The following is a 69,287-nucleotide window of genomic DNA, read 5'->3' as shown; positions in this document are numbered from 1 at the left end:
AGTGATTCTTGAACCAGTGAGCTCGTCTTGAAGTTCTGAACAACTCTCCAGAAGGGATCGAAGCGAGTAGTGGAAGTTTTTACGTCGGAACTCAAGCTCACCGGATTCTGGAATTTTTCCGGCTACCGAAACTTTCGATCAAGATATCTCGAGCTGTAGAGCTTCGTTTTGAGTGATTCTTGAACCAGTGCGTTCGTCTTTAAGTTCTGAACAAGTCTCCTGAAGGAATCGAAGCGAAAGGAGGACATTTTTACGTTGATCGGAGCTTCGCCGGTTTCTGCAAATTCTCACCGGTTTCTGGAAAAATTCCGGCCACCTCGCCTGTTTTAGGTAATTTCAACCACTTCCGGTCATTTTCAGCTTACATGGTAGTTATGAAAGTTGTTAAGCATGATGAGAGGAAGAAGAGCAGCCCGGCCCCGACACCATTGGTGGTGGTCGGCGGCGGCTCTGCCACTAACTCCGGCGGCCATTTCCGGCCACCTACGGGGATCAAAAATATGGTTTCTGTACATTTTCAGATTCTATATTTCAATACGATCATTTTGATATATTATACGCAATTTTTGGATATCATATGATTAAGTTATGAATTTTTACGTTTCGATCGTTTGATTCATGATATGTGAAGTTAGGACCGTCAGATGGACTTGTAGTTTTGATATGATGATCTTATGACTGTCCCATTGGCTTTGTGTGGTCATGGGCGAAGATCCGACCGTTGGATCTTCGTATAAATGCAAAACAGTGATTAGGGAGGCGATTCGTGAGAATCCGTCCGTCGGATTTTCGTATAAATTTGTGAAGATGTTAGTAAGGACGATTCAGGAAGATCCGACCGTTGGATCTTCGTGATAATTTTGGAGGATGATCCTAAGGGCGATCCGTGAGGATCTGACCGTTGGATCATCATTAAATTAGAATCCGACCGTTGGATTTCTGTATATGTGTGGTTTATGAATGATTGCTAAGTTAAGATCGTGTTTGACTAGGTGGTTGATGGATTGATTGGTGAACGATTTCGGATCGTTGTTTATGAGCTGTTAAGAAGACGCAGCGGGAATTTAGAGGTGAGTAAAACTCACGTAGTTCATATTACGAACCAAGTACTCTTAATTACTTTATTTTTGTCGTAATTGTGTGAAAATATTTATGGAATAAATATTTGTTTTAAATCATATGGACTTGATCAACTACGGTCCATAGGTAAGTAAAACGATTTTAATTATACAAAATGAATTTCACGTTTTTCTTGTGTGAACTATAGTTGGTATTAGTGGTCATTCCTGAGTGGGTGATTACGTATATATATATTTACGTGATTATACGTGGAATGGTGTGACATTGAAGAGTGTGGAATTGTGATGATTTAATTATTATGGATTGAGATATGTTCTACCATATTTATATGTGATGATGATGATTGATGAGTTCATGTTGATATTCATGGTTGACATTGTGGGATGTATAGAGGTGGAGAATGTAGTGCTCTGAGGACATGGGAAAAGTCCGAAGAACGCCGGTTAAATAATAACCGAGATGTAGTGCTCTGAGGACAGGGGAAAAGTCCGAAGAACGCCGGTTAAATAATAACCGAGATGTAGTGCTCTGAGGACAGGGGAAAAGTCCGAAGAACGCCGGTTAAATAATAACCGAGATGTATACCGTTTACTTGAACCTTGGCCGAGGTGACAGGTAACGATGTAGTTAGAGCTCTAACGTGTTGTTGGGATGAACCAAAGTGGTGATTTAGGGGGTTGAGTGATTGTAGGACCAAAGTGGTGATATTGTGGTTAGAGGATTGTGGAAATGTATTCGTTGTGGATTTCCGTGTGCTGTTTGATGTTTCCTTGCAGATGTTGAGATTGTTGGTTGTTTACTTGAGTTAAAGGAATAGTAATTTAATAAATCAACAGTTCATTGTTGTTTACTCATACGAGCTTTGCAAAAAGCTTACCGGGTTTTGTGTTGTTGCAATTCCCGGTACACTATTCAAACGGTGTAGCGGGTAATCCTACAGGTCAGGAAGATCAAGGCGGAGATCGTGCGGGTTAGAGTTTTTGTTTCAGTTTACAACTTTGTAAATTGTGAGATGTATTATTGAGAGGTGTGAAGTGTGGTTGTTGTGAGAAAAAAATTCAGGACGTTTATTCTATTAAGTTGTATAATTCATGTTTCGGATTTGAATTGATTATTCAAAATTCGGGGCGTGACAGTTTGGTATCAGAGCGTAAGGTACATATTTGGTGATAATCAGTACTCTCCGAGTGATGGCCCGTCTGCAGCGGATCCCCATCATATACTCTTCAGTACTGGTATAATCATTGGGTATGTCTTAGTATGGGGTCTAGACAGCGTGCATGTCTGTAGGACGGTAGAGTTGTCTTCTAAGTTCGTATTAGAATAAGTTTAGTTTCCGCAGGTTGTAATCTTCGAGGAATAGAGACCTCTAGATTTAACTCTGATGAGTCGGTGAGATTTGTTTTATGGAAGTGAGGTCCTTTTGGATGTTGAAGTGTTGGTTGAAGGCATGATGTTGACCTATGCACGTACCTAGTGTGGATACGAGTATGAATTGTTATAAATTTTGTCTTCTTAAGTTGGACGTACAGATGTTTGGATGGGATGTACGTATCAAGGATTAAATATCTTGTTTTGTAATGAGATGTCCTTGTGGAGTTTGTTAGTAGGGTTGAGGTTAGGGAAGAAATTATTGTGGTTACTTCTTCCTTGTGCTTGTAAGTTGTTAAGCAGGGTTTAAGATGCGAGACAAGAATTTTATTTTGTGCTCGATGGTTAGAGATGAGAGACCATTGTTTTGGGTTGTCGTTGAGTACTATAATTCCTTCAGAATCAGGATTGTTGGTAGAATTGGAATTAGTAGTAGTTTTGATGATTCGGAATTTGAATTGAGTTCGCGAGATGTGTCTTATATACGTGGTTGATGTTGCTTGCATCATTTTGGAACGATACGTTACGATTCACAAGGAAAACTGGATTTGAAATTTATTCATTTGAACACCATGGGTTGATGACCTGACCGTGACTTGTGAATATAGTTTTGTTCAAGTGAATGAAATTGAATTTTGTGGCCTTTGTGTGGTGAACTAGTTTTCTTAAGTTTTGGATCATAGTATGGAGATGGACTGCAGTGAAATTGAAGTTGTTGTATGTTTTAAGTTTAAGTAGGCGGGACACTTAAAGTTTTGCAATGGAGTTGATTTTGGTGTAATTAATTGGGAGAGTTAGAATCAGTTCTTGTGAATGATGTTGGATGAGAGTGTGTGCCTTTGGTGATTGATTTTAGGTGATATAGTTAAACGCAATTTCGGATATTGATTTTAGTGACTTTGTTAGGTATCCATAGTGGTTCAAGTGAATTACTATGTGATATGGAGTTTGATTCGATTTCTGAATCGCTAAATGTTAGGGATTGAATTGTGGTGAGTTTTTGTTGAAGCAACTGATAGATGGAATTATCGAGATTCTATAAGAGTTGTAAGAGTAACTCTAAAGACGTGGGTTTTTCCTAGCTAACTCAGGATGTGTTTAGCTTTATAAATCCCTAATTCTAGCGACGAAATTGTTTGTGTTTGGTTTGACTCAGAGGATGCTAGCTAGACCTCTGTGCAACTTAATGGATTGTTTGTGATAAATCATTATGATTGATGTGTGCAGCAGAGTTGTCAATGGTTTTGAAAATAGTATTGGGTGACCAAGGTTGATCCTTGGTGTTGTTGTTGGTTTAACAAAAAGAAGAAACGACATGCATGCAATCTTATTGATTTTATATTACAAAAAGGAAAACGAGGACAATGCTATGCTAAGACTAGTCAGCAGCTCCGGATGGATTGAGGCTGAGCTCAAGAGAAACGTTAGAGCCACTGTTGTAACCGCCTGAGCCACCAGAATAGTAACCAAATGAGCTACCTTCCTCGGAAGTAGTCTTCGGGTTACCAAAGACATCCTCGCCGTGCACGGGGAACAGAGGAAGAGTTTCAACCTCCTGGTGATCTCCTCCTCGTTGTTGCAGGGATGTTTGTCCTCCTGTTGTGTCAAAAGAGTTGTACTAGTATTAGTGTTGAAGTGTGAGGAAGAATATGAAACAAAATTTAAATCAAGAAATCCTTCATTACCAGTAGAATCGGTGGAACCAAAGTTGAGATTAATGGATCCACCAGCACCAGTAGAACCAGTGGACCCAAAATTGAGATCAATGGATCCACCAGCAGGCCCAAAATTGATGTCGATGGATCCACCAGCACCAGTAGAACCAGTGGACCCAAAATTGAGATCAATGGATCCACCAGTACCAGGAGAACTAGTTCCCATGGGCACTTGAGCAGCCTGATTGCACCTCTTCATCTGCTTCTCTCGAGCCCTGACATTCTGGAACCAAAAATAAATGTTCTTGCCCTCAACATGTCCATACTGGTTCAGCTGGAGACAGATCTCGTGAATGTGCTCTGTAGTTGGGCACTTAACTCCCTTGTCGTAGTAAAGATCCTTGAGGATCCTTATTTGATCTGGAGTAGGAACCCACCTGGCACGGCTTCGCCAGAAATCTGTGTTGGCACTACTCCCGGCTGCTTGGTTGTTTCCTCCATCCTCGATTTGTTGCTGGGTTTGTAGCTCCATCAGTTGCAGAGTTCGTGGTTCCATGGTGATGGGTTGAGGGGATGTGAAGATCGAAGAGTAAAGTTGTCGAGTGTTTGAAGGAGTTGTTGTTAAAGGGATTAAGGATGATGATGGTGTGTTGGAGATCTGAAAGTTCAGAGGAAAGATGGGATTGAATCAACTAGATGGGAGAGAAGATCAGAAGAGAAGGATTGAATCGAAGAAGAAATATTTTGAGTTTTGAAAGAAGAGGAAAGCTGAAGAGTTGGGAGAGAGGGGCTGGAACTCAGGAGAGATTTTCGTTCCTTTGGAGTGAACAGTTGCGCCCTCAGAATGCACCTATTTATAGAGTGAGGTGAGCAGATCTCCACCGTTGGATGGACGATTCCTGTGATTCATTCTACGCGTTGGATTAAAGTCGCCCTGAAACCCGGAAAAGTTGTTGGCGCGTGGAGAGCGTGTAAGGGGACCGAGGGAATCTCGAGGCGCTGTGGCAGACAGCTGTAGCCGAAAGCAGATTTGACTGCCGTAAATCACGGAAGGGATAAGCCGTGACACAAGTGGGCCGTACTTGGGCCTGTCTCGGATCAAGGCATCACTGTAGCTGTGGGTGGAGACCTGATTGGCCGAGTTTCAGAAACAGTTTTGGACATGATGGGCCGAGTTTCTGAAACAGTTTTGGATGAGTACGTTGGGCCGGATTTCTGTAACAGTTTTGGATACGTTGGGCTGGGTTTCTGCAACAGTCTTGGATGTTTTGGGCCGAATTGTTGAAACAGTTGGTTTAAATAAAAGGATTGGTATGGATAATAACGTGAGCAGCCGTGCTCGAGTGGTTGAGTGTAAAGTTCGTGTACAAGAGGTCTGAGGTTCGAACCTCGCCTCTCGTTTATTTTCATTATGTTCGTTTATGACATAATAAGTATAAAATTTGTACACATTATATTAAGCACAGCTTGTGCTCCAGTGGTTGGGGACAAAGGTTTCGTGCAGCAAGTTAAGGTTTCGAACCTTGCCTCCCCCGTTATTTTATTTATGTCGCTTATGACATAATAAATATAACACGTGAGCATATATTAATGAGAGCAGCTCTTGCTTCAGTGGTTGGGAGCAAAACCTTCGTGTTCGAGGTCGGGAGTTCGAACCTTACCTCCTACGAATATTTTTGGATCTCGTATATGCTTGATATACGGACGCATATACGGTATGTACGGTAGGCATACGTATATACGGTTTGTACGGTATGCATACGTATATACGGTTTGTACGGTATGCATATGTATATACAGTCTATACGGTATGCATACATATATACGGTATACCTACGGTATGTACAATTTCATACCGTAGTTGAGCTGAAAGTTGGTGGGCCGAATGGTAGGCCCAAATGTTAAACCCAAATTAGTTCGGGCCGGTTCGAAATGTGGATGGTTCGGTTTCTTCGGCCCAATTGACCAGCCCTAATGCTTAGCCCAAGGATTGAGCAAGCCCAAGTCATCATCACTGGGTGACATATTTTATTGGCGTGCTTTTGGGGATGATTTGTTTTGAGTGATGCATCTCTATTGTTGTGTAGAATAGTGCATGCTTAAGTTTTACTATAGAGATTTACCGTGATGCTAATGGAGTAGCGAAATGCTTTGTGGGAGTCTTTACTGTGCTTGTATGCCAGTACAGGGTGATGATCTATGAGATAACCTCTGTGAAGATCTAAGTGATGATTTATGTGATGATCCACGTGATGATTTTGTGTAATTGATGTGGAGTGATGTTGAGCAGTTGTTTTGTGAATTTACATCGTGATGAAAGGATTTAGTGGCTATAAGAATGTATTTTTATACAAAGGGCTGTGGCTTTGTAGATTACTACAGTTTTGGGAAAGATGGAGATTCGATGGTTAGGTTAACCGTAATCGAGAGCAATTAACTTGCACTTAAATTTCGGGACGAAATTTCTTTAAGGAGGGTAGATTGTAATAACCTCGTTAGAGGAATTGTACGAAACTCGTCGGAGGAATAATACGAACCTCGATAGAGTTATAATACCATCTCGTGAAAGAATTAAAGACAAACATTTCACCCTTCCTTTAGCTTTCTCACCCCTCCCTTTAGCTGTAACGGTCCTCCTCTTGTCGGAGAGCCATCATTCTGTTTCTTTTTTTCGTTTCTCTATCGACCTCTCTCTCTCACTCTCTCTCGTCCGAAAGATACCGAAACAAAGCAAAAATTTCTCCAAGCTCTCTTTTCCTCCACAGGCCATCATTCAACGCCGGACAACCTCCAGTGGCATCATCTCAGCCTTGCGAAGCTACCTGCAGCGGTTTTGGGTCACGGCACAGTCGGAAACGGCGGCGAAGAGACCGGGTACGTCCAGCCCCGATTTCTTTCCAAGTGTGATAACTCGAGCTACAGATCACGAAACCTCCTCAAACTTCGTCCACAGCTTCGCTTCAACCATCTGAAGCTCTCAGAAGCAACCTCACACGGCGGCGTGGCCCGTAGCAGTGGCTGCAAGTCAAACCCAACCAAGAACGAAACCGGAGCTATCGATCCCAATATCTTGAGCTACAGGACGTCGTTTTGAGTGATTCTTGAACCAGTGAGCTCGTCTTGAAGTTCTGAACAACTCTCCAGAAGGGATCGAAGCGAGTAGTGGAAGTTTTTACGTCGGAACTCAAGCTCACCGGATTCTGGAATTTTTCCGGCTACCGAAACTTTCGATCAAGATATCTCGAGCTGTAGAGCTTCGTTTTGAGTGATTCTTGAACCAGTGCGTTCGTCTTTAAGTTCTGAACAAGTCTCCTGAAGGAATCGAAGCGAAAGGAGGACATTTTTACGTTGATCGGAGCTTCGCCGGTTTCTGCAAATTCTCACCGGTTTCTGGAAAAATTCCGGCCACCTCGCCTGTTTTAGGTAATTTCAACCACTTCCGGTCATTTTCAGCTTACATGGTAGTTATGAAAGTTGTTAAGCATGATGAGAGGAAGAAGAGCAGCCCGGCCCCGACACCATTGGTGGTGGTCGGCGGCGGCTCTGCCACTAACTCCGGCGGCCATTTCCGGCCACCTACGGGGATCAAAAATATGGTTTCTGTACATTTTCAGATTCTATATTTCAATACGATCATTTTGATATATTATACGCAATTTTTGGATATCATATGATTAAGTTATGAATTTTTACGTTTCGATCGTTTGATTCATGATATGTGAAGTTAGGACCGTCAGATGGACTTGTAGTTTTGATATGATGATCTTATGACTGTCCCATTGGCTTTGTGTGGTCATGGGCGAAGATCCGACCGTTGGATCTTCGTATAAATGCAAAACAGTGATTAGGGAGGCGATTCGTGAGAATCCGTCCGTCGGATTTTCGTATAAATTTGTGAAGATGTTAGTAAGGACGATTCAGGAAGATCCGACCGTTGGATCTTCGTGATAATTTTGGAGGATGATCCTAAGGGCGATCCGTGAGGATCTGACCGTTGGATCATCATTAAATTAGAATCCGACCGTTGGATTTCTGTATATGTGTGGTTTATGAATGATTGCTAAGTTAAGATCGTGTTTGACTAGGTGGTTGATGGATTGATTGGTGAACGATTTCGGATCGTTGTTTATGAGCTGTTAAGAAGACGCAGCGGGAATTTAGAGGTGAGTAAAACTCACGTAGTTCATATTACGAACCAAGTACTCTTAATTACTTTATTTTTGTCGTAATTGTGTGAAAATATTTATGGAATAAATATTTGTTTTAAATCATATGGACTTGATCAACTACGGTCCATAGGTAAGTAAAACGATTTTAATTATACAAAATGAATTTCACGTTTTTCTTGTGTGAACTATAGTTGGTATTAGTGGTCATTCCTGAGTGGGTGATTACGTATATATATATTTACGTGATTATACGTGGAATGGTGTGACATTGAAGAGTGTGGAATTGTGATGATTTAATTATTATGGATTGAGATATGTTCTACCATATTTATATGTGATGATGATGATTGATGAGTTCATGTTGATATTCATGGTTGACATTGTGGGATGTATAGAGGTGGAGAATGTAGTGCTCTGAGGACATGGGAAAAGTCCGAAGAACGCCGGTTAAATAATAACCGAGATGTAGTGCTCTGAGGACAGGGGAAAAGTCCGAAGAACGCCGGTTAAATAATAACCGAGATGTAGTGCTCTGAGGACAGGGGAAAAGTCCGAAGAACGCCGGTTAAATAATAACCGAGATGTATACCGTTTACTTGAACCTTGGCCGAGGTGACAGGTAACGATGTAGTTAGAGCTCTAACGTGTTGTTGGGATGAACCAAAGTGGTGATTTAGGGGGTTGAGTGATTGTAGGACCAAAGTGGTGATATTGTGGTTAGAGGATTGTGGAAATGTATTCGTTGTGGATTTCCGTGTGCTGTTTGATGTTTCCTTGCAGATGTTGAGATTGTTGGTTGTTTACTTGAGTTAAAGGAATAGTAATTTAATAAATCAACAGTTCATTGTTGTTTACTCATACGAGCTTTGCAAAAAGCTTACCGGGTTTTGTGTTGTTGCAATTCCCGGTACACTATTCAAACGGTGTAGCGGGTAATCCTACAGGTCAGGAAGATCAAGGCGGAGATCGTGCGGGTTAGAGTTTTTGTTTCAGTTTACAACTTTGTAAATTGTGAGATGTATTATTGAGAGGTGTGAAGTGTGGTTGTTGTGAGAAAAAAATTCAGGACGTTTATTCTATTAAGTTGTATAATTCATGTTTCGGATTTGAATTGATTATTCAAAATTCGGGGCGTGACAACAAACGTGGCCCAAATTTTGGCAATGAATATATGAGCTCGTCTTCTTTATCCATCCAACAATAGAACAAAAGGATGGGCTACTACCATCAGTGCAAAGAGATAAATGGCATTAAAGGCAGTAATGGCATAAAAGCACAGCCCCCTAACTTTGAGACCACATTTACTTTTGCAATTCAAAAACTAACAACGAATAAGTCAGTTAGATTTATAAGGCTAACAAGAAGGGTAAATACAGAAAAGTCTCAATAGAGACACCTGGTAAGGCTTCATCAGGGTTCCAGTTTCAACAAGTCCACATTGTACAACTGTATGCCTAGACGATTTATGCTGGTTATGCAATCTAACATCATTATAAGGTCTGACAAACTTCTCTTCAGCATCAACTCACACTATGATATCCCAACTGGCTTCCTTGAAATGCATAAACGCTATGACGAGCAGCTGAGTAAAAAAAGAGAAAAAGAGGGGTGTCATAATGTGATCTAAAACAAAAAAGAGAATATGAGAGCTAGTGAAACCGCAAATGACGTATGCGCGGAAAGCGTCCGATAATTAGTCCCTTCTGAGTGAACATCTGCATTATAAAGAAACTGTCTCAGCAATTTCAACTCTAATACTTCAAAATTCCAAGCTTTATGAGGTCAATTTCTAATTACTTGAGCTCTGTTCTTGCCTTTGCCACTTGGGGACTTGCTGGATAAATCATGATGGTCTTTGCCTCCTCTATACCATTCTAAACTGGGTTGGATAACCGTCTCCGAGAGAGTGAGGAAAGAGTAAATAATCCAATAAGCAAGCCACTGCTCATCATCTAGTTTTGATGTGCTCTCTATGGTCATCACTGATGCATATCTATAATCAAATTCCCACAATAAACAAAATTCTGAGTTCATTAACCAACTGTGTTTCCATTAAATCAATTAAAGATGGAAGCTTTATAGGACAAAATAAGAAAATAAACAAACTTGTCTCAAGACTGATAGAGTGGGATTGCTTACAAGCGGTAAAGCAGCTGCAACACAGGCCTGCAAGAATTGAAAACAAATTGGGGAATTAGCAGATAAACCCAGAAAAGAAAATCAAGAAATTACACAACAAAGACAATCAAAATCTGGGTTTTGATTAAGAACTTGATAAATACAATTTCCCTCTGAAAACGAAACTCACTAAAAACTTGATAAATACATACATGTTTACACATACAGAACAAATAACAATTAGCCACTTCCAATACATAGTGAACATTCATTCAAATGCATATAATTTCTCATGGAATCCCTGATTAAGCATTTACCAAAGGAAAGCACAAAATTGCAAAATTCTAAAAAAGAAGAACAAAACATTACAAAGGGCAAGGGAAAGAGGAAGTACTCTGTTCTGGTCAATGATGTCGACGATGACGACGAGCTTGCCGTAGTCCTCGCCGTACCTCTTGAAAGGCTATGTAAACAAAAACAAAGATCAGAGAAGAACCAAGGAGTGTTACAGAGAGAGAAGGTAAATCTTGGCGTTCGGAGAAGACGAAAGGAAAGCTCACCATCTTTGGTTCGGCGGGGCGTGTCTGTGAGAGATCGAAGGCGGAACGTATGAGAGAACGAACGAAAGTGAAAGCTGGGATTTAGGGTTTTCTTACGGACTTAGCCACAGTGCTAGTAGGAAAGAGCCCAAGATACACAAGCCCTAGAAATTACCCATTCTTGGGGAGGGAATTTGTAGTACTTAGAATGACCAAAGAATTCTAGTTACTTTGTTTCTGGTTTGCAAGTGGGGAAGAGATTAGAGGGATTTGGTCCAAGAGTCGAAGAGGACTAAGAAAAAGTATAAAGAATGAAGTGAGAAGAATTAAAAAAAGGGTGGGAAATTTAAGATTTTGCCAAAAAAAAAAGAGCGGGCAGTGTAAAAATTAAATAAATATTGAAAACATGTCATTTAAGGCATACATCAAATGTGTGCCGTAAAATCCTAAATACACATCACTTTTACGGCGTGCAATAAAAGTGTGCCGTAAATGTGTTGTAATATTTACGGCATGCATTAAATGTGCGCCGTAAAAAACTAAATACACATCACTTTTACGGCGTGCAATAAAAGTGTGCCGTAAATGTGTTGTAACGGCACGCGTCAAATGTGCGCCGTAAAAACATATCTTTTACGGCGCACATTGATGCACGCCGTAAATTGCGCGCGGTAAAAAACAACTTTTCTTGTAGTGTCAATCTCTGTTCTAATAATCATACGCTGATGTCGATCATTGTCACTCTGCACATCAATTGGAAACTGCTGAAGGGAGGCTTTCAGTACAGCAATTTTCCTAGGTACATGCCCGATTACCACTCTATTCCACTTAGACAACTCCGCCGCACATTTATTAAATGTAGCCATAAGATTACTGGCCACCGTGGCTTGATCCTCCCATACTTCCTTCACAATTTCACCACATCTTTCTTCCTTAACCCAAAATCTCTCAAATAGGAAACGTCGCCTACCCCCAGATTTCTTTGGAAGACCAGCTCCTAAAATATCAAGGACTAACGGCAAATGATCACTGGCTCCAACCTCTAAGTGAAATTCGTGAACTCTTGGAAAAACAGCAAAAGCTTCATTATTCATGAAACTCCTATCCAGCCTTTCATTAACCGTACCATTACTCCAGGTGAACATGGGGCCCGTGAACTCCAGTTCCTGTAAGAAGCAATCATTAATAGCCTGATTGAAGCTGTCCATTTGAGAGATCGGTCTTAGTCTGCCTCCAGTTTTCTCTTCCAACTTACGTATCTCATTAAAGTCTCCGAACACGAACCATGCAACATGAGGATATAACTGGGACAAACGTCGTAATGCTTCCCAAGAATGGTGTCTCTCCCCGGTTTCCGGGCTCCCGTAGAACCCAGTAAGTCTCACCTGTTTGCCATCAATTAACACCATCACATCAATGAAACCTAATGTTGCATCAATCACCTTCACACTCATAGTATCCCTCCAAAAGAAAACCAAACCACCGCCTTGTTGCCCTGTTCGTTCCACTACTCTACAATTAGCATACCCCAGCTTACTACATAATCTTTCCATCACCTTCTTCTTCTTCTTTGTCTCCATAAGGAACACAAAGTCAGGATCTTGAGCCCTTAATAACTTCTTAAGAGCATTGAATGTGTTCGGGTTCCCAAGCCCGCGCACATTCCAACTGATAAGACTCATTGTTCATGGTGGGTCCGCATCTCGGATCCCACCACTTTAGTCCCCGACACAGGACTTGCGCTCGCTGCACCAACCATCTTCTTCTTCACATGTTTAGTTGGATAACCAAATATAATCTTCTTACTTGGGGAGCACGAAATAATAAAACCCTTTCTATTCCGACCTTTAACCGGTTGAGCACTCCCCTTCTGCATACCTCCCTTAGGTACATCTCCTGCATCCAGATTCTGCTTCCCCTTTCCACGTCCTTTCTTCATGGTGAATGCACTCTGAGTTCCCACTACTTGACTTTTACCGCTCCCTTTTTGTTTCTTTCCAGTACATGCCGAATTAACGGAGCGTTCCACACTAAACTCACAACTTGTAACTGGTACATTAAATAACTGCAATGAATCAGTCTCGTTGACTTGTGCCTTTCCCTGCTCCTCATCTCCATCACAAGCCAAAACAGTTTCTGATTCAGACATTAACACCTCAGTCGTAGGTTGCTCCCAATTTAGTCGACGTCGTTTCGGTAGAGGACATTGCACCAACATCCCCACTTTGTCACCCTCCCCCTCCAAATCTCGATCCTCCATTTCAGGGCACTCATCACGCTCCCGCACTACTCCAGTCAAACTAGGCTCAGGGGCTCTCATGGACCACGGTTTTTGACTTGGAGTGAAACCAAAGGATCTTCCTTGTAACTGGCCCTACAAATCAATGGAATATACATCCTTCGATAAAGTCCTCCACCGTCCATATTTTTCCTCCAGTATTTTACCTTCTAACCGTGCCTGGCAATTGTTACCCACATGATCCAATAGTCTGCAAAATAGACAGAAGTGAGGTAGATGTTCATATTCAAACATCACCTTACTAAGTTGTGTGTCCCGCGGATCCAGCTGCAGTCTTAATCCTTTCTGTAGTGGACTTGAGAGCCGGAGTTCCACCCTCAGCCGTAGGAAACTCCCACTTCCATCCCCAAACACATTCGGATCAATCTTTAAAAATCTGCCAATGCTACTCCCAATCTTCCGTCCCATCTTATCCGTCAGCATTGCCGGGGGCAACCCCTTAACCCTAATCCAGAACTCCTGATTGTCTAGGGGAACAACCCCCGGATCCATCATCCCATCAGTAGGAACCAACACCAGTAAGGAGGTATCATAAGACCAAGGGCTTCCTTGCAGCACCCTAGATCTGTCTTCTTCAGACTTGAAGGAGAAGACAAACCTCTCTGAACTATCCCATTCCAAGATCTAAAATTCCTCCTTGGTCAGCCAGATCTTCCGTATGATGCGTCTGAAAGATTCGACGTTGACCTTCTTTGCAGTCATCACCTTCCCCACGAGCCAAAACCGCTCAGCCATTAGCGATTTCGGGTCGTCCACAGTTATTACTTCCAGATCGTCATCATCCTGAATAGCTAGGCGACGACTAAAGTCGTCCACTACCTCCTCCATTTGTACCAACACTCCCTCGAACACCAGCCACACCCTCTGCACAAGGCGAAGAAGACCCCACATGCACGTCGGAGAAGCCCACGTTGTGCAGAAACCGGCGGCACTATGCAACCCAGACTAAGGCAAACCCTAAAACTCTCCAACCCTAACTCCGAAAGAGTAGGGGACTATCAATAGTTCAATATAGGGTTCTTGACCCAAAGCACCAAAATAAACTAAATTTATCCCACTTACCCTACCAACAGATTTTTATTCCCACTAACCCATTTATAGTACAATGACAAATATACCCTCACCCTAATTAAACAATCTCAAACTATGCCACTCTCTCATCTCTCTCCCCTCTCTCTGTGCAAAATCACCGGCCACTCACTCACTCTCTCTCTCTCTCTCTCTCTCTCAGAAACAGTTCCTCATGTCATCGGAATAGCTCGCTAAGGCAGTGGGATTGACGGTCGTCGTAGATCGTGACCTTGTTGGGCGGGCAGAACTAGTTGGGTCCGCCGTTGAGGACGACGAAGTAGTGGCAGTGGAATAGCATCTGGACGAATCTGACGCCGTGTCGTGGATCGGAGGGGTCGCAGTGGCAGCGGCGGAAGGGGTCGCATGTGTAGACGCGGAAGCCGGAGTCGGTGGCGGCGGAGAAGCAGGTGTGGTCCTGGTTGAAAGCCAGATGGAGGAGAGTGGTGGGGGATTGGGTCGGGTTTGGGGTTTCTGGTCCGTGCTTTGCTTAGGATCAGAGCTCACGAAAAATGTTGTTCTGCCTCTTTTTTTTTTTTTTTTTTTTAAGGTAAAATGGGGCAGAAGGCCCAGAAAGAGAGAAAAAAGAAAAAAAAAAGTTTTATCCGGAGGGTAATACAGGGCTATTGGGGGCAATAGACGTTTTTAAATTGATATAATCTCTTCATTTTTTTCTTTAATCAAAGTTTTAACTGTCTAATTTTAGGAATATTAGTTCCCATTCCGGCTACCAAAAGTTCTATTGAGGGGCAATAGGCGCCTATTGGGGGGCAATAGACGTTTTGAATTGATGTAATCTCCTCCTTTTTTCTTTAATCAAAGTTTTATTTGTCTAAATTTAAGGAGATTAATTTCCATTCTGGCGACTGACAGTCCTATTGGAGGGCAATAGACGTCTATTGGGGGGGCAATAGACCTCTATTGCCCTTCTATTGCGGGGCAATAGATGTCTATTGGGGGCAATAAACCTTTCCGGTGAGATTTTCAAAAAATTCCGGTGGCCGGCAGCCGGTGACCGGATTCCGGCGACCGGTGACCGGGCTCCGATGAAGTCTCTATGGTTTCTCTCTCTTCCATTCTCTCTCTCTCTCTCTCTAAGTAATAAATGGGTGAGGGTAAAATGATATTAAAAAAAAAAAATCTTAATGGGCTATTAAGGAAGACCTCCTTAGAGTGTTTTGGGTAAGAGGGAATTAAAAAAACTTAATGGGGTACGTGGGAAAAAAATCTCTAAAAATGGGGTAAATGGACAAAAACCCTTCAATATATATATAATTATATAAATGCATCAAGGCCTTTGCAGTATTAAGAGAAGATTAGGACCAAATTAATTAAACTCACAAGATGAAGACTTGAAGAGATAAAATCCCCACTACTCCAGTGCTCCCTTCCAATTTTCAAAGAACCGTCGGTGTTTTCTCAATAACTAAAGGTGCAGGTTATGAATGCATCAGAAACTTTACAACAACAACACTTATGGAAATATAATTGAAGCAACAAATTATACATAGGTCTAGTTTTAGCCAAACATAATATGATAAAGAAAAAGTGAAAATCAATTTTGAAATCGGATTGAATTCATTCAAGCTAACCTCAGAGATCTCCACATCACAAATTTACAATTGACTTCCTCGATCTCAGAAATCACAAAAGTCGGAGTGGAATCCACGAAGTGCTTAGAGGTTTCAGCAACTAAGGGACTGAGGGAGTCGCGGCAGCGGGACTACTGTCTACTGGAATGATTCTCAGACGATCAGACCTACTCTCTAATGACGAGTAGTCTCCTCGATGGACTGATGGACTTGTATAATTTTTTTTTTAGCTGATAGCTATACTTAGCAATTTTTTGGGCTAAATCTCCCTTGGGCTATAGCCCTTGCTATGGCTATGTCCCTGCTGCCTTCTAGTCTTCAACCGTACTATAGCAGCTGCCCTGAAGAGCCTACGGCTGTATGATGACGCGTTGGAAACTCTATCCTTGGAAGACAAAAGATATAAAGCTTAATTCCCACTATGGGATCGATTCTAGTGCTACTCTTCAGCACCAAATAAAGATCAAAATGCTGGTTTCGGAAGTCAAATTTTTGTTTTGTTTTCTATTCTGTAATCATATCACAAAGTACATCATCATATATAAGGTGTGCTTGAATAACATCATTTTTTGGACAGTATGCGAGTTATGATTCAGCATGCCTAGTGTTTTTTACTTTTTTTATTTCTCCATGAAGCATCATCAGTCCGAATCTGTGGTTGTACTGTGTGAAACTGTCTATACACACAGATTTCCGTGTGTATTTCAATGTATTTACACAGAATGCATCCGCGTGAAAGGACCTGCTTTTCTAGAAGCGCCACCCCTTTTATCACTCACTCCACTGGAAAGAGTGCCAAACTTTTTCGGAGAGGGAGAGGGAGAGGAACAACACGCATATACAATCTCTCTGTAAGAATTTGATTTATCTGCCACATTAATGGGTGCCGGAATATTCTCTCTTTGCTTTCGGCCATCCAATCACAACGACTCCCCGGCAGAGCTAGGTGAGGCTCTACTTTACTTTACTTTACTTACTGCTGCACGTGTTTACTGTTGAAAATTCCAACTATTTTTTACCCATCCTAAGATGCATGCAGAGAATGGGAGCGACGTGATGTACTACTCGCTGCCTAAGTTCACCATGAGCGACCTAGAAGCTGCCACGGAGGACTTCTTGCCGGAGAACATTGTTTCGGCAAATGGAGAGAAATCTCCCAATGTGGTGTACAGAGGCAAGCTCAAAGACGGCCGTTGGGTGGCTGTCAAGCGTTTCACGTACTCAGCTTGGCCTGATTCGTACCAATTTCTTGTATGGACAAGTTTGCTTAATTTCCTCTTTTTGTTTCGTGTGTGTGTGATCTTTTTAAGAAAACAATCGAGTTGAAAAATGAAAATAATGGGTGTGGTGATATACAGGAGGAGTCTACAGCTGTCGGGAGGCTAAACAACGAGCTTCGGGCGAATTTGATTGGGTGTTGCTGTCATGGAAATGAGAGATTGCTTGTGGCAGAGTTCATGCCTAATCAAACTCTCTCTAAGCATCTGTATAGTAAGTTCACCTCCACATATAGTCCGTGAGACTCACTTGAAGAGGCTGGCTCTGAGGTTTCGAAAGCCCAGATGAAATTTAAAAATTGTGCCCTATAAAGTGATAGGTTCACATTCTCAAAAAAAAAAAAAAATAAATAAATAAATAAAATATAACTTGTATTGAACTTGTCTAGGGGAGTCCCACCCCATCCCCATGAAAGGGGCTATGAGGTTGCGAGTGGCTCTGCATCTGGCACAAGCTTTGGTGTATTGCAGCAGCAAAGGACGGCCATTGTACTATGATCTTAATTCTTCTAGAGTCCTGTTTGATCAGGTAATTGGGGCCTTTTTCTCTTTACGATGTAGACTTGTAGAGTTGTAGCCTTGTAGGTAAGTCTTTTGTTCGCCGTATGTTCCTCACAGTACTCAGTCTGCACTTGACAGAAAGGAAACCCCAGACTGTCCTGCTTTGGCCACGCCTTACGAAGAATAGCAGAGATGGCAAGAGCTATAGCTCCACCCCGGCTTACCCTCCAGAATACACACGGACAGGCAATGGCGGACCGAGGGGGGGTCAAGTGGGGGCATATGCGCCCACTCAAATTTTGTGCACAATGTACTTCATTGATAATCTAATTAAGCTAGGAGACAAATGTTAACATATAAGCCCCCCCTTAGCGTCTTAGCCTAATATTTTAATAACATATATACAATTGATAATTCATATAGATGAAATTAGTGTCAAACGTGTAGCAGCCTAACAGGCTTTTTATGGGACAGGGTGCAATTAAATGAAAAAGAAACTGAAACATTTAATAAAAGAATGAGACTAAAGGCATATGACCTCAGAGTAACCAAAATAATATTAGTTATATGACCAACACGTGATTAAACCAGGCTCCAATTGTTTTTTTTTTTTTTTGTTAAGAATTTTTTGCTAAGTACTCATTTGAATTGTTACGATAAACAACAAATTGTTTTCAAGTTTATTGTTTAATTTTTTTTTTTTTTTTCACGGCCCCAGACAAATAAAGTTCTGGGTCCGCCACTGCGGACAGGTATATTACAATCTTTTTTGCTTCAGCAAATACAGAGCAAAAGTCAATTATATGAGTCATAGATTGTCTTATTACTCTTATCTATGATGTCTTCCCATCTATATTCTAAACCGTCATCTAGCTCCAGAGTGAAAAACTGTGTTTGGTTGTTTAGCAAAAGTTGTCTTTTACACAGAATCACTGGATGGAAAAAGTATTTGACTACCTCCTAGTTGGGAACTTGGGATGCCTACATGTTTTACCTTGCTCATGTTCTCTTTTGCAGATAGCTTTGACTACCTCCTAGTGGCCTACATGCCTTATATGAGTTTTGAAAACGAGAGTGCTACCGTATTTATTGTATATTTCATCTTGCTGAGACTAAAATGAATTCCAAGGGACCTCGATCAGTTGAGGCATTCGGATTGGATGACTAGCTTAATGGATATATCTTTCGATTTGGCAGGAAGAGTGATGCCAGAAAGTTTGATTTACAACTTTGGGACCTTACTGCTTGATCTGCTTAGAGGCAGACATACCCCAGCAAACCATGTAACTTTCCTTTCCTTTAAGCTAAGTTGCTCACTCTCACCATTTCCTGATCAAATAATTGCTTTAAATATTCAAGATTTGGGTTGTAATTACAATTTCTTTTAAACCGATCTATCATATTAAGAAGTTTCTAACTAAATTTTGGACTTTCTTTTCTGGAAGGCTGTTGAACTAATACGCGATCAAAATTTCCTGATGCTGATGGACTCAAGCTTGGTGGGTCATTTCTCAAATGATGATGGAACTGAGCTGCTGCGGTTAGCTTCACAATGCTTGTAGTTTGATCCTTGTAAGAGACCAAATCCCAAGTCTCTTGTGACTGCCCTCATTCCTCTTCAGAGAGAAACAGAGGTATCCCAACTTTGTGTATCCTATACTGATCATGCTCGTGTATGCCTTGGAATTTGATTTATCTGCCTCTATTTTGCAAAGACGATTTGCATTACTGCTGCATTAAGGTACCAGGAAGGTTCCCGTATATCATCTCATGTAGTGTTTTTGCAGGTTCCATCACACGTTTTGATGGATATTCCACATGGGAATGTGCCTCCGAAACAGTTGTCACCTCTAGGTGAAGCTTGCTCGAAATTGGATCTTACTGCAATTCATGAAATATTGGAGATGACTGGATACAAAGCTGACGTTAAGAAGGAAGTTAGTTGCCCTCAATCCTAACACTTACATATATTCTCTACTTGATGACATCTGCCAAGTGAGAAAATATAGATTAGCTTTTCGCCTTTTCTATATTGCAACTATTACCCTTTTTTCTTTAGTTCTTCAATTTTAAGTCTGATCTATGTTTATAATCACTCTTTCTATAGTAAATGTTGATATTCTCTACTTTGTGACACCTGCCAAGTGAGAAAGGATTAGCTTTTCTATATATATTGCAACTATATATTACCCTTTTTTTTTTGTTTTTTTTTTTTTTTCTTCAACTTTAAGTCTCATCGATCCATGTTTATTATCACACTTTCTATGGTGAATGTTGATTATTGCACTGCCCTTGCAGCCTTCTTTCGATTTGTAGACAGATGCAATGAAGAAGGCACTAAATTCTAGGCAGCAGGGAGATGCTGCTTTTAGAGATAAAGACTTCGGGAAAGCAATAGGTCCCTATACTGAAGTAAGGGATTTAACGATAGAAATTATTTTCATCATAGCTTCTGTAATCAAGTTAATGTAGTTGAAAGCATTGCTGACATAATATTTTGGCATGGCATTCCTAATTTCCTACAAATAAAAAGTTATGACTTCGATCTCATGACTCAAATGTTTAACAATGATAATCACCGGCCTGATATTATGCATAGGGCATCAATAGAGAGGAGGATAGAATATGATCGACTATTGATTATTATGTTCTTTCTGAAGCATATCTTTTACTGTATACTTGATGCAATGCTCACTGTATAGGACTCAAATTCAATCACTGAATCCTGTAAAGGAGCTGTGAAATCTTTTCTGTTTTGATTTCATCATTTCTTGCGTTTAATTGCAGTTCATTGATAGTTGGAGCTTGGAATCGCAAACCGTGTTTGTTAGACGTTGCTTTTGTTACTTGATCACTGACAGGGCAAAAGAAGCACTTATAGATTGTATGAAAGCCCTCGAACTACACCATGTATGGCCCACTGCCTTCTATCTTCAATCGGTTGCCCTAAAGATCCTAGGGATGGATAATGATGCGCAGGAAATGCTGAAAGAAGGCGCATTGTTGGAAGCCATTCAAAACAAAAAAGCTGATAGTGTGTAGGTGTTTCAACAATCCCCTTCTTTCGTCTAAACCACTATATATAGTTTTGCCAATTCCCTCTTTATTTGGTCTTGGATTATATATAGGAGTCTGGAGTTGAACAAAAGTCGAATTACTTGTTTGTTTCCTCTGGTATATTCAGATAATGGTACTATATGATTTAAGTTTCTAAGTTTCTCAACTTTTGGACTATAGAAGTTTTATGATTTGCGGTACTATAAATTTTGTGGAGGGAACCGAAATTAAATAATAGTTGGCTTAGAGCAAGTCCAGCGGAAGGAACTTGACTGGTCATAGTCAAGAAAAATCTGATGTGGTGACCGGCCATGGGAGAAAAGCAAATGCAGCGGTGGATTCTTGCCCAGGCAAACCTTGGCTTTTCTTGCCTGAGGTCAAAGAAAAAGGCAACAGCCTGACTAAAACCTTGACCCAGCATGCCCGGCTGCCACCTCAGGAAAGCATGCAAGTTGGCTGACGTCAGCGACATAAAAGCAGAGAGAGACGAGGAGGGCTTTGCGCGTGGAGGAGACGCACGAATGAGAGAGCAGCAGCCGCATTTGCTGACCGGCTGTGTTGGAAATTTTGTCGCCTAGCGGCTGTGTTGGAAGCTGCAGAGAGGACGCGTGGCAGAAGCTGTGGGGTGAACAGTAAAGATGAAAGCAACGGTCAATTAATCCCAGCCCTTGGTTTCAATTAAGAAGAGAATCCCAATTAAACAGTGAAAATGATGAATAGTCTTGACCGGGCAAGAAAAAAAACGGGTGCAAACCCATGTCCAGTGGCAGTGAATAGTAACTTGACTGGTCGAATTCTTGACTTCTCGACTTTGCCTTTTCTTGACTACTGGTGCACTTGCTCTTATGATCCATCAATATGCCCGTTAATGTTTAGTTATCACCAAGATGTTCATATTGTTACTGTTAAGGTTATATAGAGTGGCCAAATATGTCTTCCTGCTTTTGAATAGCATTATTAATGAGAGGCTTTGGACTTTAAAAGAGATAAAAATAAAAAAAACAAGAAACTACACATGGAAATTCCCTTCTTTTTGATATTGTCGATATATATTAATACTCATGCCAAAAAGGACCATTACATATCCTCCCTCTACCATCTCTGGGTAGATAAAGAGTTTGTGGAAAACCACAGCGATACATAGATTAGGTCCGATCATTTGACGGTACTCATGCTCACTTATTTAAGCAAGCCTACAGACTATGAAATAACATAGTAAATAAGCAAGCCTAAAAATAAAACTTATACTTGCCCTAAAAACAAAAGCAATAGAGTTCCCTAAAACAAAGGGAATTATTGTAACTAGACTTACTAAAACATAAAAAGGACTAAGGCAAAAACTCCAACCCAAATCACTCAGCCCAAGAGGGCAGCCCCAAGACAAGAGGCCCAAACTCAGGCCCAGCATGTAGTATTCAAATTCCCGTCCGGCAGCAGCCCCTGATCAGCGAGGCGGACCAAACGCCAACCATGAGTGCCGCCGAACAAGAAGAAAGTTGCAACCTTTAGACGCCGAGCGATCCGAGTTTCGCGGAGCAAAACAGAAGTCTATAGGACTCACTAGTTTTGTATTGGAAATTCCCTTCTTTGACATAACGTTGTGGAAGTAATATGATTCAAAGTATCATTGCGCGTAGTCTGGTAAGGGAAAATGTTGGTACGTAAACTTCTCTCTCTAAGTTGGGAGCATCTCTCTCTAGAATAGGGATTTCCTCTTCCACTTGCCCATAGTGGTTCCCAGGACTTGGTTCCTTCTTTTGGTTAATCACCAACCCCCACCGCCCATTCTCGGCACTCTTCCAAGTTGTTACTCCACCACCACCAGAACCTGTCATCTCCACTGACCCAATTACCAAACATCACCACTCTTCCAAGTTTTCACTCCACCACCAGTACCTGTCATCTCCACCGTCCACAATTATCCAACATCAACACTCTTCCAAGTTTCTACTCCACCACCAGCACCTGTCATTTCCACCACCGTCGTTACCCATCACCACCGCTCTAAACAACTTAAGTCACCAGCCATATTCATACTGCTGCCTGCATTACATTCATCCACCTACCATCGGTTTATCACTGATCTAGCATCACCCACTCTAAACCACTCAATGACTCTACTTTAACACCTGCAAACAATCATCTCCACCATCGGTTTTTCACTGATCTAGCACCACCCACTCTATCACTCTACTTTAACCCCAGCGGACACCTCCTCTCTCTGATCAACAATCACTTGCGGACACCCCCAGCCACCTGCCCTCTCCATTGGGATGGCCTCTCTGTCACCTCCCACCTTACCATCTCATCCCGATTCTTCTTCTCCAGATTGCATCCTATTCCCTACATCTTCCCAACACTATAAATACCAGTACATCATGCTCCTCTTCTTCTCAGGCAAATTCTCCTCTCATCACAGTCAATTTACCTCCTCCTCCCATCTGTTCCATCAATCTCCCCATAAACACCCTCTCTCACTCAACACCATGAACCCCAACAATACCGAAAACCCCAACCCAGATGACCATGTTCTAAATTTAGATCTCAACCAACAAGCTCCTGATGATGAGCAACCTCTCACTCTCCTGGGATTTGTCATTGCCGACAAATTCCTCAATGTTGCTGCGGTGATCCGTATCCTGGTCCGTGCTTGGGCAGATTTTGGAGAAGTTCATATCGAATCCATTCGTGATAATCGGACTTTTGCTATCACTCCGATGGACAGAGAAGGTAGTCAGCGAATCCTCGATAAGGGCCCGTGGTCGGTGATGGGATATGCGATCTGTGTCCATCTTTGGCCTCTGGAAGCTCGGCTGGAAGATGTTCAGGTCCATCTCCTCTCAATCTGGATCCAAGCTCATGGCTTGCCTCTGGGCCAAATGACCAGATCCAATGCTCATCTTATTGGAGCTACTGCTGGATCTGTAATTGAGGTTGAAGACCCAAATGCAATTAATGGTTGGAGAGGGTTCCTCAGGCTCAGAATCAGCATCAATACTCGTAATCCCCTCACTCCCGGAGTCTGGATCCGGAGTGGTAATCGCCCTCCTGTGTGGGTGGAATTCAGGTATGAACGCATCTCCCTTTTCTGCTACAACTGTGGAAGAATGGGCCACAGTGAGCGTTTCTGCTCCCATTCCCGACATCCACGGGCTGAAAGGCTGGGGGCTTGGATGCTTTCTCCAACCCCTCGACGGCCAAACCGTATTCCCTCTGATGGAGAACGCGGCTGGGACCGCTTTCAGAGACAGTGTTTTCAGAGCCGCCAAAACAGATATCAATACCCAGGCCCACCCTCAGTCATGACCCCTCTCATTCAAGTTGCTGAATCAACATCACCCCAGTCACATCAGTCCAACCGGGGAACAATCATCATATCGGGGCTCCCTGCCTTTGATCCGGAGTGCCCCATCCATGGCCATCCTCTCCGTCGGGGGTCGGGCTCTGACATGTCTGACCGGGATAAAGGTAAAGGAAAAGCAATTATGGAGGATGACCCAATTATTAACACTAGTCCTGAGGGTGTTAGGCATAATGGTGCTTTACTGGACCTCTGTACCTTCCCAACCTTGGGCCCTGATGGCGAGATAACTATGGGCCTAACAAAATTTGTTTTTGATCACTCCCTCAAGGACTTCATCTCTGTTAGTTCTGTTGATCATACTACTTTGGGTTTGGCTGATCACTCTTCTGTTCCCCTTTCTCACCACCCTTCCCAACCCCAGCTTCCTCAGGCCTATCAAACGAATATATCCAGGCCTGCTCCCATCCACTTCTCTACAAAATCAGACATCCCTTACAACCAGTCCGTCCACACAAATAATCTCCCAAACACCCCCACGGAACTAGTCTCTTTCCGGTCCCCTTCAACTCACACAACCCCAACGCTTCCCAATTCGTCCCCCACTTCAAGTCAGGAAGGTGTTGTCACTGGTATTGCCTCTTTCCTGGATCAGCTTCGTCTCAAACGTCAGACTGATGATTCCTTTCTTCTCTCTGACCGGCTCACTAAAAAGACAAAATCAAGCTCTATCCCCACTACACCAGTTGGAATCTTACAAGGAATCCCTATTTCCCCTTACTCCCCTAATGATGATATCCCTGATCCAGAATTGGATATGCCCCTGAATCTGCTTGCTGCTAGGGGCCGGGGCCGATCTGGTCGCAATAGGAGCCGAGGAGGTCGGGGAAGAGGGAGAAAGCGAGGTACTTTGGTTGACTCTGTTATGTCACCTCACCAATCTGAATCCATACTCAGGGAGACTCTCTCCACTCCTAAAGGGCTTTTTGCCGTACAAATCATCCTGGCTGAGACTTACCAGGCAACTATCCCACCTTTGGACCTGAGTCTCAGTTCTTTTCAGGCCCTGATCCCCCCGCCATCAGCTCCACCGTTGACTTCCTTGCAGCACTTTGTCAACCCCTATCAGGTCAGAAATCCTCTGCAAATCCTCCCTGACCAAACAAACCCTGTTGGTCCCCCGATTTTTGTGTCTGAAGATCAGGATCCCTCTGCTCCTTCTACCTCGGGGACTACAATCTTTGATTCTGATCATGCTTTTGATCATGGCACCGGTGGCTGGCCAGATGCAGCCACGGGGTCACCATGAGGCTTCTATCTTGGAATTGTCAGGGCTTGGGGGCAGCCTTGACTGGGAAAAATCTCCGGCGGTTGAAAAAACGCCATACCCCCTCGATGCTTTTTCTTATGGAAACTCGGCAACAAGAGCCTGTACTTAATTTCTGGAAGAAACAGCTGCTTTTTGACCATGTTTTTGTGGTAAATCCTTCAGCAAGCAATGGCGGTGGCCTGGCTCTCTTTTGGGACAACTCTATCCATGTTACATGCATTTCCGGTTCAGTTAATTTTATTAATACCTCTGTAACTTTTGTATCGGAGGCTTTCTCTTGTAATCTTTCTTGGATGTATGGGAATCCCCATGTTAATCAGAAAAATGTATTCTGGCGTTCTCTTTACACAGCCTTCTCTCCACATATTGGCCCTTGGTTGTGCTTGGGTGACTTCAATGAGATCCTTTGGCTCCACGAAAAGTGGGGGGGTCTCCCTCAACCTCAGTGGAGAATCATGCTCTTCCAAAACTTCTTGAATCATTCACAATTGACTGATCTACATTTCCAGGGACCTGAATTTACCTGGTACTGTTTTCAGCATGGAAAGGTGGTCATCAAGGAAAGGTTGGACCGTGCTTTGGGCAATAATTATTGGATTGTTAATCAACCCCGATCTCAAATCTTCCATCTTCCTTTACTGGGTTCTGACCACCGACCAATTTTGGTTGACACCGCTCCTGCTCAGAAGATTAATCCTCCTCTCTTTCGTTTTGAGCATCTATGGACTCTCCACCCGGATAGCTATCAGATTGTCCAAGAAAATTGGAAACCCTGTCTTCCTCCGTCAGCTAGTGTGACTTGGGCTAGAAATTTGCAGAGCTGCAAATCCTCCCTTGGTTCTTGGGCCAAAAAAACCTTCCCAAACTTTGGCAAACAGGTCAGCTCAAATATCAATCGAATCCAATCCCTTTTGGATTCTGATCAGGATGAAATTCAGGGGGAAATTCAGGAGGATATCTTTACTGCTACTAATCAGATTGCTTCTCTCTGGACTCTTGAAGAAGTTTATTGGAAGCAAAGATCCCGAATCTCTTGGCTGGCCCATGGGGATCTTAACACTCATTTTTTCCATCAGAGCACTTTACTCCGCAGATGCCGGAACAAAATTCTTCGGCTTAATAATGGTTTTGGCCAGTGGTTAAACATTGAGGACTCTATTGTCTTGCATCTCAACAGCTATTTCAAGGATATGTACACAGCCATACCAACTCACCATACCCAAACTGTTCTGGACTTTGTTGATCCGTTGGTCACGGATGAGATGAATGATTCTCTGATGGCCTCTATTTCCCTTGAGGAGGTTAAAGCAGCAGTTTTTGAATTAGGAGCTCTCAAAGCTCCCGGCCCGGATGGTTTCTCTGGTTCCTTCTACCAAACTTACTGGGACATTGTCAAGGAGGTTGTCCTTGCTGCAACACATCAATCCTACGAATCAATGACCATTCTTGAGCAATTCAACAACACTTTCATTGCATTAATACCAAAGGTGGAAGCTCCCCAACTAGCTTCACATTTCCGCCCAATTGCTCTGTGCAATTTTGCTTACAAGATTTTAACCAAGATCATCTCCAACAGGTTGACTCCTTTTATGCCTGTCCTAATTACTGAAAACCAGTCGGCCTTTGTCTCTGGTCGCCAAATTCAGGACAATATCTTGGTCGCACATGAGATGTTCCACCACCTCAAACTCTTGAAATCTGGTATTCAGGGGGAATTTGCTCTCAAACTTGACATGAACAAGGCTTATGACCGAGTGGATTGGAATTTTCTGGAGCTGGTGCTACTCAAACTTGGGTTCCACCATACCTGGGTTCGCCTTGTTATGAATTGTGTAACTTCAACTTCCATGACTCTCTTGATCAATGGCTCTCCAGGTAGGAAATTTAGACCCACAAGGGGTTTACGCCAAGGTGACCCACTATCCCCCTTCCTCTTCCTGTTTATCAACGATGTGCTATCTACTATGATCAGAAAGATATGTCATGCAGGTCTTTTAGATGCTATCAAGCTTAACACTGATGGACCTTTGGTTAGCCACCTCTTTTTTGCTGATGACTCAATCTTCTTTCTCAAGGCCACTTTGTCAAATTGCGAGGTGTTGTCTGATACAATTCATCACTACTGCTGTGCTTCAGGTCAGTCTATCAACAAGCAAAAGTCCACTCTCTTTTTCAGGCCCAACACCCAACCACAGATTGCTAAACTCATTAGCTTGGTTCTGGACATGAAATCGGTCCCAAACCCGGGTCGATACTTGGGTCTCCCTACAGTTTGGGGCAGATCAAAGATCTCAGCTTTGGCTTATGTTAAAGATAACATACTACAGAAGATTTCGGGTTGGTCTAAGTCAACTCTATCTCAAGCAGGCAAGGAGATATTGATCAAATCCGTTGCAATGGCAGTCCCGATGTACCCAATGACTGTTTTCAAGTTCCCAGCAGGGCTCTCAAATCAAATAAACTCGGTGTTGGCTGATTTCTGGTGGGGGAATGCTTCATCCCCGGGTATGCACTGGAAAAATTGGGCTTTTCTTGGTATTCCAAAATCAAATGGTGGTTTGGGTTTCCGGAATTTGGCTGATTTTAACATTGCATTGCTTGCAAAGCAGGGTTGGCGCATCCTTTCCAGTCCGAGTGCATTATGGGTAAGAGTTCTGAAAAGTAGATATTTTCCTCAGTCCTCTTTCCTTGAGGCCACCCGTGGTTCTTCCCCTTCATGGGCTTGGTCTAGTCTCCTTGATGGTAGGCGTCTCATCACGGGCGGAGGAATGTGGCAGGTTGGTTCGGGCTCCCAAATTGACTTCTGGAAGGATAACTGGATCCCTAGATGCCCCTCTGGTAACCTCCTCCAATACAGGCCCCAAAATGCCCCTTTATTGAACTCGATGAGTGTCTCTCATGTCATCGATAGATCATCCAACTCTTGGAACCTGGATCTGGTTTCATCTTTCATTCCTTTGGAGATCTTCAATGCCATTCAAGCTACCACTTTTGGCACCCAGAACGACCATGACAAGCTAATTTGGGCTCCCACTTCTTCAGGAGTTTATTCGGTCAAGTCAGGCTATGCACTTCAAGTTTCTGGTACTTCACATAACCTTGCCTCTCACCCTCATCAATCTCATTCTATTGACTCCAAAGTGTGGATATGGCTATGGAAAGTCCGAGCTACTCCAAGAGTGAAACATTTCCTTTGGAGAGCTCTGTCAAATGCCTTGGCTACAAATCATAATCGTCACACTAGACACTTGACTCAATCTCCTTTGTGTCCGCTGTGTCAAGCTCACCCGGAAACAGTTGAACACATTCTCTTGTTATGCCCATGGGCCATGCGTACCTGGTTTGCCCACCCACTCTCCTATAGAATTGACTCTCAGACCATCACTTCTTTGGACAGGTGACTTACTGAGTTGTTCCTTTCAAATGGTGGCCTTGGCATGACAGACTCGCAGTTTACTACACATGTGGTTTTCTTATTGTGGTTCATTTGGAAAGAACGGTGTAATTGTGTGTTCAATCATATCTCCCCAAATTCTCTTTCGGTGGCGTCGAGGGCTTTTAGAGCTTCATCGGAATTTCTGGCAATTCCTACTTTCATCAGCCCAAAGATTCACCGCCCTTGCAACTCTGAGGATTCCTTTCATTGGCTTCCACCTCCAGTTCACTCTTGGAAAATTAACACGGATGCGGCATGGGATTCTTCCACTCTTTCTTGTGGGCTCTCAGCTCTATTACGTGACTCTACTGGAACTTTAGTAAAAGGCTTGTCCCAGTCGAATTTTGCTTCCTCCTCCTTGGCTGCTGAAGCTATGGCTATTGATCTTGGCCTCAGCCTTGCCTCCTCTATACCTCTTTCTTCTTTTCAGTTGGAATCAGACTCTTTGGTTTTGATATCAGCTTTTTTAAATCCTTTGTCTGCGGTTGACTGGTCGACTTCTCAGATTGTTTCCACCATCCGAACGAAGGCTTCTAGCTTCAACCGTGTAAACTGGCGTTGGACCAGTAGGAGGACAAACGCTGCTGCGGATCTTGTGGCAGCGTGGGCCTCGCGCAGGGTGTGCCCGGTGGATTGGGACTCCAATCCCCCTCCCTCCCTAATGCGCATTTTACTTTATGATGCAGCTGGTCCCCCCCCTTAGCTCTGCTTTTTTGAGGGTGCGCTGGATTGGAGTTTGTTGTCCAGCTTTTCTTTTCTGTCTTTATTTTCCTGGCGTTTAGCCTCTGTTTCTGTTGGCTTCTTGGCCTGTTTGTTTCTCTTGTAATGTTTCTTTGCCAAAAAAAAAAAAAAAAGTATCATTGCGCGTCATTATAAGTTTCGAAGTGTGAAATTCTGTGTATAGTCTGATTTTTTTTTCCCCACTTAAACCCCGACAGCGTGAGGGAAATTTATTGAAAAGAAAAAAGAGTACACCAAAGCAGGAGAGACATAAACCTTATCCCGCCGAAACAAACTAAAAAACCTTTAACTCGCTAGTAGCAGATAAAACTAACAGAAGCGAAGTTGGAAAGCCCCAACCAATTACTATTACAAAAGGAGAGAACAGAATCCGGTGGCAAGTCCCACCATGTCAAACCTGATGAAATTATCCCTTGATTTGCCAAAGCATCTACAAGTCAGTTGCCTTCACAAAAAATATGGAAAGATGGAAACTGCATCAGAGAAATCCGGTACAAGCAGTTACTCCACTCTACACTTAATTGCCAATTCAAGGCACTAAAGTTGGAGAGTGAAGGAAATTAAGTTGCTGTATTTGACTTATTTCGATGGTGATAGTAATTGGTATGTATATGATGACAATGCAACCAGTTAAACCCCTATTCTGTGGAAGAATCAGATCATTCAAACAATTCGATTTTTCGAGTACGTTTCTTCAAGTAACGAAACTGCAGCTAATTTTTTGGCGGAATGAGTTTTGAAGCATTGTAAAGGGCAAGTATTGTACTCAATCAGCCGGCTGGCAGATATTCTTTTCTTTTCCCGCTCGCCAGAAGGCTAATTAGATACTCCACATTATAAGACAAAGCCTTAGTGTGACCATAGTTGTCTCCAAAGCTCAAACCACACAAAACAAGTCGACATAGTATTAAACTATGAAATTCACAAGAAGAGCATAGACTCTCTTCCACGGCCACAGCAAGAAAACATCGAAGGCATGAAAAACATCGGACTTCATTTCCCTATAAATTTCTACATCTTTCTCATTTGATATCACAAACCGAAGAAGAAGTACAGAAGAGATAAAGAGAGAAGTGTACGTACCAAAGATGTCGAAGGCAGAGGTTATTCTTTTGGACTGTTGGATTAGCCCTTTCTGCATGAGGGTGAAAATTGCTTTGGAAGAAAAGGGTGTTGCATACGAAAGCCAGGCTGAGGATTTGTTTGGAGGCAAGAGTGAACTTCTACTTACATCAAACCCCCATGGCAAGGTGCCTGTGTTGCTCCACAATGCGAAACCTGTGTCCGAGTCCGCCATCATAGTTGCCTACATCGATGAAACCTGGTCTTCCTCACCATTGCTCCCACCTTGTGCCTACGGTCGAGCTCAAGCAAGGTTTTGGGCTGACTACATTGACAAAAAGGTTTGTGCCATTCTTTAATAATGTGAATCGTCTTTAGCATGTTTTACAGTTCTAAAAGTGCTTTAAAATGTAACCAAATGCGGCTTTTGTATTGAGTTAATTTGGTCGATGACAAAAGATGAAATACTGTTCTTGAGGTCATTAGCTTGTAGTGCTTTTTGGGGAAGTGCCTAGCAAATGCTTTCTCAGCAACAAAATTGCTGTCTTTTCGTCTTCAAGAATACCGAGCAAAAACACTTCCTAGGATATAGTTCTAGATTATTTATTTCATACTTGTGTGTCTAACTTCAAGAAGCGCTTGTATACACATGAAGGTGTTTGATGCGGGCAAAGCCATCTTTATGAGCAAAGGAGAAGCAGTAGAGGTTGGTAAGAAGGACTTCATTGAGATTATAAAGACTCTAGAGAACGCTTTGGGAGATAAGGATTTCTTTAATGGTGATACCTTCGGTTTCGTCGACATCATAGGCATTGCCATGACGAGTTGGTTCCCTGCTTATGAGAAGTTCGGGAGCTTCAAGCTTGAAGATCATTGCCCCAAATTCTCAGCTTGGATCAAGAGGAGCTCGCAGAGGGAGAGTGTAGCCAAGGTCATTCCAGAGGCAGAGAAGGTCATTGAATTTGTGACCATGTTTAGGAAGATGATGGGAGCCGAAGATTGATCGAAAGGCTTGGTTCTTTCAACACTAGCTGGCTAGCGGCTAGTACGTACCATCACTACTGTGTCTACTTGATCAACTTCTGTTCTTCGTCTACTTTTTCTCTGTGTACTTTTTTTTTTTGAACAATTTTCTCTTCCAGTACCTGTTTTTGTCTTTTTAACAGCTCCCTACGTACGGGAATAAGAATAAGGGAACAATAATCGTTTTCATTGATCTTCAATTGCTCTTTGAATATACAAATCAAGGGTACGTGTTTTCAATAAATTTCATCATGGGACGATGATATAATCTATCTTGGTTTCAAAGTTTCTCGGATTAAAGGCTTCAAAAAAGGAAATGTTTCATTTCTTTATGTATAATGCTCCAGCTCAAAATTGAAAAATACCTATTTCAGATCAGTACTCTGATTCTTGACTGCTTTAGTATTGTGTTTCCAATCCAAATAGAATTAGCAAAGCGGTTCTCAACAGTTTCACTCCAAGGACCAAACAGAAAGCAAGAGATTTGAAATTAATTCTTAAATTTTGATACCGTAACTCAACACCGAGTTATGTGGTAAACCGCAAATGAGACAAAATACCATATCACAATTATGATAAATAACTTGGTGCCTATTACCAAAATGAAAATATGAGGGCAAGTTCTATTTTTTTTTTTTTTTTGGTTCTTTTCTCTTTTCTTGATCAGTTTTCCCTGCGCAAAGATTTGAACTTAAAGTGGAAAATCCTTGGAAGCCAAAACGTATAAATGGTCTATATGAGATAAATGGGAGAACCATACAAAATATAACTTGGTACTCCTACAATCCAGCAAGAAAGCAGGGTATTATTAACTATAAACTTGGATGGGCAGAGCTGAACCATTAACAAGCTAGAAATAATTCTTGGTACTACTTTTGCTTAACATTACTGCCAAAATAGTAGCAGCATCCAAACACTTTAAAGTGCAACAGGACAGTCAAAAACAATAACAATTATTTCAGGAAACAGAAGACTAATTTCCAATTCTATTATGGAAATAAAACATCAGCATATCTCAAAAACTGCCCCAACAACAAAAGAGACATAACAAGAGAACAATTACAGTCCCACATCCCCCAATCCCAGCCAAGCAATTATCGAATGAAGAGTGTGTCCCTAGTAGACTAGGCCCAAATCTTACATAGGAGGCCTACCAGCACCAAGCAGCTGGCCAACTAGATTAGTCACCTGCAAACAATAGTTTTTCATTTAGACACAAAAGAAGCTTAGATTTGTGCATAAGTATAGATGCAGCAGCAAAAAGTGTGAAGTGTATGAAGATTAATATGCAGGGGGCTTATTACTTTCTTTTGTGGCTGAATTGTCAATCAGAAGAATCACTTCATTATAACCAAAAAAAAAAAGAAAAGAAACAGTTACACTTAAAAACACTTTACTGACAATAAATGGTGATCCCAAGAGTCTTGCAACTTGATGATAACAAATGTTTGAAGATAAATTCCAATATAAGGAATGAATGAAGAAATATAAATACTTGAAGGGCAAGTACGAATTTGCTGTAACTTAACCCAATAATCCATAAGAAAACACCTCGATAGCTTACCTGCCAGTACTTTGAGACACAACGATCAATGCAACTGTTTTCACCCATATTTAGCTCAGACTCCTTGTACCTGGTTGTACAAGGCAACTTGTTTATTAATGTCAGTATGAACTGATTATCCAAAACAAAATATGTTGAAACCTTTCAGAAAGGTCCATAAAATCAGGAGAAAAAAAACAAAGTTCACATACTTCTTCTCAACACACTTGTTGAAGCATGTGTGGGTAAGCCTGAAACAAAGCAAATACGCAAACGGATAAGCAAAACCTGGTTAACTGCAGGAGCAAAGAACAATCAAAACGTAATAGATTTGCTTAGTGCAAGTATATAACAGAACAGCGAAAAAAGACTCCAATGCTCACAGATTGAACCAAAGATGCTAGAAGTGTAGGTACAGAAAGTATTATTGAAGCAAATAGTATAACGATCAGGTATGCTCATCAAATAAAGTAAGAGATCTAATAGAAACAGAAGTAAGCAAGGGTGAAAAGCCAAAATAAATGAATGAATGGAAGACAATGTGAATGGCAAAGCACCTGAACTAATTGCTCAAACTACTGGAGCTGAGATTGAAAAGTAATCAAATTCAAAATACCACCTTGCAAAAACCAAATTACTAGTTTGTGACATCAACTAAAATACAAGGCAGAAAACTTACTTGTTAAATAACTCAACCCTGTACTCCATCTCCTTCTCTGCCATACCAAAAATCTGCACACAATTATTTAAAATGCATGAGTTCCAGGACAACAACTCAATAGCAAAAGGGACCAATCCACCCCCAAGATTAAAAATGAACCAGTTGCCTTCTAAACTCTCAGGAAATACCTTTGTTTCATTAAGATCAAACCCCAGTCATCACTGACCAATTAGACAATATGCCAAAATTAATTGCACCCAAATTCACAGAAAACACAGATTCCCAATACCCACTAAGAATTTCAATCACAAAATCCCAAAACTTGCCCAAAATCCAATCTTTGGCACACATAAAAATCCAATCTTTGACACACTGAATTCTTGTTCACATTCAGAGATACAGAAACTAAAAGCAATGAAGAAAAGGGTATGTACCTGTTCCTTGTCCAAACCCACTGGAACATTGTTAGCAGCCATTGGACCCTGAAAAAAACCCCAAATTAATTTACACAGAGTCCTTCAAAACAAATCCAAAAGTGAACAGAACGGCAGAAAAGGGTTTCAGCAGTCTTACTGGGTGAGATGGAATACGAAGTGTTGTGATTGGTATCTCTGGATTTAGAGGGGTTTAGATTTCTGGTTTGTAGCCGAAGTGTTGTAATTGAGGTATATACACGATTTAGGGTTTTAGGAGTGAATCTAGGGTGTATATGAGTAGACGGGAAAGCAAGTCACTGTTATTTGATTATTCTTTTTTCTTTTATTATTTATGCCCCTCTCTCTTTTGCCCTTTTGGTGCACACAGGCCCACATGATTTATTGCCTCTCTGTTTTTTTTATAAATAAAAACATAGTAACAAAGTGTTAGCACACTTTGAGATAGGACATAATTTAAATAAAGCTCTTTTCATTTACAAGCGGATGATTGAGTGTAGGACCTTATCTAATTCACATTCGTTCAACTTGCGTGGCCAGGTTTCCGCTCACATTTGCCTCTTTTGTTTTCTACTTTTTACTTTCAATTTTTTTCTTTTAATTTTTGTTATGTTCCGATTCATTACCTCCACTCACACAAACAGACTTATGTTACTAGATCAAATCATTATACGGTCGCTCAGCTTTACGGTAAATATGAGATACCATTTCTTCGACAAAACTTTATATACGTCCAACTAAATGTCACAATCTTGTGAACAGTAGTATTAATCTTGTGAACTAAGGATGATGGGTAATGGATAGACATAATTGTCTATCACTAATTACATGCAGAGTTGTGAGAGATTCTTATGATTGATGAGTAACTTATGGAATTAGATGCTTTAATTTACCTTTGAAATCAATAGGGGTCACCTGTACAGACAAGTTTAACATTACATGCACAAATTAGCTGAGCTCATCATTGGGTGAATGAAGATGGAAAACAGGTTCTTAGCCTCTTACCCACTACTCCAAAAATAATATAACTTGTTATTTGATAGTCAAGCAGAACCCTTTATACATTACATAACCTACAAATTTGGAATTGGCCCTCAAAACAAGAATGTAGGGCCAAGTTGGAATGGGTACAGAGACAAAGTAGAAGTACAAAGCACCAAGAGAACTGGGGCTCTAACTTATACAGGAAAGCCCTTTTGTTTTCCCTAGTGGTGTTCATTATAGTATTTTGAAGTGGAACAGCCATGAAATAACAAAGGCAATGATCATGCAAGCAAGCAGGAAATTCATAATGCGGCGGCCATGCCACATGGTTCGGGTTTCCACCATGATCACAGATGCTGCTGCTGGTGTTGAAGGGGATGTTGGGGCGATGGCTCCATTTGCCTCGTTGATCTGCTCACCAACTATGTTAAATGCAACGACACCACAGATCTCGCAGATTCTTGAAAATAAACGAAACTACTTTTGTCAACTATAGAAGCAAAACTATGTAGAATATGAATTCAATGGAGTCAGGTAGGCAATGTAGCAAGAATATGAATTCAATGGAGTCAATTATGCAAGACCGATTGAGATAAGAAAGCTAGTTCTAGAGGACAGGTTATGGTGATTTATACAATGGGCATAGTCACAAGCCATAGTAGATTGTATAGTCAACAACACAAACTCAACAGTAAAGATGAGAATGTTATAAATACTAAAAGTGATTCAACAAAACTATCATTGTGCTGTCATCAACATGTCAGTCCATTAGCATTCACGATGGCCAAAATAAACAATAATTGGCATGCCTTCTCTGCATATCCATTACTCAATCGTGGTTATTCATGTACATAACAGATATAATGCCTAATACAGCAAGTCTTAACCATCTCCATTTAAAGGTTACCTTATGGTGTTTTCAATTCATGCAAGCGTATTAAGCTACATTTCCTGTTATCAGAATTTGGATATTTTCTTTTCATCCATCAACTCGGCACATTAAAAGTAGTATTCTCTTGTTTGTCAGCAGTTCATGTTAAGTTGATCTGTTCAGTTTGATTTATTAACCAAACAGTGCCTCCCTCTCTTCTGGAGATGATATAGTATGCAAGATCTAAGCGTTTCAGCAAAGTTATCACTTGCCGAGTTATAAGTAAGAAAGCAAGAGGGGAACTCCACATATAGCTATCTCTTCATTGTCATAAGCAAACTCAACTTCTGAACTTCAATGCATCATGACATTTAGTTCTTTATAAGAAACATGGACAGACCAGTACAAAACAGAAGCTTTTAAACACAGGCAGAGAGTTATGTGAGCAAAGAATTCTTGACAACTAATGGAGCTCCACTCTAGCATATAGACAAGTCAATCAGTTTGCATTGGACCCCATACTCTCCAGTCTGCACTAAAAACTAATCACGTGAACATGAAAACTACTCATAATGATCCATATCTTTAGGTTGGATGGGTCAAATAGTGACCACAAGATTCTTCTTCTTCTACATAGCTATGATATGCCTTCTATTCTAGATAAGTTCCATCTCATTCAACTTGCTAGTAAGTAACAAAAGAGCAAGAACAATGGTGAGTATTACATGAAAGGAAACTACTAAATTAGTATGCATTTGAATAAGCTAAACTCAGAGAAGACTAGCAAAGTTCTGATATTTTTTGGTATTATTCTTTAAAACTAAAGGGTTCTTATAGTAAGATCATGGTTTAGTAAGTAAATGCACAATGCAGAGACTACTGAGAATTCAGCTAAAGAAAGTTTAATATAGTCCTAAGGTTCATGATTGAAGTAAAATTCCACCAAAAACAAGCCAAATCCCTTCATTAGGGGCAAATGGGTGCCTAGAATCTGCAACAAAAACCAAGAATTTAACATAAAGACAAGAACTTTACTCACGTATCACCCTTGATCTTGAACCAAGTCTCAGCACATTGCTTATGAGCAGCACCCAAATCACCCTTGCAAGAACATCCCAAGTCAATTGGAAGCCCAGAAGAGTCCAACCCACCACCCTCAAAACCCAAGTGGCAAATTCTGCAAATTCTCTCAACCTTACTCAAATGCACCACCACCTTATTCTTCAGCTCCAAAACCCCACTCTCCAAATCCACACCCTCCAAAGAACAACAATCCGACCCACAAGAATCAAACGTGGACTCATCCGAAACGGACACGTCACTCACCAAATGCCTGTGACTCTGCACAGCTTCAACAACAGCCAACATCATTGGTGAAAACCCAGACAGAAAATCTGAGTGGAGAAGAAGAAGAAGTAGAGCATTTGGGGTTTTGAAGTGAAGAGAATAATGTGGGTGGGGTTATGGAGTAGGTGGCATTTGATTTCTGTGTTTTAATGTAAAAATCAATGTCTGTGTCTAAAAGTGTCTCGATCACAACCTCGATCACTGTCTTTGTGTGTGTTTATGTGTGTCAGTTTTCGAGCAATGTTGTTGTTGAAAAAGAAAAATGCAAGAAACAAAGAAAAGAAAGAGGTGACTGCTTAGCAGAAAAGATAATAGAACGAATTATGAGGAGGCTGGTAGGGTAGAGCTCAGAGTACAGGGAAATATTAAAGGTCAAACAATGAAAGACTTGCAAGGTCTTTAATGGCTACCAGTTGTGGGTGGGCACATTGATAGTGACACAAGGAAAGAAAGAATTTTTGTGTGTGACCCTTTCCAAAACCTTCACTTATCAGTTATCAATAAGTTACTGACTATGTAGCATTTTACTCTACGTCTCTGCGATGTTGAAACTTGAAAGACCAACTTTAATTTCACTTGTTTCGGCAACTAACATTTAATACAGTGAAAACTGATGAGACATTTTTCTCCGTTGGAGTGTTTGAGCTTCCTCCCAAAATGGGGTCCAATCCGGCTCGAGGGATTAGTCCTTGCATTAGGCAGGAGATATCCTGGTATAACCAAAAAAAATGCGAATGAAAATAGAAATAATTGCTCATCTTTCTTTTCTTCTTTATGTTTTTTATTTTAAGTTGATTTGTATTTTAATTCATGTGGATCAGAAAATTCACATAAACCACAATACAGTAGCAGACAACAAATCCATAGTGTCGTTATAGACCAAAAGATAACCAATGTGAGCCCAGGGGTACCACATTTTATAACTATAAATATACATGTTCTCTTTCAATCAATTACAGGCAAACAAGATGATTGATATATCTTAAGTCCTTAACCTAGCAAAAATACACCTACATAAAACAAGAACCAGAGCGAAAACATTGAATGCTTTTATCTATTTGACATGATAGAACTGGAATTTAAGCATTTGGAACAAGAACCTCTTTCTTTTCTTCTTTTTCTTACAATTCTGATTTGACCTCTCACAGAATATTAGTATAATTGGCTTATTACAGAATACAGATAATCATGCTCTTCGAGTTATAAATCACAATAACAATGAGGACCATCTTCCACTATTGAATGTTTCTTCGGATGCTTTTATAGGTGTAAGATAATCTGGCATCATTGCCACAAGGGTTGGTCTGCTTTCAAGTTTTTATAGGTAAACAGGGACCAACTAAATCTGCAGAGATTTAAATGATAACCATCTGCAAAAAAAAAATATTAAAGAAGGAACTGCATTATAGTCGCAGTAGAAACATTATCCATCACCAAATAATAGACTTCTGTTATGAGGGTTTATGAATCTTTTCAGGCGAATATTCCTTCACAATCTCATTGTCATTTGGTTATATGTCAAAACAAGCAAGCACATAAAACCTGAATGATCATAACACGATCAGAGGGTTAGCCCCATGAAGGATTTGACATAGAAAGCATGACATGATCAGTACTACAAACTTCTGCTTAGAAAGATTTTCAAGCAGATTATCAGTTGCACAGAGCAGCTAGGAGTGAGTAACAAGCCTTTGAATAATGACATGTCATGGTATTGCCACAGAGCATGAAAATGACTGTATTTGAACTTAAACAGAAAATGTTACTACCCCAAGTTGCTATCCAGCATGAGCAGCCACCCAGGATTCAATCACCTACACATGCTCATCCTAGATCCGAAAACAACAGTAAACTAAACAGAAAACATCAATACTCAAACTTACTATCCAGCATAAGCAGCCACCCTGGATAGAATCATCATACATATGCATATCTGAAGTCCTAAAAGGAAGGTCTGAAAATGACAGTAAACTAAACAGAAAACATCAATACTCAAACTTACTATCCAGCATAAGCAGCCACCCTGGATAGAATCATCAAACATATGCATATCTGAAGTCCTAAAAGGAAGGTCCTCATTGTGATAGATGGAAAACAACAGAATCCCACATGATTGCAGCAAAGAATGGTAATTTTGATTCTGTTAACTCACACCAATCATTCAACATCAGCAACTATGCTATCTGAAAGTGAAACTAAACAAACTGAATTGACGGGTGTCCATGTCAAATTGATGTTGGATGTTGAAAGATGGATGCAAGTTAACAGAATCAATTTACCCATCTTCACTAGCCTTGTCAAAGTTACAAGAGATATGAGCCAAAATTGCAACAAAGCATCAAATAAAATCGAGTTACTGTATCAGATACAAGAAACTGCAAGCCACTGTCACATCACACAATACCATTTTCTTACCATGCCAATATATGTTCTACATGTGAATCAAAAAATAAATAAAAATATGTTCTACATGAACACAACTATCAATACAATAGAAGCAACTTTAATTTCAAAAGATAATCAGACAGTGTCCTAGTTGAATGCATACCAGAAGACTAATTGTACCTTTTTCCCCTTAAAAGGGGGAAGGGTGGAGGAAAGCCAAAAGAGCAACTTCCAAAATCAAGGCTGCTATCATGGTTTTGACAAAACAACCACTCTGAAATGCAAGCAGATTTTTCAAATACTATGCAAGAAGAATACAACCCGGGAACTCAGAAAGCAAACTCAGTCATGCTCAATCTTTTTCTTGATAAAAAATTCCATTTGAATTGCTGAAATTCCAAAAAGTGAAAAGTTTATTCTAACTTCAATACACAAGGATGTTACAGTGGAGTATCAAATCTAGTCAAACTGATTTTTGAAATTAAGAACTACCATATTTGAGCAAAATTCTCCCAATGGAGGTACAACTAAGAAATTCAAAATAACATCAGAGAATTACAAATCAGGCAACACAATCCCTAAAAAGGAGGAAATGCATCAAGCTGGTTGAACTTCAGGTGTTGCTGGAGCAGTTTCTGTTGGTTTAGTCATACTTGGAACACTTTCAGTCGACTTAGATAAGCTTGGAATGTACCTCCAACCACGCTTGTGGACTCCACTTATTTTCTTGGGAGCATCTGCAGCTGGCAAGCCTGCAACATATTCTATTATATTAACTTCATAGCAAAGCCTAACCCAGGAAAAAAAAAACACAATAGAACATTATTTGAGCAGTTCTGATTTTTCACAACTACAAGTCTACACAGAGTTTTAAAAGAAATAAAGAATCAAGACTCTAAAAAGAAGGAACCTCTTATATAGGTAATCCATGAATATATGCATCACATCTATATGTTCAAGCACTTAGGGAGGTAGATAGAGTGTCAATATCACATTATCAATTACAAAGTTCTCACCTATAATTAAAGCTAGGTTGCATGCACGCAATCACAGTTTAACATACTCTGACCAGGAAGACGCATGTTCAATCTCCTATGCAAGTATATCTAACCATTTTCCTAAACAATTCGTTGGACCAAAACCTAGACGCACCAATTCCCAACCATTCAGGACATGTTGTTCCAAACAAACGTAATTATTAAGCGATACCACAAGTGAATTATCAAAATTCTGCCACCACCACACAAATGGTGCATAGAGGATCAAAATGGCATGAACAACCCATCAGAAAACAAACATTGATCAGAGTAGTAAGCCTAATTGAGTAGACCCTGCTACTTCGACTAACAAAACCAACCAACTGGTAGACAATTATAATTCCCTTGAGTCACTTCTTCACACTAGACACTTTTAAATCAAATAAGTATCGAAACCAATCCTATCTAATAATGCAAATAAAACTAATTCCATGAAATGTAAAACCCACCTTCCTTATGAACGACTCCCCATGCCTTTCCATGCTTACCATCCTGTCAAAATTGAAAAAGCCAGCATAAACCCTAAACCCTTAAACAATACAGAAACCGCTAAACGAACTCACACTCCCACATTACACGCAATCAATCAAATCCAAAACCAGAACATTCAAAACAATCTCAAATCCCAATCGTTTCTCAAAACCCAGCAATAAAACAAACCTTGTAAAGATTGATTTTGGTGATCTGATACGAGACGCCGACCCAGTGGCTCTTAGCCATGTGGTACCCAAGTCCCCAATTGGGCAGATACTGTGCCACCTCGAACAGGTTCTTCTTCTTTCTCTTCTTCGGCTTAGTGGCCACCGGAGGAGAAGAATCGGCGGCGGCGTCAGTAGGGTTTGGCGAAGCGGTGCTGAAGCTTCTGACGAAGCTCGACGTGAACCTCAATAACCCTACTGTTCGATCCGTCACTGCTCTCTGTGCGAGACTGCTCGCCATTTTCGACTCTCTGGCTTACGGCTCCGATTTGATTTTGGGAGGAGGCGAAAATGGTTTTAAAAGGGGTTTTGTATTATTTCGGTATGACCCCGTGAGTTTTGTTATATTGGTATTGACCCCGTATGCTATTCTTTTTGTGCAAAACTGTCCCTAATTAAGATATTTTCGTTGCGTTTGTGATGGGGTGGAGTAATAGACCATGCACCAGCCAAATGAAGGAACTGGAGAAATTACATAATGTGGACCCCAATGTTTATTAGAGAGAGTCACATCTTTGTTATTAATTATTTTTGGCAATCATGTCTAATAATTTCCTTGAAGATTATAGAACATTTTCAAACCTAATGTATTAATACAAGTGTTTAGTATAGTTTCATGATATTATTTCAGGATGTACTCTAAATGCCTATTGTAATCAGGGGTTTAGGCTCAATGTCCCCCCCCCCCCTTGTATTCGACTGTTTCATTAATCAAGGCTTGAGGGCAGTTGCACCAGCCCTTTATTCAAAAAAAAAAAAAAAAAAAAATACTAGAAATATCTTGATGATGGAACGGACGGTAACTAAACGTTTAAATTTTGACAAAGACGTAAAAATTGAAACTCATATGTTTAAATTTTGACAAATACTACAAATACATCTTCTTTGCTTTTTTATTTTTTTTACTTAAACAATGAATCTTTATATTTGAGAGGTCCGAGCATATGTTAGAAAGAAATAAGTTTGTTAAAGCAAAAGATAGATGAGGGAAGAGGGAGATGGGGCGAAAAGATAAACCTAGAGAAGGTATGGGTGGAACACTAACAAATTGGGATTGTAAATTTCAACACTACAGGCTTCCAATTTTTTGTTATGTCAAATTTCGGATTAGAACATAAAAAATTCCAGTAGTGTTTGCGATTTCGCTACAACTTTTGGAGTTCGTGTATAATTTCTTAACCCAATGTTAGATGACTTGGATCTAATCTAGAGATTGGTGCGATTGCGGTTATCTAGAGTGAGTGGGTTAAATCAGAAACAAGTGACTCTTCTCATCACATTAGATGATTAGAACCAGAAGCAGTGAATTATATTTGATAGGAATGTGAAGAGAAACAAAGTTGAGAAGCAAGTATATATGATTTCAATTTAAGCAGAAACAAGTGACTCTTCTCATCACATTAGATGATTAGAACCAGAAGCAGTGAATTATATTTGATAGGAATGTGAAGAGAAACAAAGTTGAGAAGCAAGTATATATGATTTCAATTTAAGCAGAAGCACAAATCATAAGAATGGGAGAATATAAGCAAGCCAGCTAAACAGATACCAAAAGAGGAACAAGTAAAAACCAAAAGCTGCACAAACCAGTAAAGATCATATATCAAAGCTGCTAGATAAGCAAATCTCAATACCACAATGTCGAAATAAGCAAGTTACAGCAAAAGCAGCAACTGGAAGTTGATGTTCAAAGTTGTCCCCTCAACTCAACCAGCATTCATTCACATACTAAACAAAAGATTACTACTAGAAGTTTGATATTAAAAGAAGGGGCTTAATAGAATTACATTTCCTCCTCATACTCTCCCTGTTCATCTTCATACTCGTCCTCATCAGCGGTGGCATCCTGGTACTGCTGATATTCTGACACCAGATCATTCATGTTGCTCTCAGCTTCGGTGAATTCCATCTCGTCCATGCCTTCACCAGTGTACCAATGCAAGAAAGCCTTCCTCCTGAACATAGCAGTGAACTGCTCACTCACCCTCCTGAACATCTCTTGAATGGATGTAGAGTTTCCGATGAAAGTTGATGCCATCTTGAGACCAGTTGGTGGGATGTCACAGACTGTTGACTTGACGTTGTTGGGGATCCACTCAACAAAGTAGGAAGAGTTCTTGTTCTGCACATTCATCATCTGGTCATCCACTTCCTTGGTGCTCATCTTACCACGGAACATGGCTGATGCTGTGAGGTACCTTCCATGTCGGGGATCAGCAGCACACATCATGTTCTTGGAATCCCACATTTGTTGGGTGAGTTCTGGGACAGTCAAAGCTCTGTACTGCTGAGACCCTCTTGAGGTCAGAGGAGCAAAACCGACCATGAAAAAGTGAAGACGAGGGAAGGGGATGAGGTTAACAGCAAGCTTGCGCAAATCAGAGTTAAGCTGTCCAGGGAACCTTAGGCAGCAGGTGACCCCAGACATTGTTGCAGAGATCAAGTGATTCAAATCACCAACTGTAAATGACAGTAGAGAGAAAATGTAGTCAGCTCATATTCCTTTCAAGATATCAACTCTAAAATTTACACAACTACCATCATGCACACATTATTCTCAACTAATCATTCAGAAAAGAGTTTTTCAGCATTCATTGCTCACAGAAACTTGTTTCGACTCAATAAGAAAACAACAATTTCAGCTTCATTTTTTAACTTGCACAGAACTAAGCACATGATCAACCAAATTATGCCTCGAGCCAAACAAAGTACATCATTGAGACCATTCAGAAAAGAGTGTCAGCATTCATTGCTCACAGAAACTTGTTTTGACTCAAGATGAAAACAACAATTTCAACTTCAGTAGTAACAAGAGACAAACCATGTGGAATCAAAGGCACACACAACCAAATCATGCTTCACAAAACAGAAATAATCCAAATTATTATTAACTGCTCCCTTGACAAATGAATCCTTCAGGTAGCAAAAGGGTTAAAATGAATAATTATATTCTCTTCACATCAAATTTCAGTAGCATGATGGGACCAGTATGCAACTAATAAAATGACCAATGTACAAAGAATATTGTATAACTCACACTTGGATCCAGATTACATCAAGCATATAATCACAAATTTTTACAGAATTAATCGAACAAATCAATCATGAACATTGATGGCACAAATTCAGATTCACAGTTACTCAAGCATACAAATAGTTTCACAATAATTAACCACAACCAAGTAGAGACTGAGAATGAACTTACAGCTGGGGGTAGTGAGTTTAAGTGTGCGGAAGCAAATGTCATAGAGAGCCTCATTGTCAAGCACCATACACTCATCTGCGTTCTCTACAAGCTGATGAACAGACAAAGTAGCATTGTAAGGCTCCACAACAGTATCTGAGACCTTGGGAGACGGGAACACAGAGAAGGTCATCATCATCCGATCTGGGTACTCCTCCCTAATCTTTGAAATCAGAAGTGTTCCCATTCCAGATCCAGTACCACCACCCAAAGAATGGCACACCTGGAACCCTGCACCAAACAAACAATCACTTCAGTCATCAGATCCACCAAATATCACTTCATTTCCACTTCAAATCCATGAAAACAAACAACAATTAATTACCAGAACACTTAAATACACAGATCCCCAAAGTTTGACTTCATTTTTACTTCATTTCAATGTAAATGAACAATTTCACTTCATTTCCACTTAATTTTGATGAAAATAAACCACAATCAACTAACAAAACACTTAAATTAACAGATCCCCAAAATCTCACCGCATTTACATTTCATTTCTACTTCATTTCACTAATATTAGGGTTTTCTTCAATCTCTATTCACCAAAACTTTCTAATATACCAAATCCATACAATACAACTCGATTTACACGTAAACTAAGAAGAATTAGGGTTTGGTTAGACCGGATTCATACCTTGCAAGCAGTCACAGTTCTCGGCCTCCTTTCGCACCACATCAAGAACCGAATCGATCAACTCAGCCCCCTCGGTGTAGTGACCTTTGGCCCAGTTGTTTCCCGCACCAGACTGACCGAAGACGAAGTTATCAGGACGGAAGATCTGACCGTAGAGTCCAGATCTGACGCTGTCCATGGTCCCAGGCTCCAGATCCATGAGGACGGCGCGCGGTACATACCTCCCGCCGCTGGCTTCGTTGTAGTAGACGTTCACCCTCTCAAGCTGAAGCTCGGAGTCGCCGGTGTACCTTCCGGTTGGGTCGATGCCGTGCTCGGCGCAGACGACCTCCCAGAACTTGGCTCCGATCTGGTTGCCGCATTGGCCTCCCTGAATGTGAAGAATCTCTCGCATTTTCGTAGAGAGAGAAAGAGAGAAATCGGAAAATCTAGAGAGAGAAAGTGAGAGAGGAGACTAGGGCGAAAAATGAGAGACTTTGAGTAGGGTCGAAGAGGAAGAGGGGGGCCTTTATATAGAGGGACTGAGCTGTAACCCTATAACGGCTCCATTTGAATTTTCTAATATTGGGGTTTTGCTTCTGTGTAATTTTGAAATGCCAGGGGATAATGGACGGTTCGATGTGCGCCACGTCAGGTTCGGGGGGAGGGAACGAACGGTTTGCTGGGGGCGGTCTGCGCTCTCTAGGGCGATTTTGAATTTTTAGAATTTACGGAGACAGCTGGACACAATTTGACCCACTGGTCTACGATCCGGATTGGGGATGGGGGAAAAGGACGGAATTGCCCCCGCCGATCTGGTTTGGCGAGATTAAAAGCCTGTACAAACCTCGTGCTCCGTGGGGGAAAAAGCGAGACCTCTGATCTGGTACAGCGCGGCAGGACAGGGGTTGTTGCGTAGAGGTCGCATTCTATAAAAGATTCTAAACCCAACTTGTAAAAACTAATTTCCAGCCTTATTACTGAGGTAAAAATTAGGTCATTTGAGTTTTTATCCAGGTAAAAATTGAGTCGTTGGGTTTTCGCTATATGGGCTCCAGACGCGAAGTCGGAAAGAAAATGCGTGAATTTAGTGAGTCAGTAATGAGTCAACTTATCGATCTTTTCAAAAAAAATGTCGCGTTGTTCGCATCTTGGGTGGAAGTATGCATACATTAAAAATGCAATGGTGCATTTAGTGGAAGGAGTTTTCATCTCAAATACTTACCAAGGGTCTTAGTACCATTAGAGCAAGTTCATCCGTTGGGTCACCGGCTCACCTACTATTCACTGCTTTTTAGTGTATATTTTCATTCTCTGGGTCACGAAATACACTGTGCTCGTGACCCAGGGCACGAAATACACTGTGCAGGTCACCATGGTGACCCAGAACACTGTACCGGGTGACCCAGGGCACGAAATACACTGTGATCGTGACCCAGGGCACGAAATTAACACTAAAAAATAGTGAATAGTGGGTGACTTGGTGACCCAACGGGTGAACTTGCCCTTATCCACCTACCCACTCAACCGGAATAGATCCCTAATGAGTCACTCTCACCATATTTTGACTCAAGAGTAGCAACATAAGATATGATAGTGCCTCGCAATTGTTTAACTTCTATTCCATGCCGGCAGGTACATTTTTTATTTGTTAAATTCAGCAGACTAATTAAAACTACAAAAATTACAAATCTCTTTGAATATCGACCTTTAGAGTGTTCTAGTGAGTAAGCCAATTGGAGGGTAAAAGGCAATTCTTGCCGTCCTTATATGTAAAAGTAAAAAAGGCTAATAAATAAAATAAGATACATTGCAGAAAAAATAATTTCATTTATTTACTCAAAAGTTTTATCTCATGGAGATACTGCTAGTAAGGCCGTCGTTGAAGGCCACAATTACATCATTCCCATACATACATACAAACATACAGATACAAATGATTGTATTAAAGCTGCAGCAGAAGCGCGGGGCCTTGAAAGGGATTAAGTTTCGAAGGTAAGGAACATCCACAGCTGATCCGTCTCATTACAGCTCGCCGAGACCCACAGACACCCTTGAATAATAAGCTAGCTACACTTGCAAAAACAGTAAGCAATCTATATTTTGACGTTAACAGTAAGGAATCAATCAGTCACGATGTCCACCCAACCCATGTAAACCATTAACCATGTTATCAGCTACTGCATCCCTATGTAGTCTTTATGAACATTATTTATCCACTTTGTTCGTTGCCAATAATTTTCTACTCATAGGTTTGAACTTAGAGATCGCTACCCCTCAACCCTCCGTGTACTTCATCCGGAACTTATTGAATAATCTAGTGTTCACCATAGCTCTTTTCCTTGAGTATTGTTCTTAAGAGAATGATCATAAAAAGTGTTCTTCACATTTGGGCTATTGATCGGCCACTCAGTACGATCCATCAAGGATTTTAACCATGAGGCTTATCTCCTATACTAACATTATTTTTAACATTTTTTTAATGGCTGATAATGGGACTATTTGGATATCGAAACATTAGTCACAGGTCTACACATAAACACCATACAAAAATAATAAATAAATGAACTAAGGGCCACAAACCCGGTAAACAAAATAATCATAATTAGAGTTTCAGAATTGGATGCCAACATCAAGAAAGGCTCCCCCATAATCACACACAAAATGAATATTTGCAAAAAAAAAAATAATAATAATAAAAAAGTTCAGCATCAAGAGGAGCATTATATATAACAAGCAGCAAGGAAAGGTTTTGAACCAAGATTCTATTGTTAAATTTGAGATCTAGAGATTCTACACTTCAATTTGAGATCTATTGACATGTATCACTCTTTGATAAGTGATACTTTCAAAACTCCAAGGCAAAGTTTATAGCCATTATTATTATGATGTGATTTGAAGCAATTTACCTTCTTATATCAGAAACAAATGGCCTAATAAAAATTTTGAATTTTTCACGAAATATTTAACGTTGGGGATCTAGGTTCCCTTAACCCATTAATTCATAATATCTAAGGCATTGATAATCTAGAATTTAGGATTGCTTAGACCAAGATATTGCACAAACCAATACCAAACCAATCTGTTTGGTGTTGTTTTGTATCATTCAAGATGTTAATAATCAAGAAGATTGCATAGTCCAAGATAGTGAATTTGCAGTCAAAGCAAAAGAGCATAAGATTGCATATAGGTTAAAAGACTGACATAGAGACATCATCCAAGCAACAAAAACAACAGAATTGAAATCATACAAGAGAAATGGCCTTCAAACACTCACTAAAAAAACGTGTTAAGAGGTATTTTGATTCCCAACCATCGAAGACATCTTAGAATCGAACCTATCACTTCTCAAAGCTAGTATCTAGTATGACTAGTGATGATAGACAGGAGTTAAAAGCCTACTAGGTTTCCAACATTATCCTAGAGCGGGATGGAAAGCAGTATACTCAATCATAAATATGTAGAAACAGATAGAATCCCTAACATATCACCAAATTAGTAAAATCAATACTAAGAAGCAAATTCTGCAGAAACAAATTCTGTAGATTGAAAACAATCTTACCACATAAAAAACAGATGACAGAGTAAACCTTTCTGCTAACTTTCAGCCCTTATGAAGTCTGCTTCGCCGAAAAAAGACAGGTCGAATTGAAAAGATCTATTAATAAAAAAAAGAACAAAAAAAGTGCACCAAAAAATAAATTAACCATAAAATCAATGAAAGAAGCTTAATAATGATATGATAGTTTAATGAAATTGATGCTCAAGTCAGCAGCAAAGGCAAATATCATCAACTTAAAAATAGAACTCCATATGAACTGTATCACAGGACGCCTTCACTGTATGTAAACCTAATAACCTCCACTTACGAGGTAAGAAGCAGGAGGATATACAAGGAGCCAGGTAGCAAACTTGGTTTAGGTTCTAGCTGGTTTGGGTTCACTTTTCAGTTAAATGTTATTTGTCTTGGTTGATTTTTATGTTTTATGTTAATTGGTAGTTGATAATTATGCTCCCACTTTGTTTTGAATGATCATAAGAAGGCCATGTGAGGACTGATAAAAGACTTTTATTTAAGTAATCCTTAGGGCTACGATGCAAGGGTTGCTGTAACCTAGTATATACATAACCTATTAAGAGAGTTTCTCAATCGCAGATAAATCATATTGCTATTATCAGGTTTCTTTGCCGTATAACTTTTTTAACAACAGTCTAATTATGATCCTATTGCTTTCTATCTCTCTTTTGTTTATGTATCCTTACGGCTCAGATGTATGGGTTGCTGTACATACCCTATTAAGAGAATTTTTTAGTGGCAGACAAATCAAATTGCTATTAGCCTATTATCGGGCTTCATTGCCCGATAACTCCTCTATCCACTACCTAACTCCAATCCTATTGCTTGCTTTCTCTTTCTTGTTTATGTATGCATCTCTTTTTTCTATCTAGTGTGGATTACAGCAACTAGACAGCAGCTTATATGTCTGCCCTAGAAAAAGTAGAATTAATTGATCCTATGTTGAAGGCACCCTCCCTATCCAATATCACTAGTCAGCACAACAACTAAGCTGAAGAATTAGTTATCATTCACAGTTTATATAGTTAAATTGTGTTCACCACCTTCAGACAAGTAGAACCGATATCTGTTTGATAGTGCAATTTATGAGCAAAAGAAATGTTGATTCACAGGCGACTGATATAGATAACAAAATGGGATACAGTGCTGTAGTACAAGTGAAATCAGGAACAGTCTCTAGAATACACCAACTCCTTAAACTCTTCCTCACTTTTTTGGGGATTTAACATGCAAAATTCCCTATAATCTACATAGTTTAGATGTTCTCCAATAATTGACTTCGCAACAACTCCTTACTAGATATTGACAATTATTAGTTGCCGACTTTTATCCCCTTTACAGAACCTCTTTTATCTCTTCAATTACAATATAACATGACTTATAACTAATCTACTTTAAATGGTCAATTCTATTTTGTATGAGTTAAATACCAAATATCAAGTTGACTAATTAAATCTATATATATCTCTACCTACAATATGCATGATAGCAAGTCAGCCAGCCTAAACATTAAAACTTGATAGGCAATGTTGTTAATGTAATGTCAATAATGGTGATAGTACAAAGAATGGTGATAGTACAAAGTTATATACCATAAAGAAGAAGCTTAGTACATTATAGGGAGTTTTAATGTTTAGCGATAATGCCTAGCATCTGCAAAGTTATCATGCTAAGTATTCATGGATTCATGAGAGGTTTTATCATCTTCCATCGTCTCGACTTCTCATTAAAATAGTCAAAGGTCATGAACGTTCCAGAATCCACTCATTCTAAAAACCATTACATTAAGAACATTTCCACCTTTTCAACATAATAAGTCTAAGAAACAAAAGTAACAGATTGATAAACGAGTTGGACAAAAAGAAAGATGCCAATAAGTTGATGCGTCTCAGCTACGTTTTCTATAAGAAAAAAGAATGAACAATTACGCGGGCTGTTTATTCCAGTGTAATACAAAAGCTCCAAGTAAGAAATACAAAAACTAGGTTTAAACGGGATGCAAAAGTGTAGGAATATGTAGATTCAGGAAGTAAGAACTCTCCAATTAAGACAAGCTCCTAACTAGTGGGTTCAACGTCATTCGAGTGAAAAACAGGGGCAGTATTATGACCACTGATGATTCTAAACCCAGAAGAAAACCACTAGCTAAGCCAAGTCGAGGAAAATATAATAAATAAACAAGTGACATGGTTGCCCTAAACACCTGAATGAACTTAGCATATAAGACGATGTAAATCATAGATCTTAATCTCTATAAATCAAGTGCCATCTCAACCACCATATGGAAAAGAAAGTAACAGCAATATGAAACTTCTGAATTTATAATGCTAATGTTAACACAAACAATCCTAGTGATAAAATAGAATGCTGGAAAGTCAAAAACCAACAAACTTAACTGCCATTGAACTTCAGTTCCAAATACCATCTCCATTAACATGGCAGCAACCTGAAAGGACAAAGCTAGCATAAACCACCCCGAAAGAAGAAAAAAGAGGCATGGAAGGGTGCATCACCTATATTGCTATCGCAATAAAACCAAAGAAACTAAGAGGACCCCACCCAAATGCAACCAAAAAGATCCCCACTTGCAACACACCATCACCAATCAATGCTTTTCAACCCGGCTCTCAAAACTGGAAATCTTTGACTTGTTTGCATCCTCTACCGAGGACTGATCACCAGAGGTTCTGCAATATAAAGCAAAACAAAATTAGAGAGAGAGAGAGAGAGGTAATCGAAAAATGAAAAAAAAAGATGCACAGAAAGCTTACAATTTCTGCTTTTTGGCATTCTGCTTGATACTTTGTACCATTTCCATAGCCATTCTCTGGTGCTCCCTTGTTTGTGAATGCACGTCCAAGCCCTCAACTGTTTCGCAGTCAACTTTACAGATACGACACCATCCCATGCTGGCTGGTTTCCTTTTCCTTGAGTGATCAAAAGACTCTAGCTCTCCCTGATAATATCATTGTGTCAAAATATTGAAGGAAACAGCAAATACAATACAGCCAATGACATTTTAAATACATACAATATTAATACAGACATGTATCACTTCACAGAAATAACATTCAAAACATACCAATGACTTGAAGTAACTACTTAACTGTATAAGTTCCATCATTTGGAAATCTCTGAAGTGAAAAGCTGCTCCTAAATCCAGGCTCGCCAAGACGTGGATGACTTGCCCTGTTGCCAATAAATGATTCAAAGCTCCCAGGCCCTGCATGTCGAGGATGGACACCAAAACCCACATGCTCTCGCAAATGCAAATGACCAGGCAAGTTATGAGGACCCAAATGATCTCCCCTCCGCAGATGACCAGGGTGACCACCTTGACCAATCAAATCGCTCCTCATATGATCATCCATTCGCATATTACCAGGACCCTCAAACTCACCCCTATGAAAATGACTGTGCATATTAGGAAACCTATTCTCATGGAATTCCCTGCCAAGCGGATCACCAAATCGATGGAAATCCCTGCCATCAAAATCATCAGGGCCAAATCCCCTAAATCCACGAGATGGGATGCCAGGGTAATCTCTGACTGGACTTCGTCGAGCCAAACCATCCATAAGGCGCTGTCCACCAAAATCTGGGTGACCACCTGTATCATTGGCATGAATTAATCCACCATGACCATAGGGAGAAAGGAACCTTGGAGCAGAGCCAGCTGCAGGATCTGAATTTAGACGAGTATCATAATTGACTCCAAGAGGTCTCCTATCGAAGGCTCTAGAGGAGTAACTCCCTAATTTTGGAAGAGGCTCAGAATCCAGATAAGAAGGCCTAGGGAATTGCTTGAGATCATCTTCAAACCCTAATCGATTAATCACACGAGTTGGGTCTCCTGGGAAGGGATTCAACCTCCCATCCGGCAAAGCCTTAAATCTTTCATCCCTCAACCCGGGAGTTGATAAGGATTCGAAGCCTGGATTTCCATTCATTCTGAGCATGTTTGAGGATGGCTGTCCAGTTGCTCCCTGTTCCATCTGAAAAGCCGGCCGCTGCTGACCCCCCCTCTGACCTTCATGGCCATGGGGTGCTGCTCGGGCCATTATACCCCCATGAAAATCAAAAGCACTAGGGGGTGCTCCAAATGGTGGACCTCTGGGTGCCCCTGGATGAGGAGGCGCATGGCTTTGGTTATAAGGCCCATGCTGACTTGCACTTGCAGATGATGCTGCAAATCCCAGGTTTCCCCTAGGTGATTGAAAGTGCTCAGATAGATGAGAAGCCTGCCCAGGCACATGTCCAGGTCCCTGAGGCCTTGCATGAATTAAGGGTTGTCCAGAACCCGGTATATGATGTGGAGGCCCTGAAGAAGGCACTTGTAACGAAGGAGGTGCACCTGGCCTTTGCTGGAGTATAGCAGAACCAGGATATGAAGGTTGCATTAAGCCGCCAGCTTGTACTTGACCTATAGGAGCTGAAGAAGTAGAAACAGTTTGGGAACCCTCCTCGGTGCCACTAGCATCTTTTTGCAATTTTTGATCCTTTACTCCATGAAGTTGTGCTTCTTCTGATGGCATTTCTTTACGCTCCCCCTGTTTCATGCCACTGCTGGGACCATCTTTTGCACCTTCAGCTACAAGTTCACCCAATTTATCATTACTTGAATCCTCCAAAGTACTATTTACACCCTCTTCCTTCAATGTTGGCTTACTTTCAGACTCTCCATTCGCCCCCAACATCCCCCTAGACTCCGGAATCTCTTTGGCAGATGTATTACCCTGATAACTTCTATCTTCAGAAGAAAGTTTATTTCCAACATCAATGGACTTCATATCCACCTCAGATTTCACAGTTTTAACCTCGGAATCAGCACCTACAGCAGACAATACACCCAAATTCTGTGCAACATTATTAGCGGGTAACTCAGCTTCTTTCTCTGCTGGCCTTGCGGTCATTGTTGGTCTTGAATTTGCTCCCAGTTGCACTTGGTTGTTGGTTCTGCCTATATTATTCTGATTTGTAGATTGATGGTTTAGAGCAGGATACATTGGTCTTGGCAGAACTCCTCCTACTGTTTGTGCATATGGCTGAGGTAGTACTCCATGACTTGGCATCATAGGCCGTCCCACAAGATTTGAGGGCTGAATATGTTGCATGCCCTGAGACAATACAACATTCTGCTGAGACTGGTTCGAGGCACGAATATGTTGTGGGAATGATTGAGATTGGCCCTGGGGACGTAATTGCGACAATGTGGGGGGTGTCTGTTGTATGTGGAAATATTGCTGAGGATTTAGCTGTTGGACTGGCTGCATTGCAGGGCGCTGGAGAACAGGAATTCCAGATTGTTGAGCAAAGGAGTGAACTGGAGGCTGTTGTGCAGAGATAACGTTAGATGAAGGCAACAAGGCTGTCTGCTGCTGGTTTGGAACTATTGTTTGAAACGGGGGTGGTCGCAAAAGGGGTTGCTGAGGGAACTGAATCTGAGTCTGAACATGGTTTTGCGACTGAGAGTTGGGCACTCCTTGAGATTGCACCTGCATAGTACGTTGTTGGGAGGCTGCTGAGAGCACTGGTTGAGGAAGGTGAGATTGAGGGAACAAATGATTGCCAGTCGATGAATTAGATGATGGGAGCTGTGTCTGGGACTGGACTGTAGCATTCATGGGCTGAGACGGGTGAAGTTGGGGATTCTGTTGAAGCTGGGACTGTGTAAGCTGCTGAACTTGTGGCTGCTGATATTGAGGCATTTGGACTTGGAAATATGCTTGAGGTGGAAGTTGAGCCTGCCCATGAGCTGATGGGTAAGACTGTGCTTGAATTTGTGAATGTGGTGCCATAGCAGGCTGAAGTTGAAGCTGTTGATTGACTGATGTCTGGTTTTGAGTATGCGCAGCCATAGGAGCCTGCATAATTGGGGGCTGAACTTGTGGTTGGGGTTGAGCTTGAGATTGAGATGGTTGGGTCTGTGGTTGAGGTTGAGGTTGAGATAGGAGCGGAGGTTGCAGGTATGCCTGCGGTTGAGGCTGAACAGTCCCATAGGGTGGATTAGCCTGCAAAGGCTGCTGTGGTTGTGGAATTGCTGGCTGCTGATAGGGATAGTACTGCTGATACTGTTGTTGGTATGGATCATATCCAGGATACTGCTGGTAGTACTGCTGATATTGTTGCTGATACCACTGGTCAGCAGTCGGAGCAGCAGCTTGAACAACGGCTTGAGCCTGAGAATTCGAATCAGCTCCAGGTATAGTGGCACTTGCAGTTTGGGGAGCCTGTGTCTGAGACGTCACTGTACCTGTCTGAGTGGCAGCCTGGTTCTGATTGGCAGTAGCAGCTGTGCCAGAGGCTGAAGTGTCTGGAACACCCTCTGCCTGCTGTGCTTGGGGCTGCACACCCTATCATTTAGCAAAAAACAAAACTAAAATCAAAACTCCAAATTTTAGAGAACAATTCATACCTTCAGTAAGAAAATTGAAGCAAAATAGGAAAAGAAGGAATGCTCACAGGGCAACTTTGTGCGTGTTCCTGCACTTGACGATGCACAATTTGGATTCCACACCTGTTGCAGACTACAGGAGAATTTCCAAAGGCACAACCAGAACAATGAGATGTGCAATCAGATAAAGGCCCCTGCCATGTGCACCCACTCCTGTGATACAGGCAATGAACTGCTATTTTCCCTATGGTTTCAGCGAGCGCTTTATTTGATTCAACGAGGGGCTGCACAATCAAGTCACAGTAAAAAATTTATCAACAACCGCACAACAAAGATCAAACGTTTTAGTTACAACCACAGTTATAGATCACAGAACCTTCGCATCGGCTTCTGTCACTAAGTAGCCATCGTATGGACACGCTTTGGTAGTGCTCACGACATATGTCAAGCACGGCTTACAGTATAGATGAGTGCACTGTGACTGTAATGCTTCATTTGGGTAGACGAGAAGACGACACACCGGGCAAAAATACTCCCCCGCAAGAGATTGGATGTTCAGTATGCATTCATTATCAAATCCCATGCTTAGTGCATCAATATAATCCACCTAGACACCTTGTAAAAACAATCATTTTCGAATTGGCATTCACGAAACAATTAACTTCACAACAAAGCCAAGTGTTTTTCACAAAGCAACAGGTAAAAGCCACTCTCTTTTTCACTTCAAAATCAACAAACCCTCATCAAAAAAAAAAATGAACAACCGCATTGAAAATTACCATTTTGCAATCCCAATCAACAACGCAAGCAAAAAATGAAAACCCTTAGGATAAAAAGCAAAATCAAAAAATCCATGTTCGTTCTTGAATTCAGATTAATACAGTTTCAACTGTGGGATCAAATTAAATTCCTTTCGGATCCTGACAATTCTCAGCAAACCAAACATTGCTGAATTAAGGGAAAAGATATCAATTGGGTACCTGGGAATTTACTCTAATATCTGCCAATCCGATTCAAGACCCTAAACCCTAGCCCACCTTAAACCTGTAAAAAGATTAAAAATTTGAGAAAGAATCTTAGGGTTTTGCAGTGAAAGATATGATTGGGACTGAAGAATAAAAAATACAATAAGTAATTTGAAGGGAAGTGATTTACAGTTTGCTGGGATTGCTTGAGAAACGCAAAGAATCTCTCGGCCAGAGAGAGATGCTAAACGTCGAACAGACACACAACCCAGAAGCAAACAATGGTGCTTATATAACTAGTGTGGTTGGCTTTTCCCGTTGAACGGGAAACGACAGCGTTTTTGCGATTACCAATCTTTGTCATTTTCTTTTTCTTTTTTCTTTTTTTTTTTCATTTTTTTGTTTTTGTTTTGATACTCGAAAGAAAATAATGGCAAACCGAATACGAGAGCTAAACTGATGTTTCCAAGTACAAGCTCAATGTAATACCAACTTGTTTAACGGTTTTTCTGATTCAAGCTCAATGCAATACCAACTTGTTTAACCGTGACTAAGGGATTGTTTGATAAATATGGAAATTGTGTGGCATACATTAATGCTTTCTGTGATGCTGATTGGGCTGGTGAGATCAATCATAAAAGGTCAACTACTGGTTTTATTGTTTACCTAGGTCACTGTCCTATTTCTTGGCAATCAAAGAAGCAAGGTTCTGTCTCAAGGAGTTCAACAGAAGCAGAATATAGAGCTTTAGCAAACACTGCTGCTGAAATTTCATGGATAAGACATGTGTTATGTGACCTGAAAGTTAATAGTGCCTGCTCCACCTTTGTTAAAGTGTGACAATTTATCTGCTCTTGCATTGTGCTCAAATCATGTGTTTCACTCTAGAATCAAGCATCTAGATAATGATTTTCACTTTGTGCGAGAAAGAGTTCAAAGACAAGATCTACTCCTTCAGTACGTTCCCACTTAATATCAGACTACGGATGTCTTTACCAAAGGTCTGCATAGTCCTATCTTTAAAACACATTGTTCCAATCTCAGTGTGGTCTCCCCTATTGAGATTGAGGGGAGGTGTTAACCTGAACGTAAAGTCAGCATGGTGTAGTAGTTGTTGACCAATGATGTGGCATGCATGTACCGGTCTTCTGCTGATGTGGAACGTTCTAGATATTTTCTATTTTACAGTCTGTAATAAGTGTTAGGGTCTGTCCTAACTATAAATACTCTATGTGTTTACTTGTTTTAGCTAGCTTGCTTAATCGAAAAAGAATCAGAAAATTTACTCCAGTTTTCTCTGTAATTTTCTTCGTCTTCCAGCTCGATTTGCTCTCAAGGTTGGCTATGGCTTCCATGTTATCAGTCAGTTGGTAGTTGATGCTTAAGTTTGAATTTTGAAGCAGATTATTATGCATCCCTGTGTATAAGTGAAAATGACATTAATCTTCCTGTCATTCATATTTTTAATGTCATTTTATGAATTTTGTTGAGCCAAAGAGGATCTCCATTGCATTTCTCATTTAGCGAGACAATTTTGCAAACAGATATAAGTGAGTAGCATCAATTGGTTTTTCTAAGTAACCTTCCTTCTTAATTTAAAACCCATAACAGTTTATAAACCAAATTAAGATATGTAAATATTATTAATTTGATTCCTTTTAAAACCTGCACTGATACCTTGCTCTGATACCATCTACATCTTTCTCTTATCCATTGTCTTTGTCTATATGTATGCCATGAAATTCATAGCTTTCATAAGGTTACAACAAGCACTGATCTTTAAGATCTAGCGGCGGCCGCTTCCGTCCTATGTCATTTGGGAGGAAATCCTGGAGCTTTTACATTCGGTTGAACAGCCCTCTATAGCTACCTTGAGTTTCTTCTTGGTTGCTTAGCAGCATCGACTGCTTCCACTAGTTGGATATCTGAGGCTAACATCCGCTTCTGAAAGTCCGTTTCTCTTCTATCTTTTCTTGTTCAGGTTTCAAGAAGCTAAAAATGGACTCTCCAAGAATTGAAAAACCTCATAGCTCGCACCATTACATAATGTAATGGTGGCTTCATCCCATGGTGAAAATGAAGGCATTGGTCTCAGAACACCATTTCTCTCCAAGCCCATATACCAAATTAGTGTTTGAACTCATTTGGTATACTAGGATTTTTCCATGTATCCTGGTGATTAGAAGCCATTCCATCAACCCAAGAAGTCAAGGCTCCATGACCCTTAGCTAGCCAACCTGGGAATGAAACCTCCAGAGGATATCAATCATCTTGGCAGGCTGTCCCCTCGTTAGTCGTTACCGCACAATTGGGGCCATTAGCTTATCAAAAAGCCTGGACACGCAGAAATAAAAATTTTAATCACAAATGGGGGAACAATATCCAAGATATACGATAACGGTAGTGTGATTCTTATAATGGAACTACGATTACATTCAATTTCACATTAGGTATTTAATTTGGTGTAGATGTAAAGAAAATTATTAGGAGTAAAACTGAATGTAATTGTAGCATAACTTATCACTATTTTGTTATATATTCAGAGTTCGCATGATGATTTGTGCGATGGAAAAATTAAAAATGAAGATATTCTTACCATAATCTGGTAAATCGGTGATTCGATTATTGTAATTTGAAATAGAAGCTTTCTCATAATCTGCTTCAAAAGAGTTTGTGTGATTTGCTGTGATGAAAAGAATAACAAAAATATAGATGTTAGCCCATAAACAAAGAAAAATTGTTCTCCAAAGGGTGATATAAACCTTAAAAGACTGAGTAAGAAACAAAGAAAAGTTCATGTGCTTCAGAGAAATGATATATCTTACAATAGAGAAAATGCCATGGGATTGAAAAAGCTTCACAATATCCCGACATAGGGCTGGGTTCGGATCGGTTCGGTCCGAAAAAGCTGAAAACCGAGTCCGAAACCGACACTGGCGGATCGGTCCGGATCGGTGTTTTGAGTAGGTTGAAACCGATGAGAAACCGACCCGAACACAATCGGTCTGGTGTTTCGGTTTTTCGGGCCAAGAAAACTGTTTTTCCAGAACTATGCAAACTGCAGAATTGCAGATTCACTGGAGCTGCAAACTGCAGAAATGCAGATTCACTGGAGCTGCAAACTGCAGAATTGCAGATTCAAAGACTGCAAACTAAAGCAGTAAAGCAGAAACTAAACAAAACTGTAAACATAAAAATGCAGAAATGCAGAATTGAAAGCAAAACTGTAAAGTATAAATGCAGAAATGCAGAACCTAACCAAAACTGCAAACTACAAATGCAGAAATGCAGAAACTAAACATAAAACTGTCGAAATTAAACAAGTAGAAATGCAGAAATGCAAACATGTACCAAATATCGGTCCGGATCGGTTCTGCAAACATTGAAACCGAGACCGAACCGAATGACACTTTAATCGGTTCGGTTTAGCCCGACCCGAGGAAATCAGCTTTGAAAACCGACCCGAATGGTCGGTTTCAGTCCGGATCGAGCCGGTTTCTCGGACTCTCGGTTGAAAACGCCCACCCCTATCCCGACATATGTAATGGTTGCCTAGGATCGAATTGGGTATCATAATTCTCTTAGTTTGCAATGACTCGGCTAGAGGTTCCTATCACTCGATTGTTTGTTTCTATTGCTTGACTTTGCGAGCAATCCTAATTCATATATAGTGGATTATTGCGAGAATTACGGTTAGATTATACAAATCCAATTATAATCGTATCCGCTAGTGAGATTTTTTCTAAAATCACACTTAAATAATTGTACAAAAATGGCTAGATACAATTTCATCATATTGAATGCGTGAATCTGATGGTTATTGACCATGTACTTGATCATTCCTTTCTTTATATTGCTTAATCATGCACTCAATCTTAATTCATTTACAATGAGTTACAGCGAAAATTACGGTTACATATAAATGTAATTATAATCGTATCCACTATTGAGATACTTTATCAAATCACATTTAAGAATTGAACAAAAGTGGCTAGATATGATTTTTTTCATATTGAATTTGTGAATGCGTATGGTAATTGATCACTTTCATTCTTTTTATTTTATTGCTTTTTTTTTTTTAATCAAATAGGTCAAACTTTAATAATCAATGATCAAATTACACATGACATTGCTCAGCTGTAATCACAGCTAGCAGGAAAGGAGGAGGAGAGAAATAAAAAAATTCATGAGTCATAGAAATAGCAAAAGCAGTCATCGATCAAATGTGTTGCCCTATTTGCACTTCTTCTAGTGGAAACTGATTCTCTTCTTGTATAGCAACAACTATGCAGGAGTGGCGATAGTAACTGGTCGCAGCTGGGACGACTATATGAGGATTTAAGTGCTACTTTTTATTTTATTGCTTGACCTAAGCATAAAATTCTAATGGGTGCGGCTATTGCCACCCTACCATTTTCTTCGTTCACCCTACAAACATTTGAATTATTGAAAGACTATATTACCCAAGTGTACAATGACTAATAAGTACATTAATTTTCTAAAATCTAAATATGTAAGAAAAAATAAATATATAAGTAATTAATTAAATACAAAGACCACTTAATTTCTCATTGGATAACATTAATCTTTATCTTCTCCACCCAAATTTGAATTTATTACTATTTTTTTTTTGTCTTTCTTCATCGTTAATTTGTTATTCAATTCACAAAACCATTACCTTTAACTTCATCAAAATCTTTGCAATATTCTTTGTGAACACCAAAAGTAAAAATTTAAGACACGAAGAAAAAAAAATCAATCTCTTCTTCATTGATCATAGTTGTAAATTTACTAATCTTTTTACATAGATTGAAATAGAGAACATTGAAATTGAAAGAAAAAATTTTAAAAATGGGAGTAAATCATATTATGATTTTATTAGGAAACTTTAATAAAGAATTAAATATTGTTTACTCCCTATACTTATAGGGTTTTATTGTTTCAGTCCCTGACCTTCGAATTTCACCTAAAAAGTCCCTGAACTCTCAATTTCCTCCCAATTGGTCCCTGCCGTCAAAATTTTCTGTTAAAGTTGTTGAAATGTCTATTATGCCCTCACTTATTATTATTTTTTAATTTATTTTTTCTCTTTTTTTTTTCTTTTTTTTTGCATTTCACCTCTTGAAGGTCAGTGGAATGGAACCATCTTGATGAGGAGATGAACAGAAGGAGGCGAGAGAGCCGAAAGAAGAAGAGGTAAAAAGAAAAAAAATAAAAAAAGAGAGGAAGAGATTTTTTTTTAAGCAATTGAGGGTATAATAGACTTTTTAGGGGAAGATAACGAAGTTTTTAACGGATACTTGACGGCAGGGACCAATTGGGAGGAAATTGGGAGTTCAGGGACTTTTTAGGTGAAATTCGAAGGTCAGGGACTGAAACGATGAAACCCTATAAGTATAGGGAGTAAGCAGTATTTAACCCTTTAATAAATTTTAATTTTTTTATGAGTATAAATTAAATGAGAGATTTTAGCTAAAAATATTTATTTTTTAATTGGATATGTCATATAAGGATATTCTTGGAAAGAGAAATGGGTTAAATAAGTAAATTTAATAATTAAAATTAAAATGTAGGGTGTAATGAGCAAGTAGGGTGAACAAAGAAAATGGTATGGTGACAATAGCCATACCCAATTCTAATTCATAGATAGTAAATTATAGCGAAATTTATGATAATATTGAAAATACAACTGTCATTATATCCGCTATTGAGATACTTTTCCAATTATAATCGTATTCGCTATTGATTAAATATCTCAAATCAAAATGTTTTATTTTATTTTAAGAATGCACATTTAAGATTTGAACAAAAGTGGCTAGATACGATTCCTTCATATTGAATTTGTGAATGCGTACGGTTATTGACCATTTAATCATTTTTTTTGTTCTATTGCTTGACTAAGCGTAGAATTCTAATTTACACATAGTAAAATATAGCGAGATTCGCGGTAACACCTTGAAAATACAATTATCATCATATTCGTTATTGGTATACTTTTCCAATATGAATTGTACAAAAGCGGTCAGGTACGATTTCATCATATTGCATAACTAAAGAGTATCGAAAGTATCCCAATTTAATGGTCCACCATCGTCTTTACCTCACCACCACGAGATCAGAGGATCTTTGTAAGATCCTGATCACTTCCGCAGCCGTGGTTTGTCTCCAGCCTCCATATATACCACTCAAACCCGACCCAAATCCAACAGTTTTGAGGTTTCGGGGTGGAAAAATAGCATAGCCCATTAGAAAGTCCAAGTCCGTGAGTTACAACATTTTTAGCCCACTATCTATCGGGGAAAAAAAATCCATTATTAGCCCACCATCCCATTTCGAATTTCTGGCTCTCCTAAACACTCTTCCGAGCCTCACTACTCTCTGGCTACATCATGACAAGTTTGGCTCCCCTTACCCTCACACCAGGTTCTCTCTCTTTCAGTTTATTTCTTAACGTTATTATTTACAGCTGAGTTTTTTGAAATCATTGTCTATTGTTGATGAATTTGACGTATATATGCATTTCTGGATTTGAGTATTAATTTGAATTTTGAACCATGACTTTACACAGGGATCCCTTGCAATGCATGAAACGCCCACACATTTCATCAAAACAATTTATTTTCCAAGTGTTTTATTTCACTTCAGATTATAGGAATAAGATTTAAGATTGCTTCAACAGGTACTATACACCCTAATCCCTAATCAGTAAAAATACAAACTGTAAACATGTTAAAGCCAATTTGGTCTAGTAAGAGGATTTCGAGTTTATGACAAACTGAATATGTAATTTTGGTGTTGACTCAACAACATGAAACCTTTAGACATTTAAATGTTGATACTTATAGTTTTTGCTCTTATAGATTCAGTTGACATTGTAGTCAAATCCCTTTTCCTTCTTAAACAGGGTTGAGTACCAAAGTCTTAAGACTCCATGTGATCATACAACTCTGCATAAGATTATGTTCAAGGCTTTGGTGGTATTAATTGTTGACAAAGAAGTCATGTTCTTAGAATCTAATGATCAATGATGTTCTCCAGTTTCTTGACACTAGCTGTTGGTACCATTATTATGCCTGGTCACAAGCATCCAGTACCAGTTACATTTGGTTGCATAAACAACCAGTATTCATCTTGTTAACTTAATGAGCAAACCAGGATCTTTTCACAAAATGCATAAACACAACCAAATGATCAATACAATATGAACTAGAATACAACAAGAGGAGATGCATCACCTACTTCATGCACAACAGCCATTCCTTCAAAAGCAGTAGCAGTAACACAGCTATTCAATACAAATAATTCGAGCTCCAAAACTTCAAGCAGCCACACGCAAGAAATCTTCTACTCAACTATGTGTTTAACTCCTCTCTATGGGGCAGGACTGAATGTTTTTTCACATAGTGAATAGGGACTTCAAGCACCTATGTATACAAGCTAGATAGGTCTTCCCATAAAAGAATCCTTGATTCTAGCCAATGAGTTATTTCTGAAAAGATGCTATAATTTATCATATCAACTAATTAGATATTTATCTTTATCAAAATGGATTCCTAACCATATGAGTGACATACCAAAGCTCATTAGGTGTCTAGGTAGATAATTCATATATTTCCTATTTATTGTAATAAGCTTAATCAATTTGTTATTTACTTAATGTAGATAATATTAGGTCCAAATAATATTTTACAATCTCCCCTTTGGACCAATATTGTCTACATAACAACTGAACCAAAACTCATTCCAGAAAATAGCCAAAGTGTGCACTGAAATATATGGTTTCTCAAGATCCATTCAGTTCTGTCAAGAACGCAGCAGCTAAAATAGAACTTGGAAATAAACATGCTTATGTAAACATATTTGTTCCAAATCACCAATAATAACCTCTGCATCTCACATGAACTACAAAACTGATATGATGAAATCAAGTGGTAAAGTATGTCATTCTGCAGTAAACACTTGATTATAGTTCAACTAAAAATTTTGAATATCAAAATCATAATGCAAACATTATTTACTTAAGCACAAGTGGATTGCATGTTTGCCTCTTACTGAATATATGCATATTTCCATCCACCTGATAATCAACAAAACTAAAATAGCAGCAATCAAATATTTTCAAAATAAGATCAAGCTGTGAAACAATATATCTGGAAATACCTCAAGCTTTATTCATTTGACCAAAATATGAATACATATTGTTTCTGACATGAACTGCAAACTGAAATAAAATTGAAACTTTCAAACTAAGAAACTGAAAACATAATCTTTATGACTTTTGCTCTTTCTGAACTCAGGAATCTAAACTAGAGAGAATTCCCATGTCTTCAACATGCTTCTTGAAAACTGAAACTGGTAATGCCTTGGTAAAAGGGTCTGTAAGCTGTGCATCTGTGCTAATGGCAGCTATTTCAATCTCTCCATCTTTTACCCTCTTTCTCACACTGTAGAACTTCAAGTCTATATGTTTTGAATTATTGGACCTTTTGCTATTCTTACTGAAGAACACAGCAGCTTCATTATCACAATAAACTTTCAGCTTTCCATCAACAAGATTACTTAAAATCTTTGTTTCCAAAAGAAAGTTTCTGATCCATAGGCCTTCACATACACCTTCATATATGGCTATAATTTCTGCTTGCATGGTGGATGTGGCTATCAATGATTGTTTCATTGTTTTCCAAGCCACTGCACCACCTGCCAACATATATACATAGCCACAAGTAGACTTCATTGATGCAGGATAATTGCCTGCAAAATCTGAGTCTGTGAAGCCTACAAGTTCAAGTTTCTTCACACGCTTATACACAAGCATGTGACTCTTAGTCCTCTGTATGCATCTCAATACCTTTTTGCCAGCAGTCCAATGCTTGTGTCCAGGATCAGATTGAAATCTAGACAACATGCCAACTGCAAAGGATAAATCTGGCCTAGTGCACACTTGTGCATACATGAGACTGCCAACTAATCTAGCATATGGTACAGACTCCATTTCCCTTTTCTCAACACTTGTTTTAGGGCATTGATCCTTATTTAATTTATCTCCCTTAGATATTGGAACCTCCCTATGAGCACAAGTAGCCATATCAAATCTCTGAAGTATTTTTGAAATGTAGGCTTGTTGAGATAATCCCAATAAACCTTGTGCTCTGTCTCTCTTTATCTCAATTCCTAATACATAAGAAGCCTCTCCTAGATCCTTCATATCAAAAATTTTCGACAGAAATATTTTGGTATCTTTCAGTAACTTAATGTTACTGCTAGCAAGGAGAATGTCATCTACATATAGGATAAGAAAAACAAACTGGTTTCCAACAACTTTAAGATAAACACATTCATCTACTAGATTTTCTGTAAAACCAAAAGATGCAATCACATAATCAAATTTTCTATACCATTGTCTAGATGCCTGTTTAAGTCTATATATAGATTTCTTAAGCTTACAGACTAAGTTTTCTTTTCCAGTTTCAATATAGCCTTCTGGTTGTGACATGTATATCACTTCCTCCAGTTCACCATTTAAGAAGGCTGTTTTTACATCCATTTGATGTAACTCCATATCATAGTGAGCTACAAGAGCCATTATGATTCTAAAAGAGTCCTTAGTTGAAACTGGTGAAAATGTTTCTGTAAAATCTATACCCTCCTTTTGTGTGAACCCTTTAGCTACAAGTCTTGTTTTGTGTCTCTCAATGTTTCCATTGGCATCTCTCTTAGTTTTGAACACCCACTTGCTGCCTATAGGCTTTTGGATCTGGCTTCACAAGCTCCCACACTTCATTATTATACATGGATTCAAGCTCTACATCCATGACTTTCTTCCATTGTTTTGACTCATTACTTTCTGCAGCTTGCTTAAAATTTACAGGGTCATTATCTTCTGCTAAAGTGCTCTCAACTTCTTGCAGATAAACCTCATAAATATCATTTTCACCTCCAAAGGTTGGCTTCCTAGTTCTTTGTGATCTTCTAGGTTCAACTGCATTTTGTTGAGGTTCAGGAATATTTTGGTCTGGTATAGGTTCAGCCACTTCAACATTTTGGTTTTCAAGTTCTAAGTCACCACCTACTGCATTGTGAACTTCACTTTCAGTTTCTGCATTATTTTTAAAGTTTGGCATTTCTATTTATGTATCCTCACTTTCTGCAATTTCCTCAAAATCATCAGTTAAATCTTCAAATTTTGTATTGCAAATACTCTCCCCCAGAAATTTAACCTGATGAGTTTCAAAAATTCTAGGTGAGTAGTGAGGTGCATAGAGTTTATAACCTTTAGATTTTTCACAATAGCCTATAAAATGACAAGTTACAGATTTAGGATCAAGTTTTCCTAAATTGGGATTGTAAATTCTTGTCTCTGCTTTACAACCCCATACATGGCAATGATGCAGACTAGGTTGTCTACCACACCAAGACTCAAATGGTGTTTTATCCACAGACTTGCTTGGGGACCTATTGCAAAGATAGTTTGCAGTTCTTAAAACTTCTCCCCAAAACATTTTTGGCAACCCAGAAGTACACATCATACTTCTTACCATATTCAACAGAGTTCTATTATTTCTCTCTGCAACACCATTCTGTTGGGGATTGTATGGTGTTGTATATTGAGCTTTTATACCTACATCATGCAGATATAAAGCAAATGGACCCTTTTGTTGTCCTTGCTCAGTATATTTACCATAAAATTCACCCCCCCTATCAGACCTCACAGTCTTAATTTTCATTTCTAGTTGATGTTCAACTTCAGTTTTGAAAATTTTAAATGCCTCAAGTGACTGTGATTTTTCTGACAATAGGTAGATGCAGAGGCGGAGCTACGTTGGGGCACGGTGGGTCCCGTGCCCCAGTAATATTTTAGTATAAAATTCTTCTAGTTTGGCTGTACCATTGATAGCTGGTTTGCTGTAGTGGTAGATGCCATTTTGCATGTGGATGTGCTCCTGGGTTCGAGTATTACTAGCAACAATGCACTTTTTTTTTTTTAAACATTAATATTTTTCTTTCTTCTCAACAAAAAAATATTAAAACTATTCTCTCTTATGAGTTTAAATTCATAGATAAATTATATTAAAATTGTCTAAAATCTAAAAACTATAAGTTTGATTAATAAAATATGTAATTAAAAAAAATATTGATCTTTCCGTAATATTATTTTAATTTTTTATTTTTATTAAAATTTTGATATATTTTAAATTTTGATTTTTTTTGTTTTAACTTTGGAGTGCCCCACTAATCATAAATTTCTGGCTCCGCCACTAGGTAGATGTAACAGTACCTTGAATAGTCATCTATGAATGTAATGAAATAAACATTTCCACATATTGTTCTATGCCTGAAGGGACCACATATATCTGTATGAATTAACTCTAGCAGTTTTTCACTTCTGCTAGCAGTCTTTTTTCTTAAGTTTGTCATTTTACCCTTAAAACATTCAATGCAGTCTGCTAGGTCTGAAAAGTCTAGTTCTGGAAGTGTTTTGTTCTTTACTAATATTTGCAGTCTTTCTTTTGAAATGTGGTCTAGTCTCCTATGCCACAAGTAAGCTGATTTATCATTGAACAAGGTCCTTTTAACACCTGTGATGGTGTTGTTACTTAATGTGTTATTTCTGTCTTCAACAAGTGAGATTACTTGTTGAGGTATTGAACAATTTAATTTCATATAATTATCCAAAATAACACCAGAACCATATAACAAGGAACCTTTAGAAATTTTTATTCCATCCAAATCAATGTAAAAACAGCAACCAGTCTTAACCAAAAGAGACATAGAAAGCAAATTCCTCTTAATCGAGGGAATGTAATAAACATCATCCAAAACTAAAAAATTTCCAAAACCTAGATCTAGTCTTAAGGTTCCTATAGCCTTCACTGCAACCCTTATGCCATTTCCCACACAGACATTGGTTTCCTCACTTCTTGGTGCCCTCTTCTTTGTGAATCCCTGTAACCAATAAGTGTGAGGTTCAATATTGACAAAATTAATTTGTGAAGAAAAAGTTTCTGTAGTACTTAAGAAATTCTTACCCTTCTTCACCAACCAAGCCTTAAAACCTGAGCAGTCTTTCTTCATATGTCCTACTTTCTTACAAAAGTAGCACTTGAACTTAAAAGCTTTGGTGGTGTTAGGTGCTGCAGTGTTTCCAGATGGCTTAGTGATGGTTTTGGTGACCTTAAGCTTGTTCTTCTTTTTCTTTGGCTTTTCCACCAGGTTCACAGAGGTTGCAGGCTCTCTCTCTTTCTAAATTATATCTTCTTCATCAGCACAGATAGATATGAGCTCATCTATGGTCCAGGTACCCTTTAGAGCATTGTAGCTAGTTCTAAGCCCACTGAAGGTATTTGGCAAAGAATGCAGTGCAACATACACCACTTGGCTATCATTCACTCCCATCAGTAACTCCTGAGCCTAGCATTAATGTGGATCAGCTTCATTATGTGCTCTCTAACTCCCCTAGATCCTTCATACTTCAGCTCATGGAAAGCCTTAGACAATCTTGCAGCCTCTGCTTTCTCACTCTCTTTAAATTTTCTCTCAATGGCCTCCATATAGTCAGTAGCCAAGTCAGGTTCTTCTACACTACCTCATACAGTGTCAGACATAGTGTTCCTAATGGTGTTCTTGGCCATTCTATTTGACCTGTGCCAGGCTTTAAATGCCTTAACCTCCTCAGCTGAACTATCTTTAGTTAATGTCTCAGGTTCATCCTCATGAAAGACTAGGTCTATATTCTCATGCATCATCATATAACGCTCTACCGAATCTCTCCAGGCTCTAAAGTTTGTTCCAGTGAGCATCAAAACATTGTTGAGGTTCATGTAAATACTTCCTAATGAGCAAAGTCAAAAAGAAAAATTCTGTAAGTTTCAGTTTCAAAACTCAAAAATACAAAGTTTCAATTTAGCAATATTT

General features: G+C 39.8%; 8 protein-coding genes, 1 long non-coding RNA gene and 1 pseudogene across 17 annotated transcripts; 3 read left to right on the top strand and 7 right to left on the bottom strand.

Moving 5' to 3' along the window:
- Positions 1 to 10,126: 10,126 nt before the first annotated feature.
- Positions 10,127 to 11,202, bottom strand: LOC133729520 (uncharacterized). The gene is made up of 4 exons (XR_009856411.1): positions 10,954 to 11,202; positions 10,788 to 10,856; positions 10,415 to 10,441; positions 10,127 to 10,268 (listed from the first exon to the last, which is right to left on the bottom strand). It is a non-coding gene; the product is annotated as an uncharacterized LOC133729520 (long non-coding RNA).
- Positions 11,203 to 11,319: 117 nt separating this feature from the next.
- LOC133730372 (uncharacterized) lies at positions 11,320 to 12,614 on the bottom strand. Its single transcript, XM_062157978.1, has 2 exons — positions 11,654 to 12,614; positions 11,320 to 11,378 (listed from the first exon to the last, which is right to left on the bottom strand). The coding sequence occupies exons 1-2, from the start codon at positions 12,612 to 12,614 to the stop codon at positions 11,320 to 11,322; spliced, it is 1,020 nt and encodes a 339-aa protein (XP_062013962.1).
- Positions 12,615 to 16,770: 4,156 nt separating this feature from the next.
- On the top strand, positions 16,771 to 20,711 carry LOC133730371 (serine/threonine-protein kinase BSK5-like; annotated as a pseudogene).
- Positions 20,712 to 28,794: 8,083 nt separating this feature from the next.
- Positions 28,795 to 29,496, top strand: LOC133730370 (uncharacterized). Its single transcript, XM_062157977.1, has one exon. The coding sequence runs from the start codon at positions 28,795 to 28,797 to the stop codon at positions 29,494 to 29,496; it is 702 nt and encodes a 233-aa protein (XP_062013961.1).
- A 1,075-nt stretch (positions 29,497 to 30,571) lies between these two features.
- On the top strand, positions 30,572 to 31,891 carry LOC133732673 (glutathione S-transferase U19-like). Its single transcript, XM_062160253.1, has 2 exons — positions 30,572 to 30,937; positions 31,252 to 31,891. The coding sequence occupies exons 1-2, from the start codon at positions 30,623 to 30,625 to the stop codon at positions 31,597 to 31,599; spliced, it is 663 nt and encodes a 220-aa protein (XP_062016237.1). The 5' UTR covers positions 30,572 to 30,622; the 3' UTR covers positions 31,600 to 31,891.
- Positions 31,892 to 32,461: 570 nt separating this feature from the next.
- On the bottom strand, positions 32,462 to 34,548 carry LOC133732108 (mitochondrial import inner membrane translocase subunit TIM10). Its single transcript, XM_062159576.1, has 6 exons — positions 34,397 to 34,548; positions 34,258 to 34,305; positions 33,842 to 33,894; positions 33,375 to 33,413; positions 33,184 to 33,253; positions 32,462 to 32,807 (listed from the first exon to the last, which is right to left on the bottom strand). The coding sequence occupies exons 2-6, from the start codon at positions 34,297 to 34,299 to the stop codon at positions 32,757 to 32,759; spliced, it is 255 nt and encodes an 84-aa protein (XP_062015560.1). The 5' UTR covers positions 34,300 to 34,305; positions 34,397 to 34,548; the 3' UTR covers positions 32,462 to 32,756.
- Positions 34,549 to 35,236: 688 nt separating this feature from the next.
- LOC133727899 (uncharacterized) lies at positions 35,237 to 37,775 on the bottom strand. 2 transcript variants are annotated; one of them, XM_062155314.1, is made up of 2 exons: positions 37,152 to 37,775; positions 35,237 to 35,652 (listed from the first exon to the last, which is right to left on the bottom strand). In XM_062155314.1, exons 1-2 carry the CDS (start codon positions 37,481 to 37,483, stop codon positions 35,589 to 35,591), a joined length of 396 nt encoding a protein of 131 aa, XP_062011298.1. In that variant the 5' UTR covers positions 37,484 to 37,775; the 3' UTR covers positions 35,237 to 35,588. The 2 variants fall into 2 exon arrangements, with proteins under 2 accessions (XP_062011298.1, XP_062011297.1); XM_062155313.1 differs by having other exon boundaries at positions 35,237 to 35,701; positions 37,152 to 37,765.
- Positions 37,776 to 40,176: 2,401 nt separating this feature from the next.
- Positions 40,177 to 41,889, bottom strand: LOC133732164 (uncharacterized). The gene is made up of 3 exons (XM_062159654.1): positions 41,542 to 41,889; positions 41,331 to 41,373; positions 40,177 to 40,596 (listed from the first exon to the last, which is right to left on the bottom strand). Exons 1-3 carry the CDS (start codon positions 41,818 to 41,820, stop codon positions 40,442 to 40,444), a joined length of 477 nt encoding a protein of 158 aa, XP_062015638.1. The 5' UTR covers positions 41,821 to 41,889; the 3' UTR covers positions 40,177 to 40,441.
- A 1,289-nt stretch (positions 41,890 to 43,178) lies between these two features.
- Positions 43,179 to 45,954, bottom strand: LOC133727898 (tubulin beta chain-like). The gene is made up of 3 exons (XM_062155312.1): positions 45,461 to 45,954; positions 44,785 to 45,054; positions 43,179 to 44,039 (listed from the first exon to the last, which is right to left on the bottom strand). Exons 1-3 carry the CDS (start codon positions 45,852 to 45,854, stop codon positions 43,363 to 43,365), a joined length of 1,341 nt encoding a protein of 446 aa, XP_062011296.1. The 5' UTR covers positions 45,855 to 45,954; the 3' UTR covers positions 43,179 to 43,362.
- A 1,302-nt stretch (positions 45,955 to 47,256) lies between these two features.
- On the bottom strand, positions 47,257 to 56,658 carry LOC133731762 (uncharacterized). 8 transcript variants are annotated; one of them, XR_009856797.1, is made up of 9 exons: positions 56,566 to 56,658; positions 56,391 to 56,454; positions 55,787 to 56,025; positions 55,479 to 55,694; positions 52,124 to 55,369; positions 51,788 to 51,972; positions 51,576 to 51,703; positions 51,413 to 51,462; positions 47,257 to 50,917 (listed from the first exon to the last, which is right to left on the bottom strand). XR_009856797.1 is itself a non-coding variant. In XM_062159168.1 (8 exons), the coding sequence occupies exons 3-7, from the start codon at positions 55,991 to 55,993 to the stop codon at positions 51,622 to 51,624; spliced, it is 3,936 nt and encodes a 1,311-aa protein (XP_062015152.1). In that variant the 5' UTR covers positions 55,994 to 56,025; positions 56,391 to 56,454; positions 56,566 to 56,658; the 3' UTR covers positions 51,248 to 51,462; positions 51,576 to 51,621. The 8 variants fall into 8 exon arrangements, 3 of the variants coding, with proteins under 3 accessions (XP_062015152.1, XP_062015151.1, XP_062015153.1); XR_009856798.1 differs by having other exon boundaries at positions 47,262 to 49,097; XR_009856796.1 differs by having other exon boundaries at positions 47,266 to 47,509; positions 49,002 to 49,097; positions 51,413 to 51,703.
- Between the last annotated feature and the right edge of the window lie 12,629 nt (positions 56,659 to 69,287).

The sequence above is a fragment of the Rosa rugosa genome, chromosome 2 (genome assembly GCF_958449725.1).
Source record: "Rosa rugosa chromosome 2, drRosRugo1.1, whole genome shotgun sequence".
NCBI lineage: Eukaryota > Viridiplantae > Streptophyta > Magnoliopsida > Rosales > Rosaceae > Rosa > Rosa rugosa.
Note: the sequence above shows the minus strand (reverse complement) of the source record. Positions and strands in the feature narration are given on the sequence as shown.

What these genes read in the sequence shown, in the direction of transcription:
- LOC133727898 (XM_062155312.1), bottom strand. Translation starts at nt 45,854, where the DNA reads ATGCGAGAGATTCTTCACATTCAGGGAGGCCAATGCGGCAACCAGATC. An exon ending in GAACTGTGACTGCTTGCAAG is followed by an intron (nt 45,055 to 45,460) that starts GTATGAATCCGG and finishes TGTTTGGTGCAG; the next exon opens with GGTTCCAGGTGTGCCATTCT. An exon ending in TAAACTCACTACCCCCAGCT is followed by an intron (nt 44,040 to 44,784) that starts GTAAGTTCATTC and finishes TGTCATTTACAG; the next exon opens with TTGGTGATTTGAATCACTTG.
- LOC133731762 (XM_062159167.1), bottom strand. Translation starts at nt 55,993, where the DNA reads ATGGGATTTGATAATGAATGCATACTGAACATCCAATCTCTTGCGGGG. An exon ending in TGACAGAAGCCGATGCGAAG is followed by an intron (nt 55,695 to 55,786) that starts GTTCTGTGATCT and finishes TTGATTGTGCAG; the next exon opens with CCCCTCGTTGAATCAAATAA. An exon ending in AATGCCAAAAAGCAGAAATT is followed by an intron (nt 51,704 to 51,787) that starts GTAAGCTTTCTG and finishes TTTATATTGCAG; the next exon opens with AACCTCTGGTGATCAGTCCT.
- LOC133730372 (XM_062157978.1), bottom strand. Translation starts at nt 12,614, where the DNA reads ATGAGTCTTATCAGTTGGAATGTGCGCGGGCTTGGGAACCCGAACACA. An exon ending in TGACAATGATCGACATCAGC is followed by an intron (nt 11,379 to 11,653) that starts GTATGATTATTA and finishes ATGTGTATTTAG; the next exon opens with GATTTTACGGCACACATTTG.
- LOC133732108 (XM_062159576.1), bottom strand. Translation starts at nt 34,299, where the DNA reads ATGGCTGCTAACAATGTTCCAGTGGGTTTGGACAAGGAACAG. An exon ending in TGGGTTTGGACAAGGAACAG is followed by an intron (nt 33,895 to 34,257) that starts GTACATACCCTT and finishes AATTGTGTGCAG; the next exon opens with ATTTTTGGTATGGCAGAGAA. An exon ending in AACAAGTGTGTTGAGAAGAA is followed by an intron (nt 33,254 to 33,374) that starts GTATGTGAACTT and finishes TTGTACAACCAG; the next exon opens with GTACAAGGAGTCTGAGCTAA.
- LOC133730370 (XM_062157977.1), top strand. Translation starts at nt 28,795, where the DNA reads ATGACAGACTCGCAGTTTACTACACATGTGGTTTTCTTATTGTGGTTC.
- LOC133732164 (XM_062159654.1), bottom strand. Translation starts at nt 41,820, where the DNA reads ATGGCGAGCAGTCTCGCACAGAGAGCAGTGACGGATCGAACAGTAGGG. An exon ending in CCAAAATCAATCTTTACAAG is followed by an intron (nt 41,374 to 41,541) that starts GTTTGTTTTATT and finishes CAATTTTGACAG; the next exon opens with GATGGTAAGCATGGAAAGGC. An exon ending in GGGAGTCGTTCATAAGGAAG is followed by an intron (nt 40,597 to 41,330) that starts GTGGGTTTTACA and finishes AATATGTTGCAG; the next exon opens with GCTTGCCAGCTGCAGATGCT.
- LOC133727899 (XM_062155313.1), bottom strand. Translation starts at nt 37,483, where the DNA reads ATGATGTTGGCTGTTGTTGAAGCTGTGCAGAGTCACAGGCATTTGGTG. An exon ending in TTCAAGATCAAGGGTGATAC is followed by an intron (nt 35,702 to 37,151) that starts GTGAGTAAAGTT and finishes TTTATTTTCAAG; the next exon opens with AATCTGCGAGATCTGTGGTG.
- LOC133732673 (XM_062160253.1), top strand. Translation starts at nt 30,623, where the DNA reads ATGTCGAAGGCAGAGGTTATTCTTTTGGACTGTTGGATTAGCCCTTTC. An exon ending in CTGACTACATTGACAAAAAG is followed by an intron (nt 30,938 to 31,251) that starts GTTTGTGCCATT and finishes ATACACATGAAG; the next exon opens with GTGTTTGATGCGGGCAAAGC.